Consider the following 72089-nt stretch of genomic DNA (forward strand, 5'->3'; position numbering starts at 1 on the left):
CAAAATTTAGAGATAAAGATACTAATTTAAAATGACTGCTCTCTAAGACAGTGGAGGAGAGAGGGAAGAAAATGAACACTACCATCTGTGCTGTAAGAATGGAGTAGAGGGGAGAGGAACGGCTCTGCTGGGGGGCTGCAGAGATGTGGACGGACCTAGAGTCTGCATATATTGTGAGCTATGTCAGAAAGAGAAAGATATCGCATACCACTTAGAAAACGGGATTCCAATACAGGTTTATTTCACTCATGATGTTTCAGAGCCCTCACAGAGAATCTACGCAGGTCACCATACCTAGCTGTGTTTAATAAGGTTGCCGAGTATACTGATCGTTCCCTAGAAAGAGCATAAACAGTATTAGGACTGGTGTTTCACCGTAGAGAAGATCATATGATAGAATGTATCTGGAGACAGAATGTATTGGCATTTTAGGAAACATTGTTGTTGCTGTTTTAGTGGTTAACTCCTGTCTAACTGTTTTGGGACCTCATAGACTGCCAGGCTTCTATGTCCATGGGATTTCCCAGGCAGGAATACTGGATGGGTTGCCATTTCTTTCTCCAGGGGATCTTCCCGACCCAGGGATCGAATCTGAGTCTCCTGGATTGACAGGTGGATTCTTGACTGTGCTTCTTTTTTCCACTTTTATCCTCTTTGGAAAGGTCTAGAAGCTCCTGGTGGGCCTCACCTCAAGCCAAGACTTGAGAAAGCCCTTTTTCCTGAGACCCCTAAGTCTTGTTGAGAGTGCATTGCAAAGGCATCATTTCATCTTCCTGGCTCCACTCGCAACGTCTAGGAAGAGATCTCCTGCCTGATTCCCCATGTGAAGGGGTTCCCAGCTCTCTAACAAAGCCCGGAATCTATTTCTAAAGGCAACTCAGTTTGCATACTAAGGATGCTTAGGGATTTGGTGAGGGCGCTGTCCTGAGTGTGTGCGTGGTTGCTATTCCAAATGAAAGAACTAGTTTGTTTGTGTTTTGATTATCTCTTCTAACAAGATCTACCCAGCAGTATTGCTCCACATGGCTTGAAAGAATTTAATTAAGCAAACAAACAAAAAAGCCCTGCTTTTGTTGCTGTTGTTGCGATTTGCTGGAATGAAGTCCGACTACGGTTGTGCCAGTGCGTGGAGAGTTTTTTCTTAATCTACTGAAGAAATTGCTCTTAAGACTAAGGACATAAACACTTAGGGTCACAAGACATTTGTTTATTTATTTATTGTGGATTTTACGGAGGGTGTCCCTGTTTCCAACAGACCAGAAGATTGTAGCTTCCAAGAGATCGGCACCCTTCTAGATGGAAAGGACCAGAACTCTTTAGGATAACTGAGATAGAATGAAAGGCTTTCTGGAGAACATGAGTGTGTTTTTAGTTCTCCAGAAAGGTCACGTAGAAATAACAGAAGACGTTTGTAGTCGCACAAAGTATCAGTTCTGGAAATAATTGTGAGACCATCTGGCATGACTGTCAAAAGGTAACAGGGAAAGAACCAACCAAGAGTGGCTAAGTGGCCCAGTGGAGTTTCTTGGCTAATAATGGGATGAGACTTCATTCACAAAGGAAAACATCATTGTCTTTTAAAAAGGGGACTATTTCTGTTGTGGAAAAGTGACTAAATATAGACAAGCAACACATGAAGATTCCTCAAACACTCATAGCATCGAAATCCCTAGAAGATCTTACCATCAGACTCTTTCTCTTTTTGTCTCATCTGCTTTCATCTCTCCTTGTCACCCCATCAGAGGCTTGCAGAGGAAGAGAGCAGATGAAATTGAAAGCAGACACTGATGCTCCTGAGCAGTTTAAAGTGTCTGCTGCAAAGGTGAAGTTGAGAGAGCCTCGATAGAAGCAACCTAATGTAACACATTTCTATGAAACACATGCTGTGTGCAGCCCACCATTCAGAATGCTTGTGGGCATAAAAAAAAAAATGGATAAAGCATTGTACCTGCTTACCTTCAAGGCACTTATAATCTGGTTGACTCCATTGTTAGAACAGTGTGTATTTTTAAAAATACCAACGTATTTTTCATGTTTGAGACACAGGAGATGTGGAGGCGGGGCAGAAAAGTTCATCTCTCTTTCAGTTTCAAATTCTCCATTGTAAAGGTTTGGGTGGTATTTAAGAGTTCAGTGAAAAAGAAAAAAGGGCAAGCATTGATCTTAGATACTTCTCTTAGCTACTTACTTATTTTGTATGTGATTCTTTTCTGCATCACTCCACCTTAGATGCCAACATATGATAATCAGTTCTTTACGGTAATAGGTTTTTTTCTGCATTGAGGGAATGTGTTAGCAATTAATAAGGTTTAATTAATAAGCCTTATTAATAAGGCTTTCAGAACTAGTAAAAAGGTATTGATATGTTCAATAACTTTTTTATTCCTTCATTCATCAGATAGTTACTGACTCTCTACAATATTTTAGGTCATAGGTACCAGGTGTTTTTTAGGGAACAAAACAGCAAAGCTCTACTCTCACAGAACTTATATTTTGTGATCAATTCTCTATGGTATAGGACAATGGAAATATAAATTAAATCTTTTAATTATAGGAGAAGCATACTATTGCCTATGCATGTTAGTTGAAGAATGCTTTTAAACTAAAAAGAATAATATTGGATCATTTGCAGAGACATGGATGGACCTAGAGTCTGTCATACAGAGTGAAGTTAGTTAGAGAAAAATATGTATAATGCATATTAACACAGAAAAATGGTATAGATGAACCTATTTGCAGGGCAGGAATGAAGACGCAGACATAAAGAGAATGGACTTGTGGGCCCAGGATGGGGAAGGAGAGAGGGAGTCGAATTGAGAGACCAGCATTGACATATATACACTGCCATGTGTAAAACAGATAGCTAGTGGGAAAATGCTGTACAGTACAGAGCTCAGCCTGGTGCTCTGTGATGACCTAGTGGCATGGGATGTGGGATGGGGGGTGAGGCGGGAAGGAGGTCCAAGAGGGAGGGGATATATGTATACATATGGCTGATTTACTTCATTGTGCAGAGGAAACCAATACAACTTTGTAAAGCAACTATACCCCAATTAAAAAAATCCCTCTCTACTGCCCCTGTAGAGATGCCCCAAATTCCTCCAACTTTGCTTCTTACAAGACACAGACATCTTTGGGGCAGACAACCATTTAAGACTTAGTGGCTGCCAGTAAATCAGTAGAAACCTTGTCGATTCTTTCTAACCGTATAAGGGGCTCTCAACTGATCAACTGGGTAGCAGGTGAGTTTCGACCGAAGGATGGCGGCAGGTGGCAAGAAAGGTGAAAAGAGGAAGCCTTAACATCTGTGCTTCAGGATGACAGATGCAAGGAGGGGAAGACGGAGGCTGTGGGGCACCAGGAGAGCGGCACTACAGATGAACACATACAATCGCTGCTCTGTTTTGGGTTGACCTTGATTTCCTTGGGCCTTTCTGTCAGACCTCTTGGCCGTTGTGCATCTAGGTGACACAGAGGCTTGCTGCAGATCACCGGGAAGAAACCACACTGCCTGTCTGACCCAAAGTTATGGTTAGAAGGACAGTGTGACAGAACTGTGACTGCAGTGACAAAATCCCTTCTGCCTTGCCCTCAAAATAAGTGTTACAATACAGCGTCACTTGCAGCTTTCCAGAATGATCCTATTTAGGTTCTTCTGGTCTAATTATTTAACTTGTCATCTCAGCATCCCACTTTTGCTTTGATGGTGGACTATAGCCTTGAAGTCTAAAGTTGCAGAGTCTCGCGATATAATTCTTTACCCTTCGAAAAGGTCAGTCCCTGGCATCTTTTCAAAATTTGAATCAACCGAACACGGATCCTTCAATGATTACCCCACTTTCCCAATTGGAAGCTGAAGGATTATTATTACTTTTTAAGTGGACTGTGTCCTCCCCTTGGAAGCACGGGTTTATAATTGAAATGTTGACACAACCTCAAAGTGTCACAGCACGAGTGGTGTTGTTCTAATAAATCTCGTCCCTAATCCTTGAAGAGAACCTTGAGCAGAGATTCACTTTCTGTATCAGGTTTCATTTACTGAAAGGCTTCTGAAGATAAAGCTCATAAACTATGAAGGGACAGATACAACGTGGGCTAAAGGGTTAAAGGGCTGGAGAAAGCTCGGTAATTCTCAGAAATGGGAAACAGATGTTGTTTGACATTTTGAAGCAGTTTCCTTCTTCTCTGTGCACTTTCTGCTATCACAGTTTTCAAAGCTAAGACATATGGCTCTAAATGAGAATTGCCTTGCAATGAGCTTCCTGCCTCGAGAACAGAGGCACCTAATATTAAGACTAATTTTTATTTAATATACTGTCTTTTCACATAACGAAATCACAAATTGCATTGGAAAAAGCAATGGCATTGGTACCGTTTATCAGGAAAGCTTGGGAATTAAGCAACACCTCATGAAAATGAGTAAATATAATTGCAAAGAAACACTGCTTGAGCCTGGAACTCTCCTACATATTAATTTTTGTTGCTTGGGGGAACCGTCCTGATTTGCACTGACTTCTGGTGACTTCTGAACAGATAAACACCTGCAGCTTCAGCCTTGCAGGTGCAAATGAGAAATCAGGACTTGGTATTGTGCTTCCAGAAAAGAGGCGAGAAGAATTGCAGTAATGGTAAGTGATGAGCACAGGGGACCTGGGGAGGCAAGATCCCAAATGAAACAGCAGGCAGATAAAGCCTCAGGTGAGCTCTGAGCTCCCCCAGATGGAAACTGGGAAAGTAAGGAGAAATTTTCCCACCTGAGAGATTTCCTGGATGGTGGGGAGGGACCACATGGAGGAGAGCCAGTGAGTGAACAGAGGAGAAGCAACAATACTGGGATTTTATAAGCTGCCGAGAGCAAACTCTGCTCCATCTATTTAATTTGTATCTCTGCCACCAGTTGTGATGCACTTCCCTGGTGGCTCAGATGGTAAAGAATCTGCCTGCGGTGCGGGAGACCCAGGTTCAATCCCTGGGTCAAGAAGATCTCTTGGAGAAGGGAATGACAACCCACTCCAGTATTCTAGCCTGGAGAATCCCACAGTCCGAGGAGCCTGGAGTCAGACATGACTGAATGACTAACACTTTACCCACCGTGATAATTTTGGCTTATTGAGATGTAAAGCATGAATGATTGCTCAGTTGACTCTTTTTGTGCACTGAAGACACATCTGTGGTTCCAGAGGGGCATCAGATCAGAGAGAAAGTTACCAAGACGGATTGAACTGAGTGAGGCGTTGACAGCTTGTTCTGGACGTGTTCCCACTGCTGTGCAACACTGTACTTATGCAAAAGGTGTGAATTTTCTGTGTTTATAAAGTCCAGTGTATGAAACTACATTTACTGTGCAACATTTAATATTTAGGGAACTAAGATAACACAGCAACAATATGAGCAATAGTATATGCTTAATAATGTAGCTATTTGACTACAAGGCTTCCCAGGCAGCTCAGTGGTAATATTCTACCTGCCAATGCAAAAGACAAGGGAGACGCGGGTTTGATCCCTGGATGGGGAAGACCCCCTGGAGGAGGAAAAGGTGACCCACTCCAGTATTCTTGCCTGGAGAATCCCATGGAAAGAGAAGCCTGGTGGGCTGCAGTCCATGGGGTTGCCAAGATCTGGACGGGACTGATCGACTGAGCGCACACACATGCATTTGACTGAAGCGACTGTGGCAGTTGAGTCAAAAGAAAAAGACATTTTTGGTGGGGAGGAAAGGGAATAGGATGCTGAATTTTCACTAACTCCACTTTTCATGGGTGATGAAAGAAAGATGTGTTCAAAGACTGTATCTCGGCTTAAGCCACATTTTTGTTGTTCAGTCACTCAGTCATGTCCGACTCTTTGTGGCCCCATGGACTACAGCATGGACCCCCTGTCCTTCACCATCTCCTGGAGTTTGCTTAAATTCATGTCCATCAAGTCAGTGATGTCATCCAACCATCTCTTCCTCTGTCGTCCCCTTCTCCTGCCTTCAATCTTCCCCAGCATCAGGGTCTTTTCCATTGGGTCAGCTCTTTGCATCAGGTGGCCAAAGTATTGAAACTTCAGCTTCATCATCAGTTCTTCCAATGAATATTCAGGACTGATTTCCTTTAGAATTGACTGCTTTGATCTCCTTGCAGTCCAAGGGACCCTCAAGAGTCTTCAACACCACAGCTCAAAAGCAACAATTCTTTGATGCCCGGCCTTGTTTATCCTTCCTGAGGAATTCCCGGTCGCCCCAGCTCACCACAGCTTGTCTTTCCTGTATTATCTTCCAGAGCATCCACTTGATGATGAGGATATTGTCTAAATCAAGCGAAAAACTGAACAAAAGGAACAGTTAAGTCAAACACACGGTGGAAACTCACTGCTGAGGAGAGCAAGCAGCTTGTAGCAAATCTTTGGATGCATTGCTCGTATTCCTGCAGGCAGTTGTCTTAATTCTCAGGTCACAGTCAGGAGTCAACATACAACAGGTACATGGGGCTCCAGGGCCCAAAGCAGAACCAAGGAGCATGGCAATGATATCACAGTTTTTCTCTAAGGTGGAAACAAAAGCTTTTGTCTTCATGGCATGTGAACATGCTGATCCTACCTAAAGCCTTGCAGGATGAGGCTCTGAGCACTCCTAACAAGGTGGCTTATGCTGTGACTTTGCTTCATGCCATTATCTCTGTCATTTGAGCTCTATCAGTTGCCAGGATTTTGGTTTCTACAAGCTGGTAACACTGCCTTGAGCCTTCTCATGTCCTAATGAGGATGAAGCAACATGGAAGGTGGGGTGGGATGCCACCTCCACAGGACCATTCTCAGCCATGTTTGGTGAGAACAGAGAAGCAGCTGAGGTTGGGTCTCCACCAGGAAGAATCCAAAGGCACAAGCCTATAATAGGGGCCAAGGAAACTTAAAAACCATGCCTGTGGGCTCACTCAGCCATGTCCAACTCTTTGTGACCTCATGGACTACAGCCCGCCAGGCTCCTCTATCCATGGGATTTTTCAAGCAATACTGGAGTGGGTTGCCATTTCCTCCTCCAGGGGATCTTCCTGACCCATGGATCGAATCCATGTCTCCTTCGTCTTCCGCACTGGAAGGCGGATTCTTTACCTCTGAGCCCACCTGCAAAGTCCAAAAGCCATAATAAACAGTATTCACTGGTATTACTGTTGCTTCATTCTTAAGGCTATAGATTACTGCCCATGCCATTAGCTGTATGTATCAAAGATTTGATAGATTGTGCCCCTCCTCTAAAGATACAGTTGAACAATACAGTTTTATATTCTCACCTGAGAACTGGGGATTCTTGGTGAAGGTAGTTATCTACCCTGGTTATCTGACTTGGTCAACTTAATAAGTACTTGTCGCTATTATTAGTATGGAAAGCATACCATGGTGTCATGGAGAAACTCCTGAATTGTAAGACTCAGGAGACAGAGTTCGGATTCCACAGGCTGTCATCTATATGGCCCCGAGTCAAGTGAATTCAACTGTCTGAGTTTAGGTCTACAAAATACGAAATGTGGATTATTTGAACAAGATCTTGCTTACCCTAAAATTCTTTTAAAAATGTTTTAAATAATAATTTAAAAATATTATTTACTTACCGATCATATTGTAAAACCTTTTAAAAATTATCTATTTATTGGCTGCACTGCAAGGCTTGCAGACCTTAGTTCCCCGACTAAGGATTGAACCTGTGCCCCCTGCAGGGGAAGTACAAAGTCTTAACCACTGGAACACCAAGGAAGCCCCCTGCCCTACAATTCTAGATTGCTATAATATTAACGTGAGGATTTGTTTGTACTCCTCAGCTGCCCACTGGCAATTACCAGCATGCAGGCAACAGAGCAACTCACCAGAGCAAGGATTATGAAGAGCTCTTTGCCCTGCTGCGACTTATCTCGGCGAGCATTGCACAACACTCAGTAAGAACTCCAGTGCCTCTCATTACCATGTACCTCTTCCACCAGAAGATGCTTCCCTCCCAAGAAAGCCTCACGGCTTGTTCTTTCACCTCCTTCAGGTTTTTGTCCAAAGGTTATCTTCCACAGGAGTCTTTCCTAACCCTCCTCTGAGGTGAAACTCATCTTCCCCTCAGCACTTCCCGTCCTCTTTCCCCCACCATCTGACATTCTGTATCTACCAGGACCCCTTCAAGAGACAGGAACCACATAATTGAATGAAAAGAGAGCATTAGTGTAAAAGAGTCTTAACCAAGTATTAGAAAAAAAAATTTTTTTTTTCTACAAAAAGGGCAAGACAATTGAAGGTTCACGCTAATGGGAAGTGTAGGAAGCAGCTAGCGCTGTGATTTGGGGCTGAATTGTGTCTTCCCCCAAATTCATATACTGATGTCTTATATCCTAGTCCTTCTGAAGGTGGCTGTGTTTGGAGATAGGGTCTTCAAAGAGACAATTAAGTTAGAATGAGGTCATTAAGGTAGACCCTTACCTAATAAGTCTCCTGTCCTTATAAGAAGAGGGGGCTAGGACTAGGACCCAGGGGCAACTCTGTGGGGACAGAGGGAGAGACGGCATCTACAAGAAAAGGAGAGAGGCCTCAGGAGAAACAATCCACCCACACCTTGATCTGGGACACCCAGCTTCCATAACAGGGAGAAGATAAATTTCTGTATGGAAGCCCCTCGGTCTGGGGCACTTTGTTATGGCAGCCCCAGAGGGCTATGCCTCTCTATGCCTCAATTTCGTTACAGAATGGTACAGTAACTATGCACTTTCTTATGTCACCAAGTCATATCTGACTGTTCTGTGATGGCCATCAGGCTTTTTGGTAGCCCGCCAGGCTCCTCTGTCCATAGGATTTCCCAGGCAAGAATACTGGAGTGGTTGTCATTTCCTTCACTGGAGGACCTTCCTGACTCAGGGATCAAACCTGTGTCTTCGGCATTGCAGGTGAATTCTTAGCCTGAGTCATGTGGCAAGCCCATGGCACATAGTTAACCTCACAGCTATGGATTTATTATTATCATTACTCTTCTGTGTTACTTTCTATGAGAAAAACAGCTTCTACTGCATAGAATAGAAAGAAACATTAACAATGCTGCTGCTGCTGCTAAGTTGCTTCAGTTGTGTCTGACTCTATACGACCCCATAGATGGCAGCCCACCAGGTTCCTCCGTCCCTGGGATTCTCCAGGCAAGAACACTGCAGTGGGTTGCCATTTCCTTCTCCAATGCATGCATGCATGCACGCTAAGTTGCTTCAGTCATGCCCAACTCTTTGAGACCCTAAGGACAGCAGCCCACCAGGCTCCTCTGTCCACAGGATTCTCCAGGCAAGAATACTGGAGCAGGCTGCCATTTCCTTCTCCCACAGTAACAATAAAAAATAGCAATAAGAGTTACTATTTCTTGATATTTCATGATATGCTAGAGTTTGTAGAATATTTTATGTAAATTAGTTCATATCACTCCCAACTATCCCAAGAGGTAGGTAATGTTACCCTCCTTTTTTTGGATAGGAAATTGAGGCCCAGGTAAATTAAGTAAGTTGTCCACAATTATCAGTAAGGGACCAACTCAAGTTTCACACACACAAGTCTGATTCTAGAATCTGTGTTCCTTGCCTGGACCCTTAATCATCACGTACTTGCTTTCTGCAAAGTTGGCTGGGGAAAATGGTCCACAGTATATTTCATTTCTTTATAATACCCTAATGAAATATACCATATACTTCTCAAATACCTTACATTTGTAAGTCTTTTCTTTTGCATTATGAAATTACTTTCAAATGAATTGCCTCATTTTCAGGTGTATATGCCAAAGTTCATTGGTATACAAAACATGTAAGTCTTTTGAATCCATAAGAAAAATCCACTCTAGGCTTTGTTAATATCTATGAGTGTGACTTTTTTTTTTCTCCCCTACCTCTGACCTGTAAATATTGTCCACCTGTTGAGCGTGGAACTTTCAACCTGTGGGCTATGAATGAAGTCTGTGACTAGTAGAGCCGGAGTTCGGGGAAGAGAAAAAAGTGAATGACAGAAAAAGGAGGCAATCAATGTTTAAACAACAGCTTACCTTCAGCAAAACAAATCCCCTGTGGGCTTCAGAAGGCTGCTTTGTGTGGGAGGGGTCAGGGAGACCACAAGGGTAAGCTGTCTTGTGTCTTTTGAATCCATCTTGGCAAATTAGCTACTTGAAGGCTTTCAGATGCTTTTGGGCAGCTTGTAGTTGTAATGACTGACAGGCCAAGGAACTCTGCACCTCTCTGGAATAATGGTTTTGGGGAAGAGAAAAGAAAATGTTCTGATTAGATGCGACTGAAGGCTTTATTTGCACTATTTACAACACTAAATTATGAGGGTACCATCCTGACTTGATCTATTAAAAGGTCTGGGAATGACAATACAGGTCCTTATATAGCTAAGCCTAAAGTGAAGGGGATTTTCATCCAAACTGGCTGGGGAGTGGGGGAGGTTAAGACTGGTGTCAGGTTTGAGCACTGGTCTGATTCCAAAGCCCTAAGAAAATTTCTAAAGAGTCTTAAACCCAGACATCACTTATTATTTTCTTTCTGGCCCATTCTCACTTCACGTCCCCTTTCATAAACTTAAAACATCTTTTGGGGGCAGTCAGATACTTGGGGGAAATGGACATCAAGACCTAGCTAGTTTTGTTTCTTTATAACAGGAAATGACATTAGTGTTCCACACGTTATTACAAATATGCCAATCTGATAGACAAATATTTTAAGACTAGTGAGCGAATCCCATTTAACCTCCTCTCCTGAGACATGAAAGGTTATTGTAGATCACAATGCTAGAGATGTTTATATTTCAGTTCAGGCGTATTTTGTTTCATCATCCAGGCAGTAACCATGGTTGACAACATAATATTATTGTACTTAGCTATGCAACTATTTTTTCATATGGCCTTCCTGCATAGCATCTGCATTAATATCCAGCTGAAATGGAGCTCCTAGGAAAGGGGGGAGAGCAAAATTTTAAAATATGATGGTTTAGAAACTGTGGCATTGGAGAAGATTCTTGAGAGTCCCTTGGAGTACAAGAAGATCAAACCAATCAGTCCTAAAGGAAATCAACCCTGAATATTCATTGGAAGGACTGATGGCTGAAGCTGAAGCTCCAGTACTTTGGCTGCTTGATATGAAGAGCTGACTCATTGGAAAGACTGAGGCAAAAGAAGAAGGCGGCAGCAGTGGATGAGATGGTTAGATAGCATCAGTGACTTAATGGACGTGAATTTGAGCAAACTCAGAGAGATAATGAAGGACAGAGGAGCCTGGCATGCTGAAGTCCATTGGGTTGCAAAGAATCAGACCTGACTTATCAACTGAACAACAATGATAGGAAAGCAATACATACTGATTTTTATTAAAAACATTTTAGTGTTTCTGATAAAATATCTTGCATTTCTATTGTAGTGCATCAAGTAAGAAGTATATGGTGGAATGATCTTTCTTTCAGTATTTAGAATTTGCATAGCATTTTTATATGCTATCTCAGTAATGATCAAAGTTACTTATTTGTTCCAAATTTAGAGATGAGCAAACTGAAATTGATGGGGCAAGTAGTTTAACTAAAATCATTAGCTGGCAAGTAGGCAAAATTCAAACCCAGATTGTGACTCTAATATTAGTCAAGCTGTTTCCTTATTGAGTGAAGACAGCAGAATGGGAAAGCGGGGTGATTTCTGCAGAGAGCCAGACCCAGTGGGCCAGTGACCACCTCCCCACAGGGAAAACAAGGTGCTGCTCACTCGACTCAAAATCAACTCAGAAGAACAAAGAAGTTTCTTCCTATGTGAGTTACCATTACCTGTCATGATAATCTTCTTTAAAGTCCTTTCTGTCCTTTCTGGATGAGATCTTCACACTGTGTTTCCAGCAAAAGGTTCAGGATTTTATGGGTAAATCCCCTCAAAGTTTCCCGTGACTCCCAGTTTACCCAGTGAAGCTGTGTAGCATTGCACAGTGATATGCTTACAGAGATGGACACACCATACAATTATTGGGAACAGCTATAATTACCTCTGTCTTCTAAACCACAGCGTAGGATCCTTCCACTACTTGCTTTTGAATGTGATAGAATTAATCGCTATTACTATGTTATTGTACAGCATTACCTGGTAAACCCAATTTAGCTACTTAGTAGCATGAGAGTCCTTGCATAACAAAGAACCAGGTACCTGGGTGTGTGATCAGCACTGATGAAATATGCAAACTGCCTTCACCATCAGATTCTTGCTGCTTACCTCTCAGTTCGTTTCAGTGCAGTCACTCAGTCGTGTCTGATCTTTGCGACCCCATGGACTGCAGCACACCAGGCCTCCCTGTCCGTCACCAACTCCTGGAGTTCACCCAAACTCATGTCCATAGAGTTGGTGATGCCATCCAGCCATCTCATCCTCTGTCGTCTCCTCCTCCTGCCTTCAGTCTTTCCCAGCATCAGGGTCTTTTCCAACGACTCAATTCTTTGCATGAAGCAGCAAAAGTACTGGCATTTCAACTTCAGCATCAGTCCTTCCAGTGAACACCCAGGACTGATCTCCTTTAGGATGGACTGGTTGGGGCTCCTTGCAATCCAAGGGACTCTCAAGAGTCTTCTCCAACACCACAGTTCAAAAGCATCACTTCTTCAGTGCTCAGCTTTCTTCACAGTCCAACTCTCACATCCACACGTGACCACTGGAAAAACCATAGCCTTGACTAGATGGACCTTTGTTAGCAAAGTAATGTCTCTGCTTTTGAATATGCTATCTAGGTTGTTCATAACTTTCCTTCCAAGGAGTAAGCATATTTTAATTTCATGGCTGTAATCACTGTCTGCAGTAATTTTGGAGCCCCCAAAAATAAAGTCTGACACTGTTTCCACTATTTCCCCATCTATTTCCCATGAAGTGATGGGACCAGATCTTAGTTTTCCGAATGTTGAGCTTTAAGCCAACTTTTTCACTCTCCTCTTTCACTTTCATCAAGAGGCTTTTTAGTCCCTCTTCACTTTCTGCCATAAGGGTGGTGTCATCTGCATATCTGAGGCTGTTGATATTTCTCCTGGCAATCTTGATTCCAGCTTGTGCTTCTTCCAGGCCAGTGCTTCTCATGATATACTCTGCATAGAAGTTAAATAAGCAGGGTAACAATATACAGCCTTGACGTACTCCTTTTCCTATCTGGAACCAGACTGTTGTTCCATGTCCAGTTCTAACTGTTGCTTCCTGACCTGCATACAGATTTCTCAAGAGGCAGGTCAGGTGGTCTGGTATTCCCATCTCTTTCAGAATTTTCCACAGTTTATTGTGATCCACACTGTCAAAGGCTTTGGCATAGTCAATCAAGCAGAAATAGATGTTTTTCTGGAACTCTCTTGCTTTTTGGATGATCCAGCAGATGTTGGCAATTTGATCTGTGGTTCCTCTGCCTTTTCTAAAACCAGCTTGAACATCTGGAAGTTCACGGTTCACGTATTGCTGAAGCCTGGCTTGGAGAATTTTGAGCATTTCTTTACTAGCATGTGAGATGAGTGCAGTTGTGCAGTAGTTTGAGCATTCTTTGGCATTGTCTTTGGGATTGGAATGAAAACTGACCCTTTCCAGTCCTGTGGCCTGCTGAGTTTTCCAAATTTGCTGGCATACTGAGTGCAGCACTTTCACAACATCATCTTTCGGGATTTGAAATAGCTCTACTGGAATTCCATCACCTTCACTAGCTTTGTTTGTAGTGATGCTTTCTAAGGCCCACTTGACTTCACATTCCAGGAAGTCTGGCTGTAGGTGAGTGATCACCCCATCGTGATTATCTGGGTCATGAAGATTTCTACAGTTCTTCTGTGTACTGTTGCCACCTCTTCTTAATATCTTCTGCTTCTGTTAGGTCCAGACCATTTCTGTTCTTTATCAAGCCCATCTTTGCATGAAATATTCCCTTGGTATCTCTAATATTCTTGAAGAGATCTCTAGCCTTTCCCATTCTGTTGTTTTCCTCTATTTCTTTGCATTGATCTCTGAGGAAGGCTTTCTTATCTCTCCTTGCTATTCTTTGGAACTTTGCATTCAGATGCTTATATCTTTCTCGTTTGCTTTTCACTTCTCTTCTTTTCACAGCTATTTGTAAGGCCTCCCCAGACAGCCATTTTGCTTTTTTGCATTTCTTTTCCATGGGGATGGTCTTGATCCCTGTCTCCTGTACAATGTCAGGAACCTCATTCCATAGTTCATCAGGCACTTTATCTATCAGATCTAGTCCCTTAAATCTATTTCTCACTTCCACTGTATAATCATAAGGCATTTGATTAGGTCATACCTGAATGGTCTAGTGGTTTTCTCTACTTTCTTCAATTTAAGTCTGAATTTGGCAATTAAGAGTTCATGATCTGAGCCACAGTCAGCTCCTGATCTTGTTTTTGCTGACTGTATAGAGCTTCTCCATCTTTGGCTGTAAAGAATATAATCAATCTGATTTTGATGTTGACCATCTGGTGAAGTCCATGTGTAGAGTCATCTCTTGTGTTGTTGGAAGAGGGTGTTTGCTATGACCAGTGCGTTCTGTTGGCAAAACTCTATTAGCCTTTGCCCTGCTTCATTCTGTACTCCAAGGCCAAATTTGCCTGTTACTCCAGGTGTTTCTTGACATCCTACTTTTGCATTCCAGTCCCCTATAATGAGAAGGACATCTTCTTTGGGTGTTCATTCTAAAAGGTCTTGTAGGTCTTCATGAGTGAGTGAGTGAAGTCACTCAGTCGTGTCTGACTCTTTGTGACCCCATGGACTGTAGCCCACCAGGCTCCTCCATCCATGGAATTTCCTAGGCAAGAGTACTGGAGTGGGTTGCCATTTCCTTCTCTAGGGATCTTCCCGACCCAGGGATCGAACCTGGGTCTCCTGCATCGCGGGCAGACGCTTTACCATCATAGAACCATTCAATTTCAGCTTCTTCAGCATTACTGGTTGGGGCATAGGCTTGGATTACCGTGGTATTGAACGGTTTGCCTTGGAAATGAACAGAGATCATTCTGTCATTTTTGAGATTGCATCCAAGTACTGCATTGCAGACCCTTTTGTTGACCATGATGGCTACTCCATTTCTTCTAAGGGATTTCTGCCCACAGTAGTAGATATAATGGTCACCTGAGTTAAATTCACCCATTCCAGTCAATTTTAGTTCGCTGATTCCTAGAATGTAGATGTTCACTCTTGCCATCTCCTGTTTGACCACTTCCAATTTGCCTTGATTCATGGACCTGACATTCCAGGTTCCTATGCAATATTGCTCTTTACAGCATTGGACCTTGCTTCTATCATCAGTCACATCCAAAACTGGGTATTTTTTTTGCTTAGGCTCCATCCCTTCATTATTTCTGGAGTTATTTCTCCACTGATCTCCAGTAGCATATTGGGCACCTACCGACCTGGGGAGTTCCTCTTTCTGTATCCTATCATTTTACCTTTTCATACTGTTCATGGGGTTCTCAAGGCAAGAATACTGAAGTGGTTTGCCATTCCCTTCTCCAGTGGACCACATTCTGCTTGCTTCTAGCAGGGGATTATAGCTCTCACAGGCCTTCCCTGGTGGCTCAGTGGTCAAGAATCTGCCTGCCAATGAAAGAGACCAGGGTTTGATCCCTGGGTTGGGAAAATCCCCTGGAGAAGGAAATGGCAACCCACCCCAATATTCTTGCCTGGGGGATCACATGGACAGAGGAACCTGGCAGGTCCATGGGATCCATGGGGTTACAAAAGAGTTGGCCAGGACCTAGGGACTAAGCAACAACAAGCAACAGCTCTCAGGAAAGTCTTAGCAGGTAGTGCTGTGTCCTGAGTCTAATGTTTGGAAACAATTATAATCTCCAGGGGACTGAAGCCCTAGCATGGTTGACTACATGATGGAAAGTTGCTCACAGTACTGTTTGTGCATGTTTAGCGAGTGAGCTTAAGACTGGATTTATGTGTGCACATAAATGGACTCAGGGGCATTTGGGAAGGAGCAGGTGTGTCTCTCTGTTCCATCAACAGGTGAGCCTATTATACTGGTAACGCTGTGCTGTGGAGAGAGAGAAGGACTGGTTTGGAAAAGTTGGAGCGCATATTTTTCCCACTCACACGTTATCACCCAGTTTTTTTGGACATATCTGCAGGCAAATTTCGGAACACTTTCTCCCTCCTTGTAAGGCGCGTTTGAGTCCTGAAATAACAAACAGCTGTCTTTCCAGTTATACCTTGTACCTGGATCTGTCAATAGAGCTTGATATTGGTCTATCTGTGTATCTTTATATCTGTGTCTATGTCTATGTGTGAACTTGTGTATCTTCTTTTATATCTTTATGGGACATGCTGGCATGAATAGGCTCAGATTACTAACTCCAGGCTGGAGTTCATGGATAACAAGAGGAAACTCGAAGAGGACCTAATAGTTTAGAGCCTTAGGCTTTCTGGCTTTCCAGAAATCCTACAGCTATTTTTTCCCCCTGTAACATGTTGCTCCTGTGATCTCTCTCCCATCTGTCTGCTCCAGCTGCTACCATGCCAGCTCCATTCTTCATTAACCATCAAGTGGACCATTATAACAGTTTAATAACCAAGCTCCTTGCACCTTCTCCTCATCCATCCTAAACCACACCCCTTCTCTCCTGTTCAGACATGGCCAATGCTTTCCCAAAACTTGGCTGGTGGTTCTAAGCCCTTCGTGCACATCCTTCTGTTTACCTTTCCAGCAATCTTTCTCCTTCTCTTTCCTCCCTGGTGAGGACCCTTTATTTAAGTCCCACTAGGGTGCTTGCTATTTGTGAGATGTTAGCCAGCCCCTTCTTGGATCTGTACCATTTCTTATGAGAGTCCTTCCAACTAAAATACTCTTTTCCCCCATTTCAGCATTTGAGTTCATTTGAATGACATTCTGATATTAAAAATAAAGTCTTTGATTTCCTCCAATGGAAGTTACCTCATCTAGACCATATATCCTTGAATTGATTGTAATTCTGTTGCATTCAGGGTTTCTTTCTGTTTTATTTACTTATTTATGGCCTCACCACACAGAATGCGGGAAATCTTAGTTTCCCACCTAGGTATTGAACCTGTGCCCCCCTGCAGGGGAAGCACAGAGCCCTAAGCACTGGACTGCCAGGGAATTCCTCTTTTAACTTTACAATTCTAAACGTCTCTGGTTTGGATCCCCCTGCTAATCCCCACTGTCATTGCTTTAGTTTAGAGGATGATCACTCCTTTTTAGAAGACTTTTTATTTTGTATTGGAGTATAGCCAATTAACAACGTCGTGACAGTTGCGGGTGGACAGCAAAGGGACTCAGCCATACATATGCATATATCCATTCTCCCCCAAACTCTCCTGTTTGTTATCTGTTTTCCATCCCAAACTCCCCAACTATCCCTTCCTACATTCTTCCCCTCTGGCAGCCATAAGTTCATTGTCTAGTTCTATGAATCTGTTTCTGTTTTTTAAATAAGTTCATTTGCATAATTTCTTTTCAGATTCTGCATATAAAGGGGGTCATAGATATTTCCCCTTCTCTGTCTGGCTTGACCCAGCATGACAATCTCAAGGTTGATCCATGTCGCTGCAAACGGCATTATCTCATTCTTCTTCCTGACTGAGTCATAGTCCATTGCGTATATGTACCACGTCTTCTTTGTCCATCCCTCTAGGGGATGCTCTCTTTTCTGCAGTATTGCAAATGATATTCCTCGTCTTCCATCTTCCAACCATCTGCATACATTGTGATCTTAGTGAGATGTTCAAAACACTAATACGATCATTATTACTCCTTTACTTAAAATCAGGTCATAAGAGGAAAAAATTTGGGTAGATGAGTGAGGGGAAGCTCTTGCATTAGCCTTAATATTTTTAAATAAAAATGCAAATTCTTTTGATACTAAAAGCAAATCCTTTCTTTGTTCCTTGCTTCCTACAGTTTGGAAATCAGTCTCTTTATCACGACATGGATATTCCTTTGTAACTGAACACAGGACATGGTGGAAAGTCCAATTTCCTTGGATACCAATTTCTAAGATGCCCTCTTTTTTTTAAAGTTTTTTTCTTTATTATTATTATTTTGGCCATACCACAGGGCACATACATGGGACCTCAGCTCCCCAACCAGGGACTGAACCGTGCCCCCTGCAGTGGAAGTGTGGAGTCCCAACTACTGGGCCATAAGCGAGGCCCTGAAGGTAGCTGCTTGCATTCACTATAATGATTTGAATGCTGGTGCCTGCACCCTGGCACAGACCATGCTTCATCCCTGCCTGTATCCTTTTCAGTGTGGAGGAATCTCCTAGTCCTCAATGGTCAAGAATCACCTCCTCAGTGTAGTTTATCTCCCCAGGCAAAACGTGGCTCTGTTTCAGTACTCACCACATGGCTTTGTTCTGTTCATTGTTATTTACTTACAGACACCCAGATGCCCCCCAGCCCCACAAAAAGATTTAAGGTTGTTCCGAAGCCCAGAAATCTGGTGCTTTAATTTTGTATTCTGGGCACCTAGTTCATGCCAAATTATAGAGGCTATTATTATTATTTTAATGTGGATTTGTGGACCAGTTTGAAAAGAAACATAAAAGCTGGAGTTGGAAGAATGCTGCTAAGTCGCTTCAGTCGTGTCCAACTCTGTGCGACCCCAGAGACGGCAGCCCACCAGGCTCCCCCATCCCGGGGATTCTCCAGGCAAGAACACTGGAGTGGGTTGCCATTGCCTTCTCCAATGCATGAAAGGGAAGAGTGAAAGTGAAGTCGCTCAGTCGTGTCTGACTCTTAGCGACCCCATGGACTGCGGCCCACCAGGCTCCTCCATCCATGGGATTTTCCAGGCAAGAGAACTGGAGTGGGGTGCCACTGCCTTCTCCGAGTTGGAAGAATAAGTAGTGACTATTTACATAAACCTTTTACAATGCAATTGAGGGGGTCTAAGGTTTTTTGATCTCCTTAGCACCTAACACAATTTGCTGTATTTAAATAGTTTAGTGTTTTATTTTGAAATAAATGTTAACAATCCATGATTGTATATATAGAGATTTGTCTTTTTTTTTTCCAAAATGTCCTCTTCTGTCTCCTTACTGAGTTGTTTCCGAGTAGAAATCTGCTGCCATTTTTATCTTTGTTTCTTCATCTTTGATCCTTTTCAATATATTAAGATATGCAGCTTATTTTTTCCCCCTCTGTTTTTAAGATTTTTTTCTATCACTAGTTTTGAAGACTGTGGTTAGCATGTGCCCCAGTGTTATTTTCTTCATATTTCTAGTGATGGGATTTGTAGAACTTCCTGGAGCTATGGGTTTACAGTTTTCATCAAGTTTTCAATGCTTTCAACAATTATATCTTCACATAATTTTCTCCCTTCCTCCTCTCCTTTGGAGACGCCATTTACACATGTGTTTGGCTGTGTGAAATGTTCTCACAGCTCAGGGATGCACTGTTTTTTGGCTTCTTTTCTCTATGTGTTTCATTTCACATGCACTCCTCTTCTGGTTTTTACGAGCCTGAAACTTACCAGTTATGCATCCATTCTTTTGGGGCAACATATTTGATCAGAATTATCACTCCCCTTTCAACTTGCTGTTATTGCAGAGAAGGAAGCTTAATTCCTAGACCTGTTAGGACCTTAGCTGCATTTTCCTAGCAGGGAGAGAGGATAACAGGGCGTGGAGGAGATGTTACTTCTCCATGAAATTGGGAGGAGTAGGAGACTGTTTGGGTGGAGCACACAGGACCTGTTAGGAGGGGAAGCCACAGTGATTCAGTGTGGCTTGGATGGCCAGAATGTAGAGGTTAAAAGCAGATGAAAGTAAACACAAGAGGACCGAGAAGATATTTAAGTAAAAGACATCTCTGGTTTCTCACTGTAGCTGAAAGCCAAGTCTTAGGACTCTTATAATTCAGTAAAGGTGTTGGATTAGGTACTGTGCTTCTCAGCCCACTTTATGCCCTGACCTTACACCTCCAGTCATCCTGGCTGAAAGGATGGAGAAGAAGTTTCAGTGTACATATGGATGGCGTGAAGACCTGGACCATTGCTACTGTCAAGGTGGAAAGAACATGTATGCATTCATGCATGCTCAATCATCCAGTTGTGACTCTTTGTGATCCCGTGGACTGTAGCTATCCAGGCTCCTCTATCCTGGGAATTCGCCAGGCAAGAACAGTGGAGTAGGTTGCCATTTACTACTCAAGCATATCTTCCCGACTCAGGGATCAAGCATGCATCTCTCACGCTCCTGCATTGGGAGGCAAGTTCCTTACTGCTGCTTGACAATTTCCATAGAGGCTTTTCCTTCTATGTCTGAGCTCAGGGCAGGAACCCTGGTCTCCAGATGACCCAAGATCCCCTCCAGCTATAACATGCTTGGATTCTGTAAACACAGCACAATATTCTTCACATAGGTATGCTAAGTTCATCTGTTTGAAATGTATGACCATGAGCAGCAACTTAAAACCTAGACAGTACATTAAAAAGCAGAGACATCTCTTTGCTGAAAAAGATCCATATGATCAAAGCTATGGTTTTTCCAGTAGTCATGTATGGATGTGAGAGTTGGACCATAAAGAAGGCAGAGTGCTGAAGAACTGATGCTTTCAAACTGTGATGCTGGAGAAGACTCTTGAGGGTCCCCTGGACTGCAAGGAGATCAAACCAGTCCATCCTAAAGGGGGTCAACCCTGAACATTCATTGGAAGGACTGTTGCTAAAGCTGAAACTCCAATACTTTGGCATGTGAAAGACCCTGATGCTGGGAAAGATTGAGGGAAAGAGGAGAAGGGGGTGACAGAGGATGAGATGGTTGGATGGTATCATCAACTCAGTGGACATGAGCTTGAGCAAACTCTGCGAGATGGTGAAGGACAGGAAAGCCCGGCATATTGCATTCCATGGGGTCACAGAGCCAGACACAGCTGAATGACTGAACATCAACAGCAAAAAACACCATCTAGGTATATGTGCATGTGATGTGAGAAGCAGCCAGTTACCAGCACCACACTGGAAAAACAAACCCAAACAGAATTCAGCATGTCTTCCTCACTTGCCTCTTTATTTCAAGTGTTTTAGGGTCTGAATCATCTATGTGAATTGTCTCAGCATTTCCCTTCCATTTCTACGTGGAGGTAACTCTGATTATGGCCAGCATTACCATTGCCCCCAATCTCTTTTAAGCTTCAAGATAATAAACACTTCCTAACGATTTAAAAAATTGAGATGCCCTTTTCACTTTGACCATACAGATGGGAAAGTCATAAATAATGGATGCTTGACACTCTTCAGAAATAAAATGTGATGAAGAGTTCAGTCGTCTGATTAAATTCCCCCCATAAAATCTCACCTAGCCTATTCTTCCCCCAGGGAGAAAGGGCTGTGCACACTATGGACATTATTTTTCTTTTGAACGTACTTGTATCTTGTCAAGATCCCATCAATACAAATACCTGGACATTTTTAGTGCCACAATGGGGAAGCAGGTTGAATTTTTCAATCCTCCCAGCCAATATAAGTCAGTCTGAGATACTTAATTTCTATTTGAGATCCTTCGTTTCTATTATAAACAGATCCCGCAGCGGGAGATAAATTTCATGGTAACAGTTTGGACTTTTTTATGAACCACCTGCAAGTTTTCTGCAAACAACATGTTTTATGGAAGCTCAAGGCAATGTTCACCCATCAAGACCCGACAGGAAGAGGAGGATGGATGGGGCCTTATCTCAGGCACACATGTAACCTTCTCTGTCCCCTGGCCTGACCTCCCTCTGCACTCATTTATGAAAATGATTCATCTTTAAAAAGCTTCCTTGCTCTGCCTGCGGGCTGTAGATCTCTCTGCACTGGACTTGCAGAGGCTGAGGTTATAAACTTCAGTGGGGCAAGTCCTTTGGAGGGGCTTCATTCTGCATATTGAAAAAGCAGAGTGCACAATACCTGTGTTTCCTTAAAGAAACAGTCCTGGATGCTTTCCTACAGGAAGATGCTCCTGAGGGATTTCACTGAAAGAGCCTTTTGGGGACGCGGCTTTTATGTATGTTGCTAACATATCGCCACAGTTAACGCATTTAAACAGAGGATCGCCGGAGCGTGGCCAATGGTGCCAGTGACATGAACACACCACCCTCCGTGTGGAGAAGGAGACCCTGTACTTTGCATTTCCTGCTTGTAAAGGGCGCTGCCAGGACTGGTGGGAACTGCTCTCATCCCTTAGAATAGTCCTTTGAACTGAAAAGCCTTAGAAGGTGAGCGTAGGAACTATAACTCAGAGAATCATGAGCTGAACAGAAGTAGAAATAGGAAGAGAGAAGACAGTGTGAATTCATTCATCCTTTCAGGCTGAATTGAGCGGTTGAAAGAGCCAAGGTTATTTCCACAGTTCTTAAGAATTAAGTCATGTCTGAAATAGGGCAAAACACCCAAGGACATAAACATGCATGCGAGTTTTGAGTTAAGAGAGAGGGAGGAGATAGAAAATATTGATACATAGCTTTAATTTATTTTTATTTACTTGTTATTTCTTTCCCTCTTTTCTTCTTTGTATTGACTGAAAGATTAAATGCTATAATGCTTTACAGTGTTCAGAGGTTTCATACATTTGATTTCATAGCATCCCACAATAACCCTCCCCCTCCATCTTCCCCCTCCCCACTTTCCTTTGTTCATTGGTAACCACTAGCTTGTTCTCCATATCTACAAGTCTCCTTCCTTTTCGTTTCATTCATTAGTTTGTTGCGTTTTTTGGATTCCACATGTGATATCATACAGTGTTTGTCTTTCTCTGACTTATTTCAGTTAGCACAATGCCCTCCAAGTCCATCCACGTTGCTGCAAGTGCCAAAATTTCATTCTTTCTTATGGCTGACTAGTATTCCATTGTGTGCATGTGTGTGTGTGATGTATCTATATGCATATATGTATATACATATATTCCATCTTTATGCAGACATACAGTTCTTTGTTTTTGTTTTTTAATTTCAAAGTCTGACTGAGTCAGTCTTTATCTACAGACCTCATTGGTGAAGACCTTGACCTTCTGCAGGAAAATTTAATCTATACAATTCCTAACCATCACTTAGTCTGGACTTAATCCGTGCATAACTTGACTGTCACATTCTTTTAGATGTGATTCCTTAATGTATAGAGATTCTTTACTTCTCCAAAATAAATTCTCATTAGAAGAATTCTCTGCATGAAACGTGCTTTGGAACACACATTTGTTCCACAGCGTGGGATGGTCTGTCATCAGCGACATGTTTTGCTCTGTCTACGTCTAAGATACTTACTTTCACACCTTTGTTCTTGGATTTGAAATTCTTGGCTTTGAAATGTCCAGTGAGCCAAGCTGCCACTTCACCATTGTTTTTAGAACATCTGCTCAGAGCCTTTCTTCTTTCAAGTGGTCCATGCTTCAGTACAAAGATGCAGAGCTGTGTAATCGCTGGTAGGAGCCAGTTGAAAAATTGACACAGTGATAGGAAAACCTGCCCAGGTACTGACTTTGAAAAAGCTTTTACCTTCAGTCCAGATTGAGCATTGACTGCGGCACCCTAGAACTCACCTGGTGCTTTGCGTCTTCAAAGTTCTTTACCTGCATTGGCTCATTTATCCTATGACACTCTTGCCAGGTAAAAGTACAATCATGGTGGTAGAAGATTAGAGAATCTTGAAGTCCTTGCAAACTAGACCCTTAAGCCTCTCAACAATGCCTCCAAGAGGATGGAAACAGGTATATGTATGGCTGAGTCCCTTTGCTATCCACCTGAAACTGTCACAACGTAGTTAATAGGCTATGCTCCAATATAAAATACAAAGCTTAATAAAATAAAGTCAGGTCAGTAAAATAAAAAAAAAAGAATGCCCCCAAACAGGATCCCCTTCAACAGTGACCTCCACTGCACTCCTCTCCCAAAGCAGATGCTGCCTTGACTGGTTCCAAATTTAAACCTCAAAAAAAAAAAGTGCATTTTGGCAGAACCAAATACTGAATACCAGTAAAATACCTATCTACATCACTGAACTGCAAGCAGTGGTATAGTTTTCCTTCAATTAAAAAAAAGAATTAAGGTGTACATTACATATAGTATAATTCACCCTATTTACTGCACACTTTCATGTGAGTTTTCACAGATGTAGACAACTGAATAGCCGCCACCACCATCAAGACACAAAAGACCATCACAGCCACAAATTCCATGCCACCCCCGGCCCCCTGCCCTCAGCCAAAGGCAATGCTGTACCTAGAGTTTTGTCTTGGCAAGAGTATCAAATAAATAGAATCATATAACCTACAGCCTTTAAATACTGGCCCTGATGTTGACTCAGAGCCAGCTAAAGAATCTGCCTGCAATGCAGGAGACCTGGGTTTGATCCCTGGATCCAGAAGATCCCCTGGAGAATAAAATAGCTACCCACTGCACTATTTGTTGCCTGGAGAAATTCATGGAAAGAGGAGCCTGGTGGGGGTATAGACCATGGGGTGGCAAAGAGTCAGACAAGACTGAGTGACATAGGGTGAAATAAAGAAAGAACTGTTCTTCGGCAGAAAGAGCATAAATATAAGGCAACATGTTGGAATATGTAAGAAATTTGGGGGCAATATTTTGAGTGTCTACTGTGTGTCGGCCATTCTTCAGGTACTGTTCTTGTTAATGATGTAAGAGAGAAGGGTGTTTCTGAACAAACAAAGATTCTTACTTGCTGCCCTTATACACCCTAACCAACCTCGAGACAAAGTGTAAGGAAGACAATTGAGATGACAGGTCCTCCCAATGACACTGGGCGTTTGTCTGCTCATAGTGGACCCAATGCTGGCTGCAAACTTTTCCGACTGAGACACTTTAGTGTTAAAATGACCTGGGCTATGATTATTTGATTTCCTGTCAGCACACTTTAAAAATCACAATGACGCTCACAATGGTGATGAGGATTCTCCTCAGCAGTTTAAGTAACGTACTTCTGTAGATCTGTTGCCTCACCTGCCACCCCAAAGAGTCTTTCCGCTAAAAAGATGACTCAAATGAACATATCTACAAAACAGACCCACAGTCATAGAGAATAGACTTATGGTTGCCAAGGGGGAGGAGGGGGAGGAGAGAATCTTGGAAAGTTTGGGATTAACAGATGCAAACTATATACAGGATGGATAGACAACGAGGTCCTACTGTACACTGCAGGGAACTATATTCACTGTCCTGTAATAAACCACAATGGAATGTATACGAACATATATCTGTTGAATCACTTTGCTGTACATCAGAAACTAACCCAACATTGCAAGTCAACTATATTTTCATACAATATATTAAAAATAAATAAATAAATAAATAAAGCAGGAAACCAAAGTGGCACTCCACACACATATGGCCTGTTTAAAAAAGGTGAAAATGCGGTTGTTCTAATTCACAGAAATTTATTACAAAGACCTTTCTATTTTCCTGTTACTCTTGTGACCCACGAGCATTGCAAGCAAGCACCCAGAAAGCGAAAGATGGCAAGGGACATATTGGTACCGACTGCAGATTAGCATGTAGCTGGGTGTTGTAATAGAGTGTTCTGGAGACAGGCAGGAAGAATTCTGTTAGGTGCTGTGCATATGAGATTGTGTTCTCTGGAATGGTAAGAATATGGAGTAAGGTGGAATTTTTTTTCCTCTGGGGCCTGTGCTTGGGATCCATAGGCATCACAGTATAGAGAGGAGGGTGGGTAGGGTCTTTAAAGGACTTTTAATTCACCTCTAAGCTAGAGACTCAGTTGATAGAGAGTGCCAGAGGTGAACTTTAGGAGATGTGCTACTTCAATGTCTTTGCCTGGGGTGCTGATGATGTTGATAATAGCAGTGTTAATAATAACAATAATGCCAGTAGTCATAAGAGCAAACGTTTATTGAAAGTTTACAACGTGCTGGCAGCTGGGGTAATTGCTGAGCGAGCATTATGTGATGGAATGCCTACAGCACCCACCCCATGAGATAACTACTGTTATGACGATGAGGAAGCTGCGGCTCAGGGCTGAGTGAACTGCCCAGGGCCGCACAGCTTGCTCCATATGGAGAGCTGATGAACTACATCTCGTTCAACCGACATAAAGACAAACAGCGGACACTTCTTCTCAGATTGAAATAAACACAGTGTGAAAACGGTTGGAAAAACACCACGATTCACATTTCTTTCCAAATGATTCCATTTTCTTTTTTCCCCACCTTTTTGATTAAGGGTTAGCAGAGCACTGATGGGCCAAATCTGCTGCCTGTCTTCACATGGCCTGAGAGATAAGAATGGTTTGTACATTTCTAAGCTGGGGGAGGCGGGGGTGGGAAATCTAAAGAATGTTTCATGACACAAGAAAATAGTATGAAATGCAAGTTTCAGTGTCCTTAAATGCAGTTTGGCTGGAACACAGCAAAGCCCCTTAGTTTAGGCATCGTCTACAGCCACTTTGGGGTTCGAAGAGCAGAGTTGTGACAGAAACCATATGGCCTGCAAAGCCTAAAACAGTCACTATCTAACTCTTCACAGACAAAGCTTGCCAAGCCTGCTTTTTGACTATTTGCGATAAAGCAGTTTACAGCAAGGGCTTTAGCTTCAGGCTGAAGGGTTCGTATCCCTTACTTTCTGTGCAAGTGGAGGAAAGATGGTTTGATGTGTCTCCTCCTCAGTTTCCACATGTGTAAAATGGGTATGATAGTAACAACCCCAAAGGAAAGTGAAAGTCGCTCAGTCGTGTCTGACTCTTTGCGACCCCATGGACTGTATAGGCATGGAATTCTCCAGGCTAGAATACTGGAGTAGGTAGCCTTTCCCTTCTCCAGGGGATCTTCCCAGCCCAGGTTATCAAACCCAGGTCTCTCGCATTGCAGGTGGATTCTTTACCAGCTGAGCCACAAGGGAAGCCTCTGACTGAACTCTTAAATGAGATATTCCATGAAGGCGTTTAGAAGAATGTCTGGCGCATCATAAGTGCTCAAAGAAATGCTTATTATTATCCTTATCACACTAATACATTCTCCCAATGATAGATATTAATAGATCTTCTGACACCTAGTAGACCCATCACTGATCAGTTCAATTAAGGAGTCTTTTCACCACATCTCCTTGGCCTGCATTGCCGCTTCCCTTAGCAGAGCTGGAGTGGGTTGCTGGGCTCCTCCTGCCTCAGGTCAGGAACTGGTGAGACACAGATAACAAATCTACATCTCCCATCACTTCAATTACTGCTGGCTCCAGCCCCAGCGCCCTTGGCTTTGGGCTCCATGACCAGGGTAGCTGTCTGGGTGGGTGTGGGAAATGCCCTGTGGATTTGGAGACTGAAGCATGACTCGGGAAGTCTGTTTGTGACCCCAAGAGGCTGGAAGGTTTAGAAGGCTTTGCTCGGGTCTGCAAATTATACTGAAGGCAGTTGTGCTGGCTTGTGGGTGACGGGAGTGGGCTGGTGTTTCCAGGAGGTGCTTTTAGGGTCTCCATCACCAGCTAGGCCATATCAACTTTATGGACCATCACTCTCCTTTCAGGGATTCACTACATCAGCAACAGGGGGTGTGATGAGGGGGTGGAGGTGAAGCAGGAGGGGCCACCAGGAAGAAAGTGCAGTGGAATGTGAAGAGAGCATGGACCCGAGTGTTAGCAGCCCGGCTGATTCTCTCCTTAGAGCTCCCAGCAGAGGATCTTTCTAGAGCATTTATGGATCTAACTCAGGCAGGTAAGTACCTGACATGATGGTTTCAAAACAGGTCATTACCGAGTAATTAGTCACTGTTACTTGATTCCATATTATCACAAAGCAGTAGGGAACCATTCTGGTTTCTTCCTCAAAACCCACCATCTATCTTTGTCCAGTGGCTTATTCTGTGTTTCATTTCTTAGGGAAATCACACTAGAATGTAACTGGGAGACAGGTTTACAGGTCCTTGGCTTGTGACTCGGCTACTAAGCTCCAAGATGGCTCTGAATTTTTGAGATTGCCAGTTAACCCTCTCCTTAATCTCTAAGTAGATAAAAGAATTGCATCAACACATGGATTCTGGGCTAAAATTCAATTTATAACCAGTTCTTATCATCACAATCTTGAATAAAGAAATTCACCTTTCTGTGCCTTAGTTTCCCTGTTTGTAAAGTAGGCATAATAGTAGCATCTCACTTTGAAGTTGTTGAGAAGATTAAGTGAACTGATTTAGGTGGAATGCCTAGCATGGTGAGTGTTACCAGGCTGTTATTATTGCATTATTACCTCTTGTGAATAGTCATTCCACTTAGCATTGAATATATTATCCCAGTGAATCCAGACAGCAGCCCTCTGAGATAGGTTTTAGCCCAGTAGGTGAAATTACTGTTCTGTAAGGTTGAGTAACTTGTTTAAAGCCAAACAGCTGGTGAGAGAGTTGGCTTTCAAACCCAGTCTCAGGATCTGTAGAGCCCAGGCACTTTCTGTCCATATGCTTGCCGTCCAAAGATTCATTGACTCTATACTCAAACTGGGTCTCATAATGCAAGTTGTATTAATTACCTGAATAATTAATAAGGTCATACACTGACTCTTGAATATTGTCATGTAAAGTGCTTGCTTTATATCCTTTTTATTAAAGAAGGAAACTGTGTGGGATTTCCCTGGTGGTCCCGTGGTTGAGACTGTGCTCTCAATTCAGGGGACACAGGTTCGATTCCCTGGTTGGGGAACTAAGACCCTGCATGCTTCAGGGCATGACCTGAAAAGAAAAATTAGAAAAAAAAGAAGTAAAATGTAAAGTCGAAGAGCAAATACTGTTTGGGATTAAACTCCATGACTTTAATGATGACATTTTTAGCTGTATTTTACTTTTTCCTCCTTCCAGGCACTCAGTAGAAAAGCTATAGACATTTTACTTCTTATCTGTGTTCTCTGAGTGCCAAGCTAGTGAACCTTCGAAGAGCTTGTAAAGTCTGAGTGAGTGTGTGTGGCCGAGCAGAACACGTGATTGGATGTTGGTAGAGGTGGGAGTGAGAAAAGAGAAAAATATACTTAATTGCTACCAGAGGAAAAAGTTGAACTGGGTGGAGGTGTAGAATGATTCACCTGGATCTTTGACTCAAGTGACTTAATGAGTTTCTGCAACGCCTCCTGATAAAACTTTGGCCAAGGAGATGGGATATTTTGTTCAGGGTGTAACCACTCCAAGACTTGATTACTGTTTAGAAGCAGCGACTGCCATCTTGCAAAAGGATGATTCAAAGATTGCAAAGCCAAAGGAAATGGCTCACCACAACTGGATTGCTGATTTAGGATCCCAAAAGGCACAAGGATTAGTTGATTATCCTATAAGAGTTAAAAAAAAAAAAGGGGATATAAAAATAACCAGGAGCTAAACTGCGTTCCGTGGGGCAAAACAGATCAGAAGGTACAAAAATGGACCCAGCTAGAGGAAACAAGCCTTTGTTAGAAAATTGTCCAACCCAAACAATGAAAAACAAGTGATGGCAATAATGAACTCGTCTTCCTGTGAAAATAATGGATTCCACAGGCATCTGGGAGTCCACAGTGGGAGGTTTTGAATCACTGTCCTTGTTGTACCTAGTATCACCTGTTCAGTGCCCTGAACTTGGGAGACATACCCTGCTATTAATTTTTAGGCTAAGTGAAGTCACTCAGTCATGTCCAACTCTTTGTGACCCCATAGACTGGAGCCTGCCAGGCTCCTCTGTCCACGGGATTTTCCAAGCAATAGTACTGGAGTGGATTAATTTATAGGCTAACTTAATCAAAAAAATTTGTTTTCTATTGTTTTTTAAAGTCTTTACTGAATTTTTATAGCACTGCTGTGTTTCAGGTTTTGGTGTTTTGGCCATGAGGCATGTGCGATCTTAGCTTACCAACCAGGAATCGAGCCCATCTCCTCTGCATTGCAAGGCTAAGTCTTAATCACTGGACCACCAAGGAAGTCCCTGACCTTCAGTCTTGACACAGCACTTGGCACACAGCTGTGGTCTATGACTTCTGTGGCACGGATGAGGCAGCAAAGGATCATGATGAACAACATACAGTCTCATCAATAGAAAAATACAGAAATATTATCTAAATTTTAGAAATCTTCATATTCCAATTAACCCAGTCAAACTAAGGAACATGATTTTTAAAAATCAGTAAAGGCTGGGATATAGGGAAATGTACATGATTATGTGACAGCCATTGGTGGTATTTATAAATTGCTTTAATCTTGCCGGCCACAAACTGAAAAGATGTTATATGACATGTACATTTTTCTAGACCTAGAGCCAGTCATTCAAGAGTTAGCCATGAACACAAAAGAGAAATTTAAGTAAAGGTATTCTTAACAACACTACATATAAGACCCTCATATTTCAGGCTATCCAAACACCTTCCAATTAGGAAACTTGTACATTAACTACAATATTATAGAATAAGTGAATATTATGTAGGTTAAAAATGAAGACAATAGAACCGTTGTTATAAATAAGGGAAGTCAAAGTGATTTAGGATTGGTAAAGTTCTGGTAATTTTTAAAATTAGTAAATTCTTCAGCTTGTAATTAAAGAAATATGTCTCGAAAAGTTATTTTCCCCCAGTTATACTTATCTTCATAGATACACACACACATTTTTTACCAACTACATTATTACTGAAACATTATTACAAAAGTAAGATAAATGATCTCTATGTGGCAGTGATAATTCTGATGTTCATGGAGATAACTGTTGGAACAAAAGAACATTTGGAACACAAACCACATCATCTGATGTTGTGGTAAATAAAGGAAGTGACTATCTGTATAAAATCAAATAAAAATAGCATGAACGTTTTAGATTTTTCAGGTCAGCATCCTCATCTGCTTACTGCCTCTTTTCTCATGCACATGTTTACCTCAGTGACCAGAGATTTTGTGTAGAACAGCTTAAACAAACTGATGGAATGTGGATTTTAATCAAAAAATAAACAAATAGGACAGTGTCAGACATTTTCTTTGAAAGTTTCCATGCTTGCTTGAATATTTCTTTTCCATCTGATTCTAGGTCCTTCCTCCTTTGTGCAAAACTGTGCTAATTTGGTGAATGCCATTCAAATTCCTTCTGCATAGCCAGCATCGGAATAACATTACCTAAGAAAATCCATGCCAAGAGCCACATGCTGTATGAAAGTAAAAACCAAAATATGTGATGCTATAGTTCTTTCCTTTTATCCTCTTCTTTCAAAATATGTTTCAGATTTATTAAAGAGATTTTTGTCTATTCTGGTACTGTCAATTTTGAGTCTCAGTTTTGACTGTCAGTTCAGTCATTTGGTTTGGTGATTATTACTTTAGTAGTATACCATTGTACAGAGCTGCAGGAATCTTTCAAGTCCTTCTCTTAAGAGATGAAAAGACTAAAGTGTTGAAAATGACTTGTCCAGTTTGAAAGAAGGAAGTCCAGATGAAGGAACCAGAACATCCTTTGAACTTAAAATCCTGATTGGTTCTTGATAGGGCATATTCCACTCTGCCTCCTGTCAATAAACACTCGAGCTTCTTGTTAGAGGCAAATATAATGACAGTCTGTACCTGTTATGTGAGAGTGAAGGCAGAAAGATGTACAGAACCATAATTCACAGGAGATTGGGATGTGAGCACTGGCGGAATGGTGGTACATCCTATCTAGCCTTTTTGAGCATCATCTGACTGTGAGATAATGTACAAAGTCAGGGATACTTGAAGATTTAACAAGAGCAGTGCCTACCCAAGGAGTTCAAAGTTGAAGCTGGGAGACAGTATATATTCATGCTTTAACCTCACAGTATCACAATGTTTGTCTACAACATTCCAAAAAGTGAAAACATTGCAAATTCATTTAAAAATTACCTTGAGAAGGGATGCAAAGTAACGATTGCCCAGAACAGATTCACTGAGGGAAGATTTCCGGAAATAAACATGATTCATAATATCCAACACAGCAGAAGAGGCAGGATAATTCAGGATGAAGTGAAGTATGCACAGAGGGAGGGGGAGTTAGTTGTTGTTGTTGTTTTAAAATTTATGGAGAGCATATTATATGCCAGATATCACAGATGGTACTTGGCAGCAGGAGTAACTGAGACACAATGATGAAACATTGGCCCTTTCCTGAAGGAGATTTCAAGCTACAGGAATGTTACAGGCAAGCAGAATGTAAATACAAGAGTTGCAGGATGTACAATCAGGTTAAGCGTAAGGCACTAGCCACTTTTCAGAAGGTGAATAGGGAATTCTCCCAGGAAACACTGACATCCGAGTTGAGGTTTGAAGGCAGTGAAGGGGATGATGTGGTTGAGGGAGGTCCTGGCTGACGTGGGAAGGGTGTTTGTACATCTTCCTTGCAGATGGAAGTGGGCAGTCGATGAAAGATTGTAAACCAGGGATGGATAGGATTCAGTGTACATCTTAGAGCAATCACTCTGGTTATAGAATAGATCACGAGCTGGGTGACACACACGGAATGTCGGCAGCATGGTTAAAAGACTGTGGCCGCCATCTGAGCCACGGGTGACCTTGAGGTCTTGGGCATGGAGATTCAACGAGATGGAAAGGAGACAGAATTAGCAGGAATTAGTTCATCCTGAGGAAGAGAGAGGGGTCAAGGATGATGATGTTCAGGTTTTGGGTTTTGGCCACCAGGTGGGTGGTTCTGGAAGTCCTGAGACAGACAACAGGGGGAGAGCTGTAGGTTTCAGGATGGGAGGTGTGAGGAAGGACGAGATGACAAGTTCAGTTCGGTTTTCTGAAATTTGAGATTCTTGGGGGGCATCCAAATGGAACTGTCTCAAAATAAAAACAATGGAGATGTGGTAAAGATCTGGATTTAAGAAACAAGGGGCATGACTTTGGGGACTACAAGAAGGAATATGGGAAGGCCTGGAAGAGATATGGAGCCAAATTATGGATTCAAGATATTATTTATACTTACGAAGGAACTAGAGGGAAGAGAGATGGATATTTTCAGTGTGTTGTTTTATATGAATCCATAAGAATCAGAAGATTAATGGTGCTTAATAAAACATTTAGAAAGAAATGGGAGACTCAAATATCAGGCTCAAAGCTACTATTAATAACTAGAACAGTAAAGGTGTTTCATTTTGATGCTTCGTTAATTTTACTTCAATCATTTGCTTTAGCTAACTTCAAACTTTCATCTATAAAGTGAAAATAACCATCTGATCTGCAGCACTGTTTAGCATACATGGATTGTATCTACCTTAAAACCGCAGCAGTCTTGATCATTTTAGGACTTGTCTAGATTTGATACGGGATCTTCAAAAGTGTTTCATTTGCTTAACGATGGACCTCATATCCGTAAGGCAGTTCCCTTTGTAAAACACTTTGAAAGACATTACATCATTTGACTCTTACAGTCAATCTAGTGACGTAGGTAAAAAAGTCTTTATTATTCTTTCGGTTTTACACATGAGAAAACTGAAGCCAAGGTAGGTGAAGTGACTTGTCCAAGATAAGTCACTATCTGGTACGTGGCAGATTCAGAGATCAATTGCAGGTGTCTGGGCCACAAATATGATTATAATCTTTACAACTACTCGTTAACAGTCCTTGGCTACATCTTTATATCCGGATTAAATGATTTCAGTAGATCAGTGAAACTATTCAGATTATCTAGTATAATCAACATCAACCACATGCAAGGCATCGCGTAAACCATTGGACAGACTTAAAGACACAGCTGACATCTCTGGGAACAGGAAATCTGCTTGAGACATATAAAATGGAAGTGCCGGCTTAATTTAGTAGTAATAGAGGTACAACATCATCGCTACCATCCAAGAGAATTTACAGCATGCGCGGTGAATGATCGGGACTCTCGTGGGATTCGGAGAGGAAGCCACTTGCAAAAAAAAGAAAAAAAGCCATGGGGGAAGCATGACCGAAAGCTAGCTTAGGAGGCGAGCAGAGACAACAGAGAAAGGATGTGGCGCCGGGACACAGTGTAGGCAAAAGGAAACAAAGGCAAAGAGGTGAGGAGGGGAAGACCTTCTTGGCAGTCGGTAGACCAGGTTGGTGGGAATAGATGGTTTATGCAATAATGCTATGTAGAAAATCTTGTAGAGGTCAAGTGGGCCAGATGGCAGAAGCTTTTGAAATGTCCACCTAAGACAGTCAGTATATTTTTTTTTTTTTTCATGAATTATTTTATCAGCCTAGTTTAAAAAATTGCTGCTTAATTTAGTGAAAGAGGTCTGAAATGCCACGGGACTAACTGATTAATTTGGTCAAATTGGTCACTTGGATTCACTTTCCTAATCAGGAAAGTGAAAAGTTCAGGAAAAGCTTTAAGCTCTGCGTGAGATCAACTGCTCTTACCAATACCAATAAAAGTATTATATTTTTAAAGCTTAGTATCAAATAGTTGTGTTATTTTCTATCATCACTAAGGTGTTTGAGAAGTTCACTGAGGATGTCTGAAAAGTATTTTGTCTGCTAATGAAGACACAGCTTTCAGACGTTTCTTGAGTCTTTCCTGAGAATTTCCATGGGGCTAGCTTTCATTACAATCTCTGGGATCAAGGAGCAGTGCATTGAAATCAGCAACTTTTCCATCAAGAGAAAGTTAATGTCAAACACTGGATCATAAAGTCACAAAGCATGAGTCTTTGGCAGCTAGTGGGAAGATCCCCTGGAGAAGGGTACGGCAACCCTCTCCAGTATTCTTGCCTGGAGAATCCCACGGACAGAGGATCCTGGCGGGCTACACTCCATGGAGTCTCAAAGAGTTGGACACAACTGAAGTGACTGAGCACACACAGACAGTTAACACATGTGACTTACCCGGTGGCGCAGGGGTATAGAACCTGCCTGCCGAAGCAGATGGAGACTCAGGAGACCTGGGTTCAATCCCTGGGTCAGGAAGATCCCCTGGAGCAGGTTATGGCAAACTACTCCAGTATTCTTGCCTGGAAAATTCCATGGACAGAGGAGCCTGGCTGGCTACAGTCCATGGGGTTGCAGACTTGGACATGACTATGTATACACACACAGACACAGCACGTCTGACAGCTTACGTCACTTTTTTAAAAAAACAAACGAACAAACAGACCAATAAACAAATACCAGTATTTAAGGAATCTAAACCTACATACAGTTACTTTTAAATCTTATCAAAACCACTATCAGGAAAAGATGACACAAAAGTGCTCTGTGTTTACTGATCACTCCAGTCTCTATTAATGTCTGACAAATTAGATAGCCAGTAGACAACTCTGTGTTATCTCCTGGTGATATCAATGATATTACAACATTAAGGATGGCTTAGCACGAATGGTGACAAGGAGCTAAAAGCTTCTGTACTGACACATGATTATATAATGTTCATGACGTGCCAAAACCTCCTTATCCTGATGAATATTCTGAGCAGCGAAAAGGAAAATGCGTTATCTGTGCTGGGTCCTGAGTTGTGCTCCAGCAGCACTTCTTTGAAAGGAGAACACTTCCCAGCTAGACAAAGGGTTCCTTAGCACCTGATGAAACTGAGTTAGGTGCTCTTTTGCAAGCAAATAGTCAAAGAGGCATCTGCATGTAGAAATGTCCTATCCTCGGATTCCACAGTAGAGGTAATTTCCACTCCTGGAACACTTGTGGACCCGTAAGAAAGAAGGACTTCTTTCAACTCCAACATGAAGTGGAACTAAAATCTGAGAATAGCCAGTTTGAGAAATAGTTCTTTTAAAACTATAGTTTTTTTTTTTTTTTTTTTTTAAACAAATCTGGGTCATATAATACAGGGTAAAAAAAAGCTTTTTGACTTGAGTTATATAAACAGTCTTATGACTGTAGCTGGCAAGTGGTAATTCTGAAGAAAGATATTTATTTCTTGGTATGATGGATCTTTATCGGCTGTGGAGATAAGTTCTAAGCATATTTTCATGTACAGCGCCCCCCACTTCTTCATGGAATGAAGCTTAAGTTCCAAGACCCAGAGGGTGCCTGAGACCGAGGGTAGTACCAAATCCTACACAAACTCTGTTTCTTTCCCACCTATGTACCTATGATAAAGTTAAATATACGGATGAGGCATATTAAGAGATGAACAACAACATAATAAAATAGAGCAATGATAACAATACACTGTAATAAAATTATTTGAATGTGGTCTGTCTCTCTCAAAATACCTTTTGTACAAATTCGATGCTTTTTTCCTATTTACTAAATAAGTGCTTATCATGCCCTGTGGTCATAACTTTGGAGATTTGGGGCTCGGATGGCAAAACTAACACATATTTCTCTTTCCTTCTTCACAGTTTCAAGGATGGAAGATGATAATTTTTTTTTCCTTATTAAGTTGAGAACTTTCATCTTTTCGCTTGGAGGAAGCACTTCACAGCTTCTCTTTGGCACATCCAATTGCCAGCATCTCTACTCTTGTGCCTTGGAGCCATTATGAAAATAAGATAACTAAATACGTTGGCTAAACCTCATTAAAAAATCTTGTGGTTTAAGTGGTGGTATTCCCAAAATACAGTTAGAAGGAGCTGACCTAGGAAAACCTTCCTATCGCGCCCATGGTGACACAGACGGTGGAGGATAGAAGGGGGTTCCAGTCCAGGTCTCTCTGGCTCCAAACCTATATTTTACCCATTATGCTTTGATAGGATGTGATAAATTATGATTGAGGAAGAGCCGTTAAAGTCCTAGATGCAACTGAAATGGGCATCGAGGGTGGCTGATACATCTCGAGCTATTCCAGGTCCTGGGCTCCGACTCACTCACTTTCTTTAATAGCTCTGGGGAGGAATGCATTATTCTTCACATTTTAAAGCTTCAAGGATGATGTGCAGAGAAGGGAAAGTGTTTTGTCCAAAGTTGCAGAGCTGGCAGGTGTCAGAAGCAGGATTGAAACCTCACTGAGGTCTCCTTGGGTCCTAATTCTGAACCCATTACTTCCAAGGTCAGAAAAAGAACCTGAGGATATGGGAGCCCAGGGAAGAAATTGCTACTCGATCAAATCACTAGATGAAAATGTGTGAAAGTGTGTGTGGCAGAAGTTTGAAGTCAGGATTACATAGGAGAGTGCTGACCACCTGACCTGAAGGTTCTCATCCTCTGATCAGCTCCCCCTTGAGAGACAAAAGCAGTTCTGGACAGCCCTACCTCCACCCTGGCTCTGGACCTGCCAAACCAGGAGGGATGCCGCGGGGCCAGCAACTATGTGGCAAGGCCTCAGCAATAGCCAGTGACATTCTGCCCATGAAGACAGTGATTAGAAGAAAACTGATCATCCCTAAGCCAAGAAAATGTTAATCCTTTGCATAGAAATATTTCTAAAATTGGTAGCTGTCATGACCAGTTTATTAAATGGAATTCAACCGTTTTACATGACTTGTGATGGGGGTGTTCACCTGCTTCATCCTGTGGTCATCGTGGTTTACTCTTGATGTCAGACTCTGGGCAATCACCCTTGCCTACAAGGTGTTTTTTTCTGCCAGTATTCTTTCTCCTTCCTAATTTGGGCTTCCAACTTGCTGTACTCTGAGAAATCAGATAAATACGGCTGTTAGAATTGCATGTAAAACAGGAATCAGTAAGGCCTGAGTGATTGACTGGCAGCATGGCCAATGAAAATAAGATCTGATAGGAGCTCCCTGTGGCTACAGAGGCTTGGGGAGGTTGGGTTATTAACTGTATTCCAAATGATGGTTCTCCTAAAGGTGGACTGAAAGAGATCATTCAATCAGGACTTTCCTGTTGTCCAGAGGTTAAGAAACTGCCTGCCAATGCAGGGGATGTGGGTTCGATCCCTAGTCTGGGAGGATTCTACATACCATGGGTCAATTAAGTTCTTGAACCACAACTACCGAGCCCAAGCACCCTAGAGCCGATGCTCCACAGCAAGAGAGGCCACTGCAATGAGAAGTCAAACGCACTGCAGATAGAGAGAAGCCCCCACTCGCTGCAACTGGACAGAGCCCATTCACAGCAACGAAGACCCAGTGTAGCCAAAAATAAATGAACAAATCAATAAAAATTAAAAAAAATAATTTGGACGCCTCTTCTGACCCTCTCCTGTTCTACATGAGGAAACTGTGAATCAGCGCTAATAATAATGGCTAATATTGAGGACTCACAATATTCCAACCCTGGAGAAGGCAATGGCACCCACTCCAGTACACTTGCCTGGAAAATCCCATGGATGGAGGAGCCTGGTAGGCTGCAGTCCATGGGGTCTCCAAGAGTCGGACATGACCGAGCGACTTCACGTCACTACAATAGTCCAAACAGTATTTTGCATTCTTATCCTGTGAACCAGATACTATGATTATCTTCCTTTTATAGATAAGAATACAAAGGTATGAATGATAAGTAACTTGACCAAAGTTTCACAGTTATTAAGTGGTTGAGAAAGGATTCAAACCAACACAACTTGGCCAAGAAGAGCCCTGGAGGGGATGGGGCCACTTGAAGTGACTTGTCTGAGCTCAGTCAGGAAACCAGCAAAGGGGAAGAGGTTAGAATTAAGGTCTCCCTATATCAGGGCAGTGCGTGTAAATGGTGCCCTGAAATCTCAGTCCAGTGTAACTACATGCACACACACACACACACACACACACACACACACACACACACACACACACACTCGGTCATGCTGGCTTTGCATTTTCGTCATGTATATTCATTGACTCTTCATTTAGCAGTGTTAAAATTTTGTCAGTGTTTCCGGTAGAATATTTCTTTGGCCAGCTTTAGGATGTATGCTGGACTCACATGTTTAGTATTTCAGATCTCAAGTATTGTTTATATTAGAAAATGTTTGCTTGATTAAGGAAATAATGCCAGTTTTGGGGATTAAAAAGGTCAGTGAAACCTCTACTGAAGTCACCTAGTGAGTTAATGAATATAGTTATTTTCTTGGGCTTCAGTTCAGTTCAGTTCAGTCGCTCAGTCGTGTCTGACTCTTTGCGACCCCATGAATCGCAGCACGCCACGCCTCCCTGTCCATCACCAACTCCCGGAGTTCACTCAGACTCACGTCCATTGAGTCCGTGATGCCATCCAGCCATCTCATCCTCTGTCGTCCCCTTCTCCTGCCCTCAATCCCTCCCAGCATCAGAGTCTTTTCCAATGAGTCAACTCTTCGCATGAGGGGGCCAAAGAATTGGAGTTTCAGCTTTACCATCATTCCTTCCAAAGAACACCCAGGACTGATCTCCTTCAGGATGGACTTCTTGGACCTGGACCTCCTTGCAGTCCAAGGGACTCTCAAGGGTCTAAAGCATCAATTCTTCGGTGCTCAGCTTTCTTCACAGTCCAACTCTCACATCCATACATGACCACGGGAAAAACCATAGCCTTGACTAGACGGACCTTTGTTGGCAAAGTAATGTCTCTGCTTTTTAATATGCTATCTAGAGTGGTCATAACTTTCCTTCCAAGGAGTAAGCATCTTTTAATTTCATGGCTGCAGTCACCATCTGCAGTGATTTTGGAGCCCCCCAAAATTCTTAGGCTTAGGGCCTGTCATATATTATATGCTATGAGAGGGAGATGGGAAGATTTTCTTCCATCCTCCTGGAGTACTGCCTTTCTTAATTGAGAACTCCTGTGGCCCCAGTGATAAGCTCTCTTTGGCAGGTCACTTTAAAACTGTGCAAGTACAGGCTTCCCTGGTGGTCCAGTGGTTAAGAATCGGCCTACCCATGCAAGGGACATAAGTTCGATCCCTGATCCAGGAAGATCCTACATGTCACAAGGCAACTAAGCCCGTGCATCACAACTACTGAGCCCTCGCGCCCTCAAGCCATGCTCTGTAGCTAGAGAAGCCGCCACTACAGAAGCCTGCTCATAGCTATGAAGACCCAGTGCAGCCAAGAATGAGATAAATAAACAGTGCAAGAAAGTGGTCAACTCAGTGTGGCAAGTAGTAGCGTAGGTCAGGCACAGCCGTGAAAGCACCAGAGAGCGGGTCCTTGGCTGTTTCATCTATGAGACATCTCTTCTTCCCCTATTGTCTGCCTTGCTCAGGTGACATTTGCACCCAAAACACAGTTCAAATGTGCACTGGGGGCAGGTGTCTTAAAATGAAACATTGCCTCCTAGCACACATTTGTGTTCATTTCTTTATAAAATCTAGGCATGGCCCCATAGACATGCATGCTCATACAGACACATACACAGATATGCACAAGCATGCAAGCACACAAACATACAGACACGTATAGAATCACATTATATGATATACATGAACACAAGCATACAACTTATGAAGAGATACACAGACCCATGGGTGCAGGTAGAGATGGACACATCCTCAGACAGACATAGACACACATACAGATGGACACACATGTATTTGGACACACGCAGATGCAGCTACATGGGCTTCCTGGGTGGTGCTCGTGGTAAAGAACCCACCTGCCAGTGCAACAGAAGCAAGAGGTTTGATCTCTGGGTCAGGAAGATCCCCTGGAGGAGAAAATGGCAACCCACTCCAGAATTCTTGCCTGAAAAATTCCATGGACAGAGGAGCCTGGCGGATTACCACCCATGGGATTGCAGAGTCAGACACGACTGGGCATGCATGCCATATATAGACACATACAGATTCAGACTCACAGATACACGAATAAAGACAAAGACACACAAGCACATGCCCTGCCAACGATTTCTATGCTGGTCTCAACTATTCAGTGAAACTCCTCTCTCAGTGTTAGAAATGGTCACAGTGGCCAGAAATCCGGATGCAAGAATTAGATCAGGCATGATAACTCTTTACCATTTGCATCTTCCATAACATGGTTTGAGAAAAGAGCCTCTTGGATTGCTCCTGGAACCTAGTGACCATGGACAGCAGGACTCCAACTTCATTTCAAAAGTAGAAGAGAGAAATCAGGACCAGAGCCGGTGGGACAAACACCTGGAGTTGTGAGTGGTTGCCCTGAATCCAGCTTCTTTCTACTGTTAAGTCTGGGAACCACACTCCTTCACAGGCTTTGAGCGCCTACTCTCCTTCTCTGATGGGAGGGGGGATGCTGCAGAGAAGAATATGCAGTGAAATGTGCTCTCATGGTTCTCAAAACACATGGAGTTATGTTACTGAATCATAAATGTATTTGGATGGATCTTATCTAATTATAGTTACACGACTGTAACTTTCTTCTTTCAATGAGCGTGCCTATCCGAGTTTCCATCTTTGTATCTGCTCTAACAGATCTTTCTAAAACAACTTTCACCATCAGCTGTAAATGCTTCCTTTGAAAGCTGATGATTACGTCCCGGGAGTACTATTTATGTACTTGCTATTTCCCAACTGGAGTTCTGTTCGAGGTGTCACTTCCCAGCCTCGTGGTTTGTCTTGATGGATGAGTGGGAACTTGGATTTGCTTTCTGAAGTGAGAGTAGACACCGAAGTGCAAGATGGATCTGATAGTGAGGAAGGCAGGGAAAATACTTGATAACAGATATAAATAGCACCTTTCCCTTCTCAGTCATCTATCCTGGATTGGCCTCTGTGATGGGAGCTTTGCACACATTATCTTCATCTTCACAACAGCCTTATGAGGCAGGCAGCTATTTTCCTGACGTGGATGAGGAAACCGGGCTCTGTCTTTCTTAAATATTTAGCATATTTATTCACACGTGGCTTCAGATGTAGAAAATTTGATCCATGAATTTAGATTCACAGCATTTAATGACAGAGTTTGGAAAATCACTTCTCAACACCAGCTGTCACTTTTTCCCTGACTCCTTGTATTTTCACTTTTTACTTGGATCAGACTGTACAAGTATGCTGACTGAACAGGACTTTATTAAGCAATGCTCCTGCTTTGTTTTCAGGGGAACAGCAGAATTAAGAATATAGATCTGGAATATAGCTGCCTGGATCTCAATTCTGACTTGGCCACTTACCTGCTACACGACCTTGGGCAAAACAATAAACTCTTCTGTGTCTTAATGGACTGGTTTATAAAATGGGAGTGATTATAGCACCCATCTTACAGATTTATGACAAATCCATCCGGGCGAGATTCTCAGAACTGTGCTTGGCATAAAGTAAGCAAAGTACTATTACTATTCAGTTCAGTTCAGTTCAGTCGCTCAGTTGTGTCCGACTCCTTGCGACCCCATGAATCGCAGCATTTCTATTTCAAGTCACAGTTTTGGTTTCTCATTTCTTTACAAGTTACTAAAATGTCCTGCTTCACATGTAAAGAAGGAAAAACACACAAACATATATTTTAATGCATGTCATAATGGATGGCATGCTAAATAGAGAACTTATTCCAAGCAGCACCTTCATTGTAAAAGGAAGGACAAAGGAAGAGAGTCTATGGTCCTAGAAGGACCCTCGATCTCAGACAACAGATCAATCGGCTTGTCCGGTTGAACCTGAGCGAACAGCAGAAGTCACCAGAGTGTTCAGGGCGATTTCATTGCTCCTGTTTAGTGGGATAGATGTTGACCAACTAGTAGCTGATGGCAAAATGTTAGTCAAACTGAGACTTGGCTAACAGACTGATCCTCATCATGTAACAAGAAAAACGAGCAAGACATTTGAGTGGCAAGGTTGTGTGGGTGGGAGGCTTGTTGTTGAGGTCACTGATGTTCTAACTTTATTGCACTATTATTTCAGTCAAGGGAAAGAGCGCTGTGACAAGCCAAGACAGAGTTCTGGAACAATACATACTTACTGTTCTTTTCTCTCTCTCACTTTCTCTTTTTCTTTCCTCCTTCCTTCCCTCTCTCCCCTCTTTTTTTCTCTCCCCATCCTTCACTGCTTTGTTCCTCCTTTCTCTTGTTATTTTTCTTTATCATGGGAAGTCAGGGCTCCTATGTAATGGAGTGGTGATGGCCACTGAAATGACCTTGGTGACCCATGCTTTGTAGGCAGCTCCCAAACTGTAGGTTTCTATCTGCCAAAGCATTAAAGAGACATTCCTGTCAGCGCTGAATGTGAAAAACGTATGGTGGATAAATTGTCGGAACACATTAAATCAGTGTTAGTAACAGGCGTCAAATTGTGCAGAGAGTTTGGGCTAAAATGGCTAGACATAACAAAGGAAGTTTTTTTTTTTTTTTTTTTTAAATGACAGGTCGAACGTAGCCTTCACTTCTTCATTAACTTTGTTTTTGCAAATCTGTGCTGACTTGTTAGAACTACCAGTACTGTAATAAGGGAATGGTACACAAAGAAAAACAGAGCATAATTATTCAGTGTGCTCAGAGATTTCTTAAATACCCCATGCTTCATTCTTCAGATAGAAGTAAGCAAATTCAGCCCCAAATATTTCCACAGGGAAGGCATAGATCAAACTAAAACTAAAAACTCAACAAAAGAAAGAAAAAAAATACCTTTTAATATTTGTTTCTATTGCCACTTCCTCTACGATGATGACCTCATCTGCCAAGGTTTTCATTGGTTAGAGAGTATTTTAAGTGAATTAAGGAGAGTTAGGAACAATGAGATGTTGGGCAAATTCTTCACTTATTCAGAAATACTGTCCCACCTCTAAAATCCCTCAGATCTTCAACTGCTGACGAGCTATGGTTTGTTTTTCACAGCCATCTCAGGAAACTGTGATCTCACTTTTCTCAGAATCCTGCAAGAGGTATTTACGGCTATTAGTTATACTTAAGTTGTACACTTTTAAGTTGTACTTTGAGTATACAACTTAAGTTGTACACTTAAAAAGTGTGTCACTTTTGTTTTGGGGAAGACTTTCTCTTGTTTAAATCTCATCTACGCATGGAGGTTATAAGCTCCTTGAGGCTGGTAACTTACACTGATTTTTATCCTCCCAGCGGTCCTGTGCTCACATTGATCAGTCCTCAGTGGATGTCTGCTGCTTGAGTGACAGAACACTTAGACCGGCTTTTCCATGTGGGCTTATACTCAGGATGGATTTCTCTTTTCCAGGGGCTGCTGGTTGCCACTTTCTGGACTTTCTTGCTCTCCACAAAAAGAGGATGAGAGGCTGGGGTTTGATTCACAATTCCCCTGCCCTGGTGGTGTGAGATACGGGGTCTGACTCAGCCTTCTCTTGCCCTAGTGATGTGATGTCTCCATACACAGCAGTGTTTACCGTTGGAGCCATTCCTAGTTTGTTTTACTTGGGAGTCCAGGAGAAATTACGCTCTCCTGTAAATTCTCACTGGGTTTTACGACACCACCTGGCTCACACTGGTAGCCTGGGTAGGGTGGGGATAGGGAGGCGTGAGCTGATGAAGACTAAGCTCCTTGGCCTCTGTCTCTTCCCACTCTCCTGCAGCCAAATCCGGGGTAAATGAGACAGAGGCAGACATAGCTGGAGGGTTAAACCTTATTTTCGCAACGAGGCCCTCTGGAGGTCTCCAAGTGTTCTCTCTGTCTAGAGGGAAAGAAAATAAGCGGAGAGGCAGCTACATCTCCTTTTTCTCTCCCTTTGGAAACAGAATTAAGATGCTGCCATTGACTTCAACCTATAAACATCATCTGGACAATTTTCCAGACTCCAGCTTTTCATTTTAAAGCCAGTCTTTGAGTGGGAATATGAAATCAAACACAGAGGTAACAAATAAGCAAACAGACAGGATTGAATTTATCACTGAGCATTCAGGTCACCTGCTAACCATTCCAGGTATCTGATTCCAAAGCAAACATATCATCTAGCTATTAGGATCCTCTAGAGGCATTTAAGCTGAGTGAAAGGGCAAGCAAAGATCTGCGGTATGATTGCTACTGAAGTCAAAGTCACTGAAATTTCTGGAGGTGGAAATTACATTTTGTTATTTTCATGTTCAATTATTCATCATGGTTTTTCCCTTGTGCAGTTTTACAAAAAATGACAATTATTTAATTGGATATACAGATAAAACTAACAATTACAGCCATTACTCTTCTCTCTCTGATGGCTACTGGGTCTTTCTGGGTTATTCACCAGCCTCACTGATCCCACAACCTTGTCCAGCACCTGTGGGCATGTGCAAGTCAGCCAACTGTGCCTCAATTTCTTCGTAATAAGGTGATATGAAGCCACTGATTTATTAAATATTATTATCTTCTTGGTATAGCGTTTTACCACGGTTAGAGGTAGTAGCAGCTTATTAAGAATATCCTGGGAAAAATATCTAAAATAGTAATTGCATAATGCAATAAAAGCTTGCTCATCTTCACTCCACTGCTTCAACTGTAGCTTGGTGGAGACAGGGGATGGGAAAGGACGTTTGACCTGTAAGAAATATTACATTAGAGGAGCTTATATTACACAAGAGTTTGAATAAACTGGACCAACTGAACTAATGCTTTTTTCTGCCCCCTTCACTTGCTTGTTTTTACTAGTACCCAGGCAGCCTGGATGACTTCATATTCTCAATAAAAGATCAGCTATTAATCATTGAGGTGTGTGGGGAAGTTGGAAGCAGTTTTCTTAATCGAAAGGTGAAACAAAAATAATTTTCATGTTGCTCTACTTACTGACATTTCTTGACTTCAAAATGAATATTATTGTCAATACAGAAGTAAAAAGAGAAAGCACTATGTTTTTGTGACTGCATGAATCTGTCTTAACTCAAAGCGAGTTAGGAGCTTTTATCTTTAGAAGTTGTGTTCTTCAATGTCTACACAGATGCCTACCTGAATGTCTGCATGAAGACACACTTTACTTTGGTTCACATCTTTATGACTTGTTAAATTCACTGCAGTGGGGTAGACTCTGGTAAAATGCTGAGGAGCTCCTGGATAATTAGCTATCTTTGGGTGACTGAATAACTTTTCTCTTTCATTTCACACTATGAAACAATTTTTTGACTGCTGTGTTTCACAGTTTTGACCTTATCTACTTCCCTAACGCTTTGGAGAATGTTAATAAAAAATGTTTAGGTATGTGTGTTTGTGCTTTTTCAAATTGGACGCCAGCTACTGGTTATCTAAACTTATATACCAGACCTCAGGAAGTTTCTGAGGAAAGACATCACCATGTTTTGGGGGCTTTATGGTACAGATTGCTCTCTCTATTCTTCTTGGGCATTTAGTTTGTCAATATGTAATCTAGGCAGGTTAAGCTGGGTTTCCCAAACTTTCCTGACATAAGCATCACTTGGGAAACTTTTTAAAGTGACCATATTTAGGAGTTTTCTTTAGACAGTTTGATTTCATAGGTCCAGGGTTGTGCTCAGGGGCATGTATTTTTAATGAATGTCCTAGGAGGTTCTTTGGAGAAGGCAATGGCAACCCACTCCAGTACTCTTGCCTGGTAAATCCCATGGACAGAAGAGCCTGGTAGGCTGCAGTCCATGGGGTCGCTAGAAGTCGGACACGACTGAGTGACTTCACTTTCACGCATTGGAGAAGGAAATGGCAACCCACTCCAGTGTTCCTGCCTGGAGAATCCCAGGGACGGGGAAGCCTGGTGGGCTGCCGTTTGTGGGGTTGCACAGAGTTGGACACGACTGAAGTGACTTAGCAGCAGCAGCAGCAGGAAGAGGTTCTTAGGCTTAAGCAGGTTTGAAAACAGTGCTACTGAGTAAAGACCAGGGTTCCTACATTCTCAGAAATGAGAGAGTCATGCAGAATTTAGTTGATTAATTGAGTCAACTTAAAATAATTTTAAATAAAAAATTAAGTGTTCTACACATTGTTTCCTCATGGTCATTGCAAAACCATAAAGTCTTAAAGTGAAAGTCAGTCATGTCTGACTCTTTGAGACTCCATGGACTATAGTACCTGGAAATTTCTAGGCCAGAATATTGGTGTGGGTAACCTTTCTCCTCTCCAGGGGATCTTCCCAACTCAGGGATTGAACTCAGGTCTCCCTTATTGCAGGAGGATTCTTTACCTGCTGAGCTATAAAGGAAGCCTAAGAATACTGAAGCCCATCCCTTCTCCAGGGGATCTTCCCGACCCAGGAATTGAACCGCTGTCTCCTGCATTGCAGGCAGATTCTCTACCAACTGAGCTATCAGGGACACCCACTTCTTAGAAGGATATCAGTTTACAGCATCAGGAACTCTACAACCATGCAAATTTGATTCTCCCTACAGCTTGGTAGCAGTGATCATGATTCTGCCTGCCAGTGTGGGAGATGCAAGAGATGCGGGTATGATCCCTGGGTCGGGAAGATCTCTTGGAGGAGAAAAGGGTCGGGAATGGCAACTCACTCCAGTATTCTTGCCTGGAGAATCCCATGGACAGAGGAGCCTGGCAGGCTATATAGTCCATGCAGTCGCAAAGAGTCAGATATGACTGAGCAACTGATCCCACACACAGTGCAGTTACTATAGATGCAATAGTCCCAGACTGGACGCTAAAATGACCAATTTCACTCAGTCTTTTGCCTCCTGGTCCAGATGAGAGCTCAGTTGGTAAAGAATCTGCCTGCAATGCAGGAGACCCTGGTTTGACTTCTGCGTCAGGAAGATCCCCCTGGAGAAGGGATAGGCTATCTACTCCAGTATTCTTGGGCTTCCTTTGTGGCTCAGCTGGTAAAGAATCCTCCTGCAATGTGGGAGACTTGGGTTCGATCCCTGGGTTGGGAAGATACCCTGGAGAAGGGAAAGGCTGCCCACTCCAGTATTCTGGCCTGGAGAATTCCATGGACTATATAGTCCATGGGGTAGCAAAGAGTTGGACACAACTGACTTCACTTCACCAGATATATGGGCAGAAACAGACCCAATGGCCATTTAAAATTTCATTTGGTAGTGCTGATGCTTGGCTTATCAGTGAGACCATGGATGCTGTCTGGGAAGTGTGTTTGCAGAAGTTTTGATCCCTCATGAAAATCTAGAATTACTACAGCGCAAGATAGACATGGCTCTGCCTTGTTGGGTGACTTCATGAATATTGAACTGCCGTTTCTCCCTCCTTAACACTCTATTGTGAAATCATGGCCAAGCTTGTTTTTCTTGCCTGAGTTCACCACAGCCAAGCCCAGGTGGAGAGAAGACTAAACCGACTTCTTTAAAGCACACAGAAAAAGTTGACTGGCTGTTTTCTTCTCAATTTTCACAATTTTATGAGTCTTTAATAAGCATATTCTCAGAGCTTGGCAGTTTCTACATGTTTTAAAATCATTTTACTAGCGACTTCCAAAACATACCCGTGTGGGAAGTCTGTGCTCTTAGCCATGTTTTTGCAGGAGGCATATAACCAAGAGCACAAAGGGGAGAGACAGAGTTTCACTCTCCTCCTGGCTTTAAACCACAGGGAGAAAATGGGAGGCCTTGCCTGTTTCTTCATGTTTGGGGTTACATAAGCTGTTGAAGGGTTGTGGTTCCAATATGCAGGTGCTTTCCTTTCGTTTCCATAAAGAAAGCCTCCTCAGAAGTACGGTGTGCGGTCAGTCTGGGAAAATAAATTCTCCAAGCTATAAGAATGATTGTGTGGCTTCAAAAAACAAAATGAAACAAGAACAAACTTTAGAAAACTTTTAGAAATGACTATGGAGTGATAGTTGCTGAGTATAAATTCAGCACTGGGGTTTTTCTATGTGGGCACATGACAAATGACAATAATGATATAATGATTTGTGTACATCTTTCCTTTACGTGGAGGGTATTTCATTTGCTGAAATACTGTAAGCTCGTGATTACGATCTAAGACTTTTCATTAGTAACTTTCTGATTCTTCAACCCACTTCTAGAAGCAGTTCCTTACCTTCGGCCTGCCGAAACACTCACAAAAATTAATTCTTGCAATTCCAAATGAGTTTTGAATATGTCATTATTTAACCCTTCTCTAACTCAATAATGTCCTCTAATCACTCAATCACATCATTTATTGGGCATTTGAAAACTTGAGTTTAAAGCCCTAATAACTCCCTTTATTCCTTACTCATTTTTACAGCACTTCAGATACATAACCATGAGGAAATGGAGCTATTAGCACCAAATTAATAAAGAATAGACTCATATGAAGTAGCTTCTGTACTAAAATTTATACGCTTATAAAAATCATAGACTTTCTCCCTGCTCCAATCAATATTAAATTAATTGATACCAGTTCTTTGCTCATTAAACAATGTTTTCAAGAAGAAGCCATATTTTGACAAGGAGAGGGGAAGACTCAAGTTTCATAAAGATTTGCTAAATTATTTTTATTATCATGCATATGTATTTTTACTTTATTTTTATGTGTATGATTTTTTAAAAATAAAATTGTGTTATTTTGTGACATTTAGTGTTGGCTTTATTCCTGTCTTGGGGAATAAGACAGGAATAAGACTTGGACTGAATTTAAAGTCTTTTCTTCTGCTTCACCTTTTATGTGTAAGGTTATAAAATACGGAGTGAGCCAATGGGAGCCCAAGTCAGTGAAAAATCTCTAATACATGGAATGAATAAAAATGGAAAATATTTACTTATGCTTAATAACTTGTGAATTGGGGGAACTCATTTTCTTTATCAAAGCAAGAATAAAAATCATATTAAGAAAAATGTACTTTTCCTGAGTGCATGGATCAAAAGCAAGAAAACATCTATTTTTTTGAGAAATATAAAATTGCGTGCAGGCATCTGTATTTTTATATAAAGGTAACCTATATGACAAAATCAGTTAACAAGTTTTTGAATTTTTCGATGCAGCCACACATAATGTCAGGCATATTAGTATATGCTTATTTACTCTACAATGATAACATTTTTACTTTACACATTATAAAAATCTTTTCTATTTGTCTCAAATTATGGATTTCAAATGATGCAATGAGAAGTCTATATTTTAATAATTATTCACTTTCAAACACTTTTGGGGGTAAGAGCATGAGATAAGATCATATGTCCAAAGAAGCATGAATAAACTAAGATTTGTTAAGTGGAGTTTGCTGAGGCCTTCCAAAATTAAATAGGGATGGAGCCCTTCTATGATGAGTTTTAGGTCCAGATGATGCACTGAAATGAACCGGTCTTTGTCGTCTACCTCTCTTTAAGTTAATTCTGACCATCACCATCATTATTGCAAATTAAAGATTCTTAAGACACGTCTTCCTACAGAACTTTCTGTGTACTTCAGGGGATGTGCCTGAGGGCCAGTGACCTTCAGGGTCTAGTGCAAAGACCACTTCACGTCAGAGTGGCCTGGGATCTGACAGGTTTTCGACACATGACTCTTAGTTTAGGTCTGACTATTTTTCAGTTTCATCTCTGGCAGAACTCTGGAACTTTCAACAGTAAACATTCAAATAAGGACACCGTTTCTTTCTGTCCAGCTGAGTAAGAGAAAGGAATGCTGAAGCAAACAGCCCTGTAGGAAATGGGTGATTTCAACTGCAACTGGGCTTGGCTTTCATAAGATATGTCTGAGCTCTTCATTGCATAGTGAGGTGAAGGATTTTAGCTGCAAAGCAGAGATTTCTCCCAGTTATCATGGGATCTGATAGGTTAATGTGTCCTATGAAAAAGACAATGATAAAGATACAATTAGGCATCGTTGTAGTCGACTTTATTACACTTGCCCACAGTAAACCTATTTATGTTTTTCAGTATCTTGGAAACTCAGGTCAAATCTGCGAGAGTCAATTTCTCAGGCAGGTCTTTCCAGTGAATGATCATTTCCCAAGGCAAAAGGGTCGGGCTTGGAGAGGTAATTAACCTGTAGTCAAAAGCCTGATGGAATGAATCTGAAACGTGAAGCACGTCACAGTCAGGGACACAGAGTGGGAAGTGTCACCGAGACCGATCCGGTAGCAGTGATTCAAGGCGGAGGCATCCACACATCCCCCTGGACAGAAACCCACTGAGCCCTTCCGAAAATTCACTCTCCAGGCATGCACATTGCAAACAGAGAGAAACCCAGGACTCACAGTGCATTTGAATTCACAAGTGAACGCTTTCAGGATGAATGTTGCTTTCACGTCGTCTTACTGATGCAGAGGGAAGCCAAACCTGTTTTTAATTGCAAAGCCAAATGGCTTATGCGTGGGCTCTGCCATGCTTGTGGGAACATGTCGCTTTTATAGCCCCCTCCCCCTCTGTGAGCACGAGAGCAGGCTTGCCGGCCCTGTGTTTGAACACGGTCACATTGGAAAGGAGAAGCCTTGCAGGTATTTTGCAAGGGGTGGTGGTGGTGGGGGGGAGGGGGTTGTCAATCTGTCAGAGATGTCACTGTAAGTGGATGTATCTGCCTATCTGTTACCACTTGCTAATTATGGATTTGGGTGATAATTGCCATAAATCTTGCCACAAAATGTGCCATAAAACGCATTTTCTGGGGGCAGAGGGTGATGTGTGGAGAGGGATGAAGTGCTTGGGATCAAGAGATCACAAAGCCTGGGCTGTTTCCCTGTTTCATATGCCAATGAATACACATATTGTTGCAAGTGTCAGGTTGCTTCAGGCAACATAGCTGGCATTCCATTACAGGAAGGGTGAGTGTACACAGAACAGACTCTGCCGAGAAGTTTCTCTTCATACGGCCAAAAGGGCCCTCAGGAGTACCCTGTCCTTCTCAGAACTTTCCTGGAGAGGACTAAGCAACCGAATAAGTGACTGATAAAATAAGGAGCTTCTTTGTGTTTGTCAGGAGCAGACCAGTCATGGAGAAGTGGCATCCTGGAAAACATTTAAAACTGGGTCTTAAATATTTTTGTTCCAGAGAAGACGTACAGATAAGGAGAACAAAAGCCCGAAAAGAAGGCCCATGATTCAAGTAGATGCTCTTCTGCAAAGAGGCTGCAATGAAACAAGATGGAACCTAAAATTAGCATCTGCTTCTGTGTCCAGTTCTGGAAGTTACTGTCACCACCAGTTACTGACTCATTAATGGTCACTGTCGCCTTATCTTTTTCCAATCTCTGTCTGTCAGCTCTCAGGAACGTGTGTGCGTGCACACACGTGCGCGCACACAGAGCTTGAAATATTAATTTCACAGTTTGCAGTATGAATCCAAATGTTGCCTGTAAGAAGCCCATCCTCCCCTTGCTGAAATAAGTTGGTACCTTGGGCTGATATTCTATGAAAGGTGGAGTTTTCTTAAGGGCAGGACATGGACTTATCCTTCTATCCTCAGAGCAGGTGCTGAATAAATATTGAGGGATAAAGAATCTCTCCCCAAAATGCTTTCCTCTGAGAAGCAGAATTTCAAGAGACCAGGAACATCTGGCCATCAGGGGCTCAGGTATGTTTCTGGACAGTGATGCTCACTGCTCCTTAGTGTAATTAAGCAAGCAGCTCTTTGCCTGAGAGGAGACAGAATAAAAAATGCAATAAATAAATTAAAGAATCAGGGAAGGACTGGGGAAGGGATAGTTAGGAAGTTTGGGATGGACATGTATGCACAGCTGTATTTAAAATGGATAACCAACAAGGACTTACTAGATAACATAGGGAATTCTGCTCAATGTTATGTGGTAGCCTGAATGGGAGGAGAGTTTGGGGGAGAATGGATACATGTAGATGTATGGCCAAGTCCCTTTGCCGTCCACCTGAAACTATCACAATATTATGAATCGGCTACCTATTTCTTAGGTAGGATCAGATTATTTGCCCTGCATTTAGTGCAACAGGATAAGGAAAAGACTATTAAACAATACTCTCCTCTGCAATCAGGGATGAGGGGAGGGTGGATTTTACTATATATGTGCAGGAGATGCATGCAGGTGGGTGAGGAGGTGGGTATTGGGGGAACAAGTTGTAATTAACGATATTGGTGATTGGCTGCCATCCACAAGATAACCATGTTCAGGGTCTGGATGGGACAGGATGAATGACACAAGTTCATCATCCAAGAGCTATTCAATGGTCCAGTGAGGAAGGGAAAATGCAGGAACAGAGTCAGCATGGAGTAAGAAATGATGTAGTGAAGCCTGCTGAGGACTCCGAGAACACAAGGAAAGTAATCTAATCCAGCCAAAGGGAGGGAGGCTTAGGGAATGAAGGAACAGGTGTGATGGGTCCAGTTGCTTCACAGCAGGAGGAGGATCATCAGTCTCATTTTCCCAAACACCCCAAGAGTTCCCAGATCTCAGTGTGACTCAAGACACATGGGGATGAACCCCAATAAGGAACGGTTGCCTCAGAAACCCGCTTGATTTCAGGCACGTGGACACTGTCAACTAGGGCCAGCTACTGAGCAGACCCAGTGCAAAATAAAAATGAAGGGCCTCCTGTTCAAAAAGCAGGAGAAAAGTGTCATGAATGACACCAAGATATAAAGCCATTTTCTTTCTTCTACAGACTCACTGTCTCAACCGATTACTTTGTTGTTTGTTATTTAATGTCACTCCAGGTAAAGAATACGTAAAAACATAAACAGTTAGCATGGATTTTACCATTTATCTTTATACTGTGTGATGCCAGTTTTCAATGCAAATATGAGAATTTTATAATTTTTTAAATTTTATTTTTTAATTTTGCTAACAAAAGTCCATATAGTCAAACCTATGGTTTTTCCAATAGTCACGTATGGCATTGAGAGTTGGACCATAAAGAAGGCTGAGCGTCGAGGAATTGATGCTTTCAAACTGGTCCTGGAGAAGACTCTTGAGAGTCTCTTGAACATCAAGGAGATCAAACCAATCAATCCTCAAGGAAATCAATCCTTGAATTCATTGTAAGGGCTGATGCTAAAGTCCTTATATTTTGGCCACCTGATGCAAAAAACGGACTCACTAGAAAAGACCCTGATACTGGGGAATATTGAAGGCAAAAGGAGAAGGGGGTGGCAGAGGATGCGATGGTTAGATAGCATCACCAACTCAGTGGACATGAGTTTGAGCAAAATTGGGGAGACAGTGAGGGACAGGGGAATCTGGTGTGCTGCAGTCCATAGGGTTGCTAAGAGTCAAATATGACTTAGTGACTGAACAATAACAAATAAGAATGAATTTGACTAGCATGCACAAAATTATATAACGAGTATTTCATCGCTTATATATGCATTTACAGCTTATTCCTACCAGAACAGTAGAAGTGCTGCACAAAACTAGCTCAACTGTTTCTGTTTGACTTCTTGGTTCATGCACATTCAAGCAACTTGCTTACCTTGTACTCTCTTTGAGTATCTCTGAATTCCATACATCAAGGGTCACAAAACTGATACATGGATGAGGTAACAAATGTTAGAGGATACTTATTGTGGGTGTCTCTTCTGTGCACACATATTCTCCATTATCTCACTGGATACCACTTACAAAACACCCTTTCCAAGAAACAATTATTAATATGAAATTTTTGAGATGGTGACAGAAGAGCCTGTAATCAAGCAGAGGGTCCTTCTGAGCATGAGGTCTGGGGTGATGGTACAGGTTTGCAAGCTCACAATCCTAGCCTTGCTATCATACAATTCCATCTTGGACAACAAAGCAAGGTCAAAAGATCAGATATGAATTCTCTGCTCTTTGACTCTTTAGGCTAAGAGATCAACCACCCTTTATCTTGCAAACATCTAAACCAGGAATATAAGCTGACAATTCGAAAAGAAGGATAAACATTGCCCCACATTTATTTAGATGGACTTGGACAGGAGACCAGCTGGGTGTGCACTCAGAGGTTTGATCTTCCTTTTCATCCTCTTGGTTTTCTGCACTGATGGCTTGTATTTCCTTGCTGATAACACCAGGGTGAGGATGAGAGTCTCCTGTCTTTCTTTTCTGAGAACTCAGAGGACAAGATGAGGACTCTGGGGAATGGTGGAGAGGGAGCATCTAGGAATATGCCCCACTGCTTTCCTTTTCTCACAATCAACATGCTTGCATAAACTGATCTTCCTGGGCCAGATTTCCAACCACAGGTACTGTCCCAGGCAACTTTTGGTTCAGTTTCCTTCTGGTCAATCATTCTTTTTAATTTCATTCCCCACTATACTGTATATATTTTCCTGAACATTCAAACTCTCTGGTGCTCAAATCTCAATTTGAATTATCCTTGGAAACCTCACATGTTTATAGATATTGCTTATTCTCCTCTAATGAATTAGAGTTTAGCCAATAATTCCAGATCACTAGCTTGATTTACATAACTCCTCAGGCCCTGTCTGAGCTCTTCACCATCTCAAAGACTCGCTTGCTCAGACTTTACCAGCCACGGGTTTGTCGAGTCATCTGAGTGACAGGGAGACATTTTTTGTCCACACCTTCAGATTTATATTAAGAGTAGGTAAAGATCAAATTCATTACAAATGCATATTTGAAATTTACAAGCAGCCTCATGAGAGTGATAGTTACAACCTTTATATTCAATATATATCAGTAGTTATGAAAAATGTTATGATATAGTAGAGTTCTCTCTTAGGAAGCAAAGGTCTGGGTTTACATACAGTTTAACCAATATTCAGTTAGGTGACCTTTGTGTTGGTGATGGATCCTAGTCTCCTCACCGGTGAAATGGGAAGAATAATATTACTTCTGGTATCTTTATAGAGATAGTGCGACAGCGCATTAATGTTAAGTATTATATGTGGAGGAAAGCGTGTACTTTCTCAATAAAACCTCAGTTCTCTCTTTCGTGTCTTATATGTTCTATCAGTACCTGAAGTATTTACTTCTGGAGTCTTGCACAATTGACCAACGAGTAAGCCTACCAGGGTACTATTAGGATAAACTACTTGTAACCAATAGAGTTGTTGTTTGGTCGTGTCTGACTCTTGTGAGCCTCAGGATTGTAGCCCACCAGGCTCCTCTGCCCATGGGATTTCCCAAACAAGAATACCGGAGCGGGTTACCATTTCCTACTCCAAGGGATCTTCCTAACCCAGGAATCAAACCCAAGTCTCCTGCATTGGCAGGCGATGTCTTTACAGCTCAGCCACAAGGGAAGCCTGCAATCTCTGTATACAAAGCATGTTGAAGACTTGGTTGAATTTACACCTATCAACCCCCTCTTTTTTCCTGCCAGTCTACTCTCAGAGATATTGATCAGATATCTAGCTTTAAAAATATTTCCAGCGTGTACTTTCTCAATAAAACCTCAATTCTCTCTTTCGTGTCTTATATGTTCTATCAGTACCTGAAGTATTTACTTCTGGAGTCTTGCACAATTGTTTCAAAGAAGAAAGAAGCCTATAAATGGATTCCGAAGTTATCTTAAACAAAATCTAACTTGTTCTTCTTTACATAATACAAATTCCATTTAGTTGTTAGTTCGTTCCAGAAGGGATGTTTAATCTAATTGGCCATTTTAGAGTTAAGATTTTTTACCCAGAGCGGAGAGCAGACCTCTCCTTATCTCTAGACCATGAGTTTGCATAAAAATAGTGGTGCAGCTGTTGCGAGGACTTTTGAGCTCCCATAGCATCTCATTCAGACAGAAAGACCACCAGAAGATAGGAAGTGGGACTACTCAGGAAATCAGTTCATGTTCAAGATTTTGGAAACTTCAGTCTCAGAGAAACTTGTACCAAGGCAAGGAAGATCTTAACTGTCTTCCTTCTTAGGTTTTTAAAGGCTTTTAAAAGCTTATTCTTGTGAGGGATATTGGAAGCAAGTGGATACTTATGTCAACTCTGAGAATGTGTCAAATCCTTTTAATTTTATTTTTTTAAGCAAAGTAATCTTTTTAAAAGAGGGGGTGATAGGAAAGAATAAAGAGCAAGACTCACCAAATTCAATAAATAGCATAGGGAACAATACTCAATAAAAGAAGATAATTTCAAGTTATATGCATTGAACAGGAATTTGGGGACAAGGTGTGAAGGTCATCTGTTCTCTAAACTTATGGCTGAATAACAGTCCAATGTGTGTGTGTATATATATATATATATATATATGTATATATATATATATATATAAAAAATCACAGTTTCTTTATCCTGTCAACCGTAGATGGATACTTAGACAGTTTCCTTATCTTGGCTATTGTAAATAGTGCTGCTGTGAATGCAAAAGTGCAGATATCTTTTCAAGTTAGCGTTTCTGTATTCTTTGGATATATTACCAGAAGTGGAATTGCTGGATCATAGGGTAGTTCTATTTTTAATTTTTTTGAGGAACTGCTATACTGTTTCTCATGGTGACTGCATCAATTTACATCTCTACCAACAACGTATGAGGGTTCCCCTTTCTCCATTTCCACACCAATATTTGTTTTCACTTGTTTTTTTGATGTTCAGTTCAGTTACTCAGTCATGTCTGGCTCTTTGCAACCCCATGGACTGCAGCATGCCAGGCTTCCCTGTCCATCACCAACTCGCAGAGCTTGCTCAAACTCATGTCCATAGAGTCGGTGATGCCATCCAACCATCGCATCCTGTCATCTCCTTCTCCTGCCTTCAATTTTTCCAACATAAGGGTCTTTTCCAATGAGTCAGTTCTTCACATCAGGTGGCCAAAGTACTGGAGCTTTAGCTTCAGCATCAGTCCTTCCAATGAATATTTAGGCCTGATTTCCTTTAGGATTGACTGGTTGGATCTCCTTGCTGTTCAAGGGACTCTCAAGAGTCTTCTCCAACACCACAGTTCAAAAGCATCAGTTCTTCGGTGCTCAAATTTCTTTATAGTCCAACTCTCACATCCATACATGACTGCTGGAAGACCTTTGTCGGCAAAGCTATACCTCTGCTTTTTAATATGCTGTCTAGGTTGATCATAGCTTTTCTTGCAAGGAGCAAGTGTCTTTGAATTTCATGGCTATAGTCACCATCTGCAGTGACTTTGGAGCCCCTGATGATGGTGGCTGGCTAATTCTTTTGTGAATCCACACATTCCATTCCTAACTATTCTATTTTCTGTTCATCCTTTTCAATTTTCCTTCTCTATCAAGCCTGTTCTCTCACCCATCACTTTACAGGATCCACTCCCAAACCTATTTGAAACTGATCTTTAAAAAAAAACCCTTATCTCTAAATGCGGTTCCCAAACTTATTTATTACCATGAGTTTCCACTCCCTGTATCTCATTTACCTGTACCTTCCAGATATCAAGTAAGGGATGAAAACATGGATGAGAAGAGGTGGTCAGATATGAGACAGAACAAGGAGACAGATGGTTGGGATGAAATGATCATTTCAACAGCTGAGGAATCTGAGAAAATGAATAGAAAATGGAACCAGCAGTCCATGGAGACACAGAACAAACAGATAATAGAAGCAGACGTCAGGGTACCAATTCGCAGAGATTTCACCCGGGAAAGCAATTTAGGCAGAAGTGGTGATGGTGGTCAAGTTATAACCCCTGTGGTTACTATGCTACATTTGGAACTATAACTCACATGCAAAGAATTCAGTTTAGTTTGGAGACAGGTCACTCACAAAGTATTTGTTTTCTGATCCATGTGTTTAATGCCAAGTAATTCTATGCAGAAACATTCTTTTCCCTCCGAATATACTTGCAGCAGTTCCCGTGTAAACATATTCTTTATTACATATACGCCTAAATTTATAACTTTACTTTTTGTTTTACTATAAGAATTTCAAATGATCCCAAGCCCATGACAAGGCTGGTTGCCAATACTGTTTGTTGTCCTGGGTTAATGTTAAGCCACTGGTGAATGCTTTCTAGATGCCTCTGTCCAGTCAGCTGTGTGCCCACTGAATAGCTGTGTGGCTGAGATTAGATCTCCCCAGTCTGTTGATGGGAATGTCAGGTAGGACAGAATCAAAGCTTACAGAAGTCTAGAGAGATTACATCTATCGCATCCTCTTTATCTACAAGGCCTGTCACTCTATCATGGAAGGAAATTAAATTGGTTTGGCATGATTTGTTCCTCTAAAAGCCATGGTGGTTGCTACCCAGTCCGTTACGTTCTCCTCGGTGATTGCAAATTGATCATTTTGATGATTTATCTTAGTAGCTTCTTTGGCACTGTGTTTTAGGCTGACCAATATTTCTTTTTCCTTCTTTTAAAGTTGGACATTGCACTTACCTTTTCCTCTTCTTTAAGTCTTTCCCTTGACATGTATACATTAAAAAAAAAAGTCATGTCTGGTTGAGGTCTGACTACATATTCTAAATAATGGGTTTGTGCATTGTTACAATCTGTCATTTGTGTTATTTTTTACCAATTGACTATTAATTCAGTCCATATTAATTCATTCCATCTATCACTCTACTGAGTCACTTACTCAATGTCTGTTGAGAATTTAGGACCTGAGAAAGCAATAAATATGTCGACAATGAATTCATAAGCCTCTATGAGAAATTTACAGTCAAGTGCAGGAGACATAAGGATAAAGAGATGATTATAATACAGTGCTGGAAGCATTGTACTAAGGGTGAGTAAGACCGAACACCTACAATAAATCAGGGAGTCTTCCCAGAGGAGGTGATATCTAAACTGAGTTCTCATGGCTGAGCAGGAATTCATAGATGTTGGGGCAAGTGGTGGGAAGAGAAAGTGTAGGACAGAGAGAAAGAGATTCTAGGCAGAGGCCATTCAATTTATGAAAAATAAAGCTATGAAGGACTTCCCTGGTGGTTCAGTGTTAAGACTTCCAATGCAGGAGGCACAGGTTCAGTCCTTGGTTGGGGAGCTAATATCCAATGAGCCTCAAGGTCAAAAAACACAAAGATAAAATAGAAGCAGTATTGTAACACATTCAGTAAAGACTTTAAAAATTGTCCACAACAAAATATCTTTAAAAAAAAGGGACAAAAGTCAATTTAAAAAGAAACAGATAAGGCTGTGAGGATGTGTTGAGTTTGGGGAGTCGTGGTTGAGAGTTCAGAGGGATGGGCACATAGACCCTTTGCTTCTAGGTCCTGGGGATGCAGGTTGGTTATGGAGCTGAAGAGTGTGGTACTGGCTGACCTAAAGATTTTGAAAGGCAACACAGTCAGCATGGGAGTCTTCCTGAGCACAGTGGAGGGTATCCATGCCTCATTCAGCTAATTTTTAAATGAGTGCCTATTATTTTAATAATATGATGGTTTTAAGTACCAGAAGGAGATAGAAAAAAAATGTTAGGGTATAATCTCACCTGGCAAACTACTCACAGAGTGAGGACTTTTAGACACAAAACAATTAAAATACAATATAAATCATTTAGGGCAGGGCTCAATAGGTCTCTCAGAGAAGAGACTTCTGAATAAGCAGTCTTGAGTTAGGATTGACCTATTTTATTTAAATTAAGATAAAGTAAGGAGTATCTCTGACTTCAATTATTTGGCAAGTTTCCAAACAGCACACGTTCAAAGTATAAATGATCCCTGTGTTCCTAGTTTGTTCATTCCCAGCTGCGGGCTTGGTTTCCCAGAATTCTTTGTCCCCACTGCCATAGTAACAACTAAAAAAATAAAAACAAACCAAAGGAAAATGCAAAAAGGGTTACTTTTTCTTTTGATAATGAAAAATAGTTCCAACCAACCCCTTTGCTAGCTGGGAAAAAGTTTTAAAAGTCTGCTTGAATGCAGTGGAGAGAGGAACAGGAGACGAATAACTGATTTAGGATTTGAGAGAAGATGAGAACTTAGGGTAAAAATCTCAATATCAGGTTTTTCTTTTTTTTTCCCTACTGTTTTTCCTTCTTTCTCTCCCAGATATCAAGAGAGCAGGCAGCACTTTTGACAGTGCTGTGAGGCTAAGAAATGTGTACTGATGAGCAGTACTTGCTCAGGCTACAGACACTTGTGAACAACGCTTACTCTAGTGAAGACCCCGAGGGCTGCATCCTGGGAATATGGATGAATCCAGACTAGCTTCGACAACCAGATGAGCTCAGCTTTGTACCAGCTCAGTCCACAGTGTGCTTCCCAGTGGCCCTAGTGATAAAGCATCGCCTGCCAGTGCAGGAGAGGCCTGATCAATCCCTGGATCGGGACGATCCCTTGAAGTAGAAAATGGTGACCCACTATAGTATTCTTACCTAGAAAATTCCACGGACAGAGGAGTCTTGTGGGTTACAGTTCATGGAGTCACAAAGAGTCAACATGACTTATCACGCACAATACACAATATCAGATTAAGAGATTTCTGGAGTATTAGTACTTTCAGGCACATGTGAGACTCAGACAAAAAGATCCTTTTTAGAGGAAGACGACGTCAATCTCAGTCTTAAACTTTTTCTAGAACAATTTGAACAGGAAGACGTAAGACAACAAGAAGGAAAACTGATAGATATGTCAGATAACAGAAATAGAACCATGGGTGCTGCAGATACTGGTGTGTTCAAACACAGACCCTAGCAAAGCCCCACCTTCTCTGCTCAAACAGATAATTGAGAAACTTGATCGAGAACTTGAAAAATGTAGCAAGAATTCAAATAAAAATTCTACAATTGAACTAAAGAGTCTGAAAATGATCTTATATGGTTTTAATAATAAATTATATTTAGGTTAAATTGTGTCCAGGGAAGATCCCCTGGAAGAGGGCATGGCAATACATTCCAGTATTCTTGCCTGGAGGATCCCATGGACAGAGGAGCCTCGTAGGCTACAGTCCATAGGGTTGCAAAGAGTCAGACATGATTGAAGTGGCTTAACATACACACACATAGTGTCAAGATACCACTGAAAAAAAGACAAAAAGAATCTTGATGCAGGTTCAAGAAGCCCTATGAACTCCAAGCAAGATAATTAAAAAGAAAGCCACACCTAGTTCTACTATAAGAATCTTACAGCCAGCCACAACCAGAGGGAGCAAAAATGAGACAGGTTGCCTTTAAAAGAATAACGATTAGATTGACAACTGAATTCTCAGTGGAAAAAAAAAAAAAATTAGCAGACGATAGAATGATATACTTGAAGTGCTTAAAAAAATTACTCATAACCCAGACTTCTATACCCTTTGAAAATATCTTTTAGGAGTAAAACATATTTTCAGACAAAAGTGGAGATAATACATCATCAGTAAAACAGCTGGATGTTCTCCAAGTCAAAAGAATAATCAAAAAGAAAATAGATGTTTTGAATTGAATTAAAATGAAAACACCAGATACAAAACATTGTGGGATATAGCCAAAGTGGAATTTAGATGAAAACTTACAGAATTTAGCAACAAGTTAGGAAAGAGTTGATGATCTATCATTTTATAGCAATTCATTGAGTTCAATATTTACATTTTGTGTGCTTTTCTATATATATGTTATGCTTTGCAATTAACTTTTTTTTAAGGGGTGGAAGAAAAGCTATAGAAATCAGGAGTATCTTAGGTGGAAGTGACCTTGGGGCTAGATTTCTAAGCCCTCAGTTGTCTTCTCCCTAAACCACCTGTTTTCTCTCCACTTCCTTCTGTACTATTACCTGTAACTTCACCAAACACAGCTGTATTCTAGCATACTAAATATTTCCTGTGAAAATATAAATACCTCTAGTACTTTGAAGGACTGTTGACACAAGTCTCTTATTTCCCGATTCCAGAATTCTGTCTAACAAATCTACAAAGATTCATTTTCATCTTATGGGATACATTGTCTTTCCTGAACCAGACAGGAACTTAGGTGTCATTTGTAATACCGTTTCTGCAGAGATTAAATTCAGATTTTAAATTCCAAAACAAAGTATTGGACTGCGATCTAGTTGTCATTGGGGGAAATGCATATAAGGGAGAACTGATAGGGTTTGGATTTGAATGAACTGGACTAACATTTTATTTCTATTCATTACTAGCTACTTTTTACTGTGAGAAAAAGTATTTCTCAGTACACATTTATGAGACTCATTTCTCTCATTTGTAAAATGTGGACAGAAATAGCTATTCTCCCAAATGTCATGGGGCTCAAATGAGATAAAACATTGTATAAAGGTGAAAAAAAAAGCTTTAAATTTACTACAGTAGAAATAAAATTGGATTTAAGAGACAAAACTGAGTAATAGGTGTCATGCATGCATGCTCAGTCGCACAACTCTTTGCAGCCCCATGAACTGTAGACAGCCAGGCTCCTCTGTTCAAGGAATTTTCCAGGCAAGAATACTGGAGTGGGTTGCCATGCCCTCATCCAGGTGGTCGTCTTAACTCAGGGATTGAACCTGCGTCTCTTGCATCGCAGGCAGATTCTTTTACAGCTGAGCCACCATCAGCTAGGACTAAACCGTCATTTCACTTATCTGGTATTCCATCTCTCACACTGCCAGTATTTTGAGCAATCGCCTCTTAATTAAATCCTTGTGTCATTCTCAAAGGCTCAAAACATATCCATGGAGCATTTCTCACTTAACCTGTGTAAACCTTTGTGAATTGATCCTCCATATTTTTAACTAAATTCCTAATATGTAATTTCCACGAGGGAAAAGATAGTGCCTGCCTGGCATGTAATATATCCCCAATATTTGTTGAACTTGTTAACAGCTCTTCTTGAGTCTCTTAGTATTTGCCTCCTGAACTACTTCTTGGAATGGAATGATCTGTCTAAGCCCTAGCTGCTAACCTCTAAGTGTGTACTTCTATTTGTCCTATGACCACCTTATGTGGATTTAGGATACTTTTCCTAGAATTAGGATATAGGAAAAGTGACCCACATCATTTGAAGCCATACTGGACATTAAGGAAGGTTTTGAGAATTTTTCTTTGGAGTCCTCAAGCATGAGGCTACATGTATCTATCGACTTATTTACACACAGTATTTGATATTTTTAAAAATAGAGATGATACTATTTAATGATCACAGACTTTATAAAGCCCTTGGGCTCCAAAATCATTGTGGAAGGTGACTGAAGCCATGAAATTAAAAGATGCTTGCTCCTTGAAAGGAAAGCTATGAAAAACCTAGACAGCATATTAAAAAGCAGAGTCATCACTTTGCCAACAAAGGTTCCTATAGTCAAAGCTATGGTTTTTCCAGTACTCATGTATGGATGTGAGAGTTGGACCATTAAGAATGCTGAGCACTGGAGAACTGATGCTTTCAAATTGTGATGCTGGAGAAGACTCTTGAGAGTCCCTTGGACTGCAAGGATATCCAACCAGTTAATCCTAAAGGAAATCAACTCTGAATATTCATTGGAAGGACTGATGCTTAGGTTGAAAGCTCCAATACTTTGGCCACCTGATGTGAAGAGCTGACTCACTGGAAAAGACCCTGATGCTGGGAAAGATTGAAGGCAAAAGGGGAAAGGAGGTAGTGATGGATAAGATGGTTAGACAGCATCCTTGACTTAATAGACATGGATTTGAGCAAACTGTAGGAGATAATGAAGGACTGGTATGCTGCAGTCCAGAAAAAAGTCAGACATGACTTAGCAACTGAAAAACAACAACAATAAGCCCCTATGGAAATGTAAAAAAAAATCATGTCAAATTTGATTTGACTTGCCCATTTTGATTACCATCTCAGGGACACTGGGAGCCTCCTGGTCAGGATGAGGGGGTACACTGTGTTGAGAGTCAGCTTGCATGAGTCACGGCTACCTGATTCATGGGTTGAATAATTCCATGTCCTGGTCCTCCTTATCTTGGTGCCCACCAAGTCACAGGCAGTGCCATAGATAGAAACAGCAGAGGACTGGGGGCTACAATGTGTATATTTTGTCTGTCAAAATGAAACTTACCCTTTCACAAGAGCAATAGCTGCATAAATACCTGAAATAAAATACAAATATTTAGCTTTTCCATTTCTTTGAAATTTCTGTCTCACAATTTCTGGTGCACAGCATCTCTAAACCCGTACATTGATCTTTAACTGCTTGAACATGCTCTTCTCCTTGCTATGAGTGGGCAAAGGAAAGGTGAACAGACACTGTAGCTTAGCATATCTGAAGGAGAGATAATATCAAGGATTGAATTAGCTGCATCGGTTTTTGCACTCTAGTCCTGAGAACCATTTGGACAAATATAAGAATCAATAGGAGATTGCCCAAGTGGTCCATCCTCTTGGGAATTTCCCAGCTGTCTTTCTGAAGCTCTTGCTAGAGATCTTTCAATCAGTTATTTAATTTGCTATTTAAATTTAAATCAGAGGGGTATTTAACTCTTGGATCCTGGCCTTCAGGACTAAATTAATCAAGAGCAAAAGACACCTTACATTGTCTTCATCCCTTAAACCCACAAAGGGGTATCTTTTCTATCACATAATGATATTTTTGATATGAGAAAACATCTTGATGTATTGATTACTCTCTCCATGGAGGATAGTTTATTTTTTAGATAAGGAATAAGAGAGAGCTGGGAGAAGGGATAGTGTGCTGCCACTTGGGTGGTTATACATTTTGTATTTTTCCTGGAGATGTTAATTTTCTGGTTTCGCTCACATTGACAAAGAAATAACCCGGCTGTGGTTCTGTTGCCGTGGGTCCCAAAGGTCAGGATGGCTTGTAGATAGAAGCACGGTTGGTTTCGTGGTGACCCAAAATTATCCTGGACTTCAAAGGACTTCCTCTTCTCTCTGCATGAAGAACTCTTTAAAGAGGTCCTTTTTCCTTTTACAAGGTGAATGCTTCAAAGCACGTGGGAGGAGTATTTCCTTCTCAGTGTTTACCTTTCAAAGGTGAGGAGTTCATAGACCGTTCCCTGTTTGTACAGTAGAATCTAATCACTGGCTTGGAGGCGAAGGCTCTTCTTGCCCCTGTTGTACTGTCAGGAGTTTCCCTGCTCATTTTTCACTTACTGATGCACTAAAGAAGCTGTGCCAGGAACCAAAAAAAGCTACATTCGATTCCTCTGGAGTATATTTCTGTCAATGTTGTATATCACCCAAAAGAGAACTCTGTTCTTTTTTCAAAGCCTTGCTTTCTTTCACAGGTTACAGGATGTTCACTGAACGGCCACAAGTGACAAGCAAAGTGGATGAGTGGGAAATGCTCACATTTTCTCCCAGGCGAAGGAAGACTCTAAAGTAAGGCAACACTAGTAACATATTCACTTGGATTTATTCATCCAATTGAGAAGGTGCCTTCAGTTAAGAAAACTCAGGGGATGCTGCCTGCAAGATATAAAAAAATGAGCAACGTGGGGGCAAAAATAGCTTTGAAAGCCCACTGAAATTGCATTCAGATGCTATGTTGCATCGTTTTATACCATTTGTAGCCTTATATTTTCTGCCCTAGGAAACTCTGAGATGGTGAGGGCAGGAATTTGTACCTTGTTAGTCTAGAAACTTCCTTTCAGGAATAGAACAATGACTTGGACTTGGATAGAATATTTTTTAATGTGCTTTTCACATTAATATGGAAAAGTATTTAATTGGTGAGTGAAACGACTTTCAGAAAACAGCTAAAAGCTATTGGAACCAAGTTTGGTAAAATAAATTATCAATCTGTAATACTATTTAGCAAAAGTAACACATAAATTTAAAAATAATGGCCACACACACCCACACACACGTATGTATTTATATGGGGCTTCCTTGATGGCTCAGCAGTAAAGAACCCTGCCTCCCAGTGCAGGAGACGTGGATTCAATCCCTGGGTCGGGTAGATCCCCTGGAGAAAGAAATGGCAATGCATTTCAGTATTCCTGCCTGGGAAATCCTATGGGCATATATATATGTACACACACACACACCATAATGGTAAATAAAAGAATATCACACCCAGGAAAATTAATCCAAGAAAACCCACCAAAATGTTGATATTAGAGCCATCAGACTATGAAAAAGTTTTTATATATTTGTTAGGAAAAAAAAATCAATTCACATTTAGAAAAAAAGCAATGAAGCGTTTTCCTTGGCAATTAATAAAAATCTCTGCCTGAGGGAAATTATAAGCAAGAAGATCAAAACTATTTTAGGCCATGGAATTGCCATGGCAGCAAATTTCTTAAAACCAGGATAAAGATAGCTGCTACTTATCGAAGAACTACTGTGAGCCTAGCGCATTGGTCTCTGCTGCATGCAAACAATCTCTAATCCAGAAAATGCCGCACAAGCTGAATATTTTAAGTTTGGTTTCCATTTGTACAGAAACTGAGGGGTAGAAAGATGAAGTGACTTGCCCAAAGTCACAGGGTGGCTTTCAGATTGATGACCTTTGGACTCTGAAGCCTGTGGTCTTTTGGTGACACCAGAATTCCTCTTCCGGCGTCCCCTTAGACTCCCCATTGGATGAGGCAGATGCCCTGACGTTGGATGCCTGTTATAACCTGACCCCAGCTTTTTTCTCATCTTATTCTCATCTTACCTTTTTTTTCTCTCATCTTATTCTCCCTTCTCTCCTCACATTCATTTCCCCACTTAGCCCTCTTCTTTGAAGACACTTTTCATCCTTGTCCAGCTGACTCAAGATCTCCAAAGTCATAAACATTCCCGGGCCTCTCCAGCTTGCTGAAATCCTGTCTCCCTTTGAATTTTTGTTGACTCTACTATTCAATGGGCATCTGCTCTCTGGTGGCTCTCATATTTTTTCATGCCATTATCCAATATTTTGTGTATAATTGGTTATCTCTGCTGCTATAATTTTCTCTTCTTGTGTCAGGCTTACGTATGACACAATTTTTTGCACTTTCTGTGGCATAGCGTCGAGGCTAAGAGAATGGAACCTGGAGTCAGGAAGTCAGTGGCTTGAACACTTTTTGATATGTGAACTGTATGAACAAGTGATTTTGTTTTTCAACATTGTAGTTTCCTTGTCTGTAAACTGTAGCTAACAATACTGATCACTTTGCAGGTTTATTGAGAAGATGACACATCATAGCAAATGTGAAGCATTCATGAGACATTGAAAGCACCTCATAAATAGCAGCAGCATCATCATTAGTGGTACTCTAATTAGCAAAAAAAAAAAAAAGAGTACAGAAATCTATGTAATAAGAGAGCAAACAAAACAACCTACCAATCTTCTTGGGTCTCTTTAGATCCTTTCACTGTGCATAGGTCTACTCATTTTATTAAAAAATATTTACAATGATTTAATTATATCCATGATACTTAACACATTGCTAAATGTTTAAAAAGCATTTGTGATGTAAAAGAGGCAAAATAAAAGCAGAAAAAAGAAAGCTGAAAAGGGGAACTTTCAATATAACATTGTGGTTGGTATTGGCACACTGGGATGGATTGAAAAATTGAAGCAGACCTGTCCAAATTCACTTAAAAACAATAGGTTCGGGAAGGGGGCACAGGTGGTTCTTGAATGTTTTGATCTTTTTAAACTAGCATGACTTCCCTGGGAGTGATTCACCAGGAAACAGTAGGACTCAGTTGGTTTTCTGTCTTATCTGTTGGTGATGATCAGTGACTCACATATGTCTCTCTCGGGGTGATCCTTGCTTGTGACTAATATTTCCAAGCTAATAGGTGATTCTCAAACATTTTCCCAAGAATCAAGATGCTCAATGATGCAAACTCATCTCTTAAGAACTTCACTGGAGAACATAAATGATACCAGCATACTTCCTCCTCTATGGGCAACATGAATGGTACCCTGTGGACGGAATTCAATTTCAGCCTCAACATTTCAAAAAAGGTTAGAGCCCCAAGTGATTCTGTCTTATTGACTCAAAAGCAAAACTGCTCAGCACCGCAAGAAGACAAGAAAATAGCTTTGGAATTTCTCAACCTTCAGTGTCCACCTTGTGTTGGGTGCCTGTGGGCTCCTTCTGCTTCAGGCTTATGCCTGAGGTTTTACTCCATCTGTAGATGGCAGAAGGGAGGGACGAGTTTAGGCTACAACAATGAGTAATGAGGGTGATCAATCACCTCTCCTGGCTGTTCCTGAAAACAGTCCAGTATTTAAAATACCAATCTGAATTGTGGGGGAGTTCTCATAATGGTAGCCTTAGAAGAATCAGAAACCTCTGTGCATTCACTCCTGGGTGTGTTTGAACATCAATAGCCGGAGAGCTGTCTTTCGCATGTTAAATTGTTGTCTGATGCAGAATTGCTTCCACTGTTACCCTCAATGAGTAGGATGTCAGTAACATAACTCATGACAAGTTAAACCACACACACGACACGTGCTACACCTCAGTGGGGAGGAACTCACGTGACAAACGCCCCTTAAACGTAACACATGGGTTATTCTAACTGATATGAGGCCAGTTGCTTTCCTAAATAGTAGCATCATTTATGAGAAGCTGCTCATTGCCAGATACTCTATGAGCAGCTAGTGGTCACTTTGAAAGGACCTTCCTAAATGGAGAGTCTGGTGGTGGCCCCCTTCCATGGCTTCTAGCTTTCTTCAGGACGTGAACCTAACTCAGCCTGGTGGGAAACACTCCCAGACCTGACTGCTTCTCCAGCATCTGGAGCTCTGTCTCCTCCGTTCACCGACTCCTCACTCACCCCTCACCTTTCTCCTGTTTGCTGACCCCTCGCTGCCATCCCTGTGTCCTGTTCAGACTCGCCTCCCCGCCTTTCTCCAGCTTCCTCTCTTGTGTCCACAAGCTCTTCTCTGGAACCCTCCCTCTTTCCTGACTCCTTCTTCTCTTACATACCCTCTCACCTCTGCAAAGTCTTCTCTGTGCATTCCTTCTTTCTAAGAACAATTGAAGTTTTCCTTCCAGACATTTCTGCAATTCTTTTCCTTTGAGATACAGTTAATATGCAGGACTTCCCTGGTGGCTCAGATGGTAAAGAATCTGCCTGCAATGCAGGAGGCGTGGGTTCCATCTCAGCACTGGGAAGATCCCTTGGAGAAGGGTATGGCTCCACTCCAGTGTTCTTGCCTGAAGAATTTCATGGTCAGAGGAGCCTGGAGCACTACTGTCCATGGGGTCTCAAAGAGTCAGACGTCACTGAGCTACTAACACAGACATGTACCATTGTATTAGTTTCAGGTGTACAGCGTAATGGTTGGATATTTACATATACTGTAAAATAATTCCTGGAGTGAGTTTAGTGAACATCCATCACCACATATCGGTTCAATTTTTTTCTTGGGATGAGAACGTTAAGCTTTCCTCTCTTAGCAGCTGTCAAACATACAATACGGTATTGTTAACTACAGTCACCATGCTGTACATACACCCCCAGGACGTATTTATCTTATAACAGGAAGTTTGTTAACTTTTGACCACCTTCACCCAGTCCCTTCCCCACTTTCCTCACCATCTCCTGTAACTGCATTCACCCGCAGCCTCCGTCAGGGCACCGGGCACATGGTAATATAACTACTTGTTTGCCTGTGGGTCTTTCCCGCCTCCACCCTCGTGGCACAGTCTAAGCAGAAGAGTTCAATAAATATTTGTTAATTGAATGCTCACAAGAACCCAGGCCAGATATTAATAGATTTTATCATCCTCCTTTTATGGATGTGAAAAACTTAAGTGTGGTGAGGTTAAATAACTTGTTCTAAATCATGCAGTTAGTGCTTGGCAAGACTCTGATTGAAACTCAGATTTCTCCACATCCCAAGCCCTGTTGATTTGCACAGCACCTCCACCAACCTCTGACTTTAGAGGCAGCTGGATGCATACAGATTGGTATGGATGAAGCAGCTTGATTCTTCAGAAAACTGATAACTTATTTCACAGAGATAACTTGAATGGGCGAATGAGTCCGTGATGGCTTTGTTTCAGGCTAACCAAAGACCTGAACCCCGCATTGGGTCTGACCTGTGACCTTGCTAATGGAGATCTAGAATCTTGATGGGGGTGGGGGGAGGCTCTACAGGAAAAGGCGCAGAGTTCCTCTTGTGACGGCAGAACTTTTCCACGCCGCTCCAAGGCTTCTGCCCACTCTGAAGTGCCACTCCCTGCTGAGCGATGAGCTGGACAGCCTCCAAATTCTTCCAAGTCACCTTGCCAGCTGAAGCGTGGAGTGCGGTGATGGTGCAATGTGATTAGCAGGAACTGAGGGACGGGGCTGTGGAGCAAGGAGTCGGGGGCGTGGTAGGGTGGGAACCTCTCCCCAGTGGGAGCCCTGACGGCTTTCCTTAGTCAGACTTGCCTTTTCCCGCCACCTCTTTATTCTGAGTGGACAGACACAGCTTTCTCGTTTTTCTTGAAGTCCTGTTGCCTCTGGTTGGTCATTTCCCTTCCCTTGGGCATTTGACTATAACCTTAATAATGGCGAAAGTCTGTCGCTGAGTCGCGTGAGACTCTTAGCCACCCCATGGACTGTAGCCCTCCAGGCGCCTCTGTCCATGGGGATTCTCCAGGCAAGAATACTGCAGCAGGTTGCCATTTTCTCCGAAAGAGCATCTTTCTCGAACCAGGGATCAAAACCAGGTCCCCTGCTTTGGCAGGCAGACTCTTTACCACTGAGCCATGGGGAAGCCTCAGTAATGGTGAAACAGAAAGGGATTTTAAAAGATTTATTACTATTTCTACAAGGCTGCCCCTTACCTTTTCTTTCTTCCACATCCGTGTGGTAGGCATTTGCCTTCCTTTGTGGAGGGGAGATGGGTGGGCCTTGAACATAAAACATCCCTTTTGTTTCCATGTCTTTAACTGAGTGTTCCCAGCGGGCATCTTGTTATGCAGAAGTAGCTATAGTGAGGTTCATGGTGAAGTGCTCTCCCCACCCTCTCCAGCCCTGCCACCCTCACCTGTCCTCTTAGCTACAGAGGCCATTCTGGTCTCTCAGGAGGGTGAGGAGTAGGGTGGTGGGGGTGTGGGGGGTGGGGAGGGCTCCCAGTGGTGAAGGAGTTAGTTGTGAGGAGGCAGGAGAGTGAACGGAGGAGAAAAGTCCCGTTCTATAACCATGGGGAGAAAGGGGCCACTCCACAGCGAGCCACGTTCTTAGGATGACATTTTCTAGAGTGTTCCAGGGAAGGGTATGAATGAATAGCTCTCATATCTTGGTAGGTGTATCGCTAGGAGGTTGTTCAAATGCAGATTCCCAAGGCTTATCCTTATGTTTCTGATTCAACAGGTTCAGTGGGGTCTAAGAATCTGAATTAAAAGAAAAAATACCCACAAATGGTACAGATAATTTTATTTGCAAAGCAGAAATAGAGACGCAGGCTAGAGAACAAATGTATGGTCACCAAGGGTGAAAGAAGTTGGGGTGGGAGGCATTGGGAGATTGGGGTTGACATATATACACTGTTGATGCTATGCATAAAATAGATAACCAACTAGAACATGCTGTATAGCACAGGGAACTCAATTCTCTGCGGTGACCTACATGAGAAGGCAATCCAAAAAGGAGGGAATATATATATATATATTTATACTTATGACTGACTTTGCTGTACAGCAGAAACTAACATAGTATTATAAAGCAACTATACTCCTATAAAAATAGAATACCCCAGGTATTCAAGTATGGGTTTATGTTTCAAACTTTGAAACACATTGGCTGTCCTGGTTTTTCAGATTCAGAGGTCTAAAATATTCATATGACCTTACATAATTTTCTCTAATGTGGGACATTGTAGTCTATTAATTAAACAATGGCATTTAATTTAAAATATATACAGAGAACAAAAGACCTATTTTTGTACATCTAAAGCAGATATAATTGATCTTATTGTTGAAAGTTTTATAGTAGTGTTGTGCTTTTTCTCCAAATAATTGGCAGTGTGACATTCTACTATCTTCAGTTTTTAATGGTT

This window comes from Budorcas taxicolor, chromosome 13 (genome assembly GCF_023091745.1).
Source record: "Budorcas taxicolor isolate Tak-1 chromosome 13, Takin1.1, whole genome shotgun sequence".
NCBI lineage: Eukaryota > Metazoa > Chordata > Mammalia > Artiodactyla > Bovidae > Budorcas > Budorcas taxicolor.